The following is a 67,035-nucleotide window of genomic DNA, read 5'->3' on the forward strand; positions in this document are numbered from 1 at the left end:
GAGAAGAGGGCGTGACAAAGTACTGCTGTCTGGATCTGTGATTGGTGAGCTTCACTATTTTGTCTCCCGGCCGTTCATTATTACAGCGTAATGTGTGACAAAATGTGCAGATCATATTCAGACACTTTCGCGATAGAATAACACCCACACCAAGTATCAGAATAGCTAACGTTAGCTGGCTAAATTAGAGGGCGATGTACAAGTATTTAGAAAATTGCGTATAATAATGATGCAATGAATCAATTGTGAACACGCGGGAGGCATGCATGCATTTACTAAATAACGTTCAAGTCGTTATCAGAGCAACTCAGAAAACACATTCTTGTAAATTATAATTAGCTGACGTTAGCGAGCCTAGACGACGAGCTAGCGGAGTGGGTAGCTCCCGGTGACACGACAGTGACATTGAAATTATGCTGAGGAAAGCGCTACTCAGCCTCAGACTAAACATTAGTTTCGTCGGTGCTTCAAGGACTTTGAGTCACAGACAGACCGAGACTTGGATGACAGTGTATTGAGCACCTACCACAGACAGACCGAGACTTGGGTGACAGTGTATTGAGCCCCTACCTCTGACCCCTAACCTACTATGAACGCAGAGAACTTCACACGCTAACTACACCGGCCACGCGCGTGCGCATGTTGATTTTGTCCATCCACACCAACTATATTAATTTGGGGACAGGTAGAAACATTCATGGGCATTTAGCAGTAGTGTAAAGTACTTTAGTTGTTTTTTGGGGGGGGGGGGGTTATATATTTTTTACTATTATACATTCCTGAAGAAAATATTGTACTTTTTACTCCATACATTTTCCCATTCCATCTTGTGAATTGAAATAATGAGAAATTAAATTGATTTTGGTTGCAGACACCACTGGTTATTTTACTAAGATTTCTTGAGTCAAGAAACTACTACTACGTAGCTACATTGACTAGCTAGGTTCACAATGTAAACAAATGCAACTTGTGCAATTAGAGGATAATTTAGTACAACAACTAGCAACAATTTAATGAGTACTTGCAGAAAACTGGACCAAATCTACTGTACTTACACATAATAGATTCATTTTGGTACAGTACTGTAGGGGAAAATATAATAAAGATGCTCTTCCCCTCTGCTCCTCTCCCAAAACAACACACTCTGTGTAGGAGATCAAACTTAAAGCAATAGCTTACATGCTGACCAAACCGCACGTCCACATGCGCCATCACGTACAAGTTGATTTTGTTCACCCACACCAGAAGCGACCAGGACACGCAGGTTGAAGTATCAAAACAAACTCTGAACCAATTATATTAATTTGGGGACAGGTCAAAAAGCAGTAAACATTTATGACAATTTAGCTAGCTAGCTTGCTGTTGCTAGCTAATTTGTCCTGGTATATAAACGTTGGGTTATTTTACCTGAAATGCACAAGGTCCTCTACTCTGACAATCCACAGATTAAAACAGTAAACCAAATTTGTTTCTCCTCATCTCTCCTCCCTTCAGGCTTCTTTTTCTTCTTTGGACTTTATATGGCGGTTTGCAACCAACTTTACAGCATTACTACAACCAACCGGTGTGGTCTTAAATTCATCTTTCAATCACCCATGTGGGTATATGCTCCTAAAAACCAATGAGGAGATGGCACGTGGGTATATGCTCCTAAAAACCAATGAGGAGATGGGAGAGGCCGGACGAGCTTCACAAATAGAACCAATTTCTATTGAGACGCGCGACAGCAGTGTGGGTGCAATGATTGAATAACATGTATGTGCACATTTATTTTGCAACGCGAGCGGTGTGGTCAGCATGTTATAGTGGAGCTGAAGTGTAAAGGGTTTATCAGAGTCCAAAACGTGTATTTACAGCAGCAGTTCTAGACTATTGGTCAGTTGGCTTTCATACTTTTCGATTTTCAGCACAGCTCAAGTAATTTCTCCAACTGTCAACACATTCAAAAGAATAGAAGATGCATTGGTTGGGAATTGTGGGGATGTGTGTGTTCAGGCTGTGTCCCCCCCGCATATGGAGCCGTGTAGCTATGTCACAATGGGACGCAGGACTATTGCATCCTAGTGTCTGTGGACTATGATTTACTCTTAAGTCTGCACCAACGGTAAGCACACAGAGCAGGCTTTATACATTGGAACACACTGCGACCTCACCTATATATTATGTCAGTGGTGTAGTGGAGGGTAGGCCTATACGTAGGTACAGTGCATTCGGAAAGTATTCAGACCCCTTGACTTTTTGCACATTTTGTTACGTTAGTGTTATTCTAAAATGGCTTCAATATTTTTTTCCATCAATCTACACACAATACCCCAAGACAAAGCGAAAACAGAAATACCTTATTTATTTACATAAGTATTCAGAACCTTTGCTATGAGACTTGAAATTGAGCTCAGGTGCATCCTGTTTCCATTGATCATCCTTGAGATGTTTCTACAACTTCGAGTCCACCTGTGGTAAATTCAATTGATTGGACATGACTTGGAAGGCACACACCTGTCTATATAAGGTCCCACAGTTGACAGTGCATCTCAGAGCAAAAACCAAGCCATGAGGTTGGAGGAATTGTCCTTAGAGCTAAGAGACATGATTGTGTCGAGGCACAGATCTGGGGAAGGGTATCAACAAATGTCTGCAGCATTGAAGGTCCCCAAGAACACAGTGGCCTCCATCAATCTTAAATGGAAGAAGTTTGGAACCACCAAGACTCTTCCTAGAGCTGGCTGGCCGGCCAAACTGAGTAATCGGGGGTGAAAGGCCTTGGTCAGGGAGGTGACCAAAAACTCAATGGTCACTCTGTCAGAGCTGCTGAGTTCCTCTGTGGAGATGGGAGAACCTTCCAGAAGGACAACCATCTCTGCAGCACTCCACCAATCAGGCCTTTATGGTAGAGTGGCCAGACTGACGCCACTCCTCAGTAAAGGGCACAACAGCCCGCTTGGAGTTTGACAAAAGGCACCTAAAGGACTCTCAGACCACGAGAAACAAGATTCTGTGGTCTGACGAAACCGAGATTGAACTCTTTGGCCAGAATGCCAAGCGCCATGTCTGGAGGAAACCTGGCACCATCCCTACGGTGAAGAATGGTGGTGACAGCATCATGCTGTGGGGATGTTTGTCAGCGGTAGGGACTGAGACTAGTCAGGATAGAGGGGGAAATGAATGGAGCAAGGGACAGAGAGATCCTTGATGAAAACCTGCTCCAGAGCGTTCAGGAACTCAGATTGGGTTCACCTTCTAACAGGACGACACTAAGCACACAGCCAAGACAATGCAGGCGTGGCTTCGGGACAAGACTCTGAATGTCCGCGAGTGGCCCAGCCAGAACCCGGACTTGAACCCAATCGAACATCTCTGGAGAGATCTGAAAATAGCTGTGCAGTGACGCTCCCCATCCAACCTGACAGAGCTTGATATGATCTGTAGAGAAGTGCCAAAGCTTGTAGCGTCATACCCAAGAAGACTTGAGGCTGTCATCGCTGCCAAAGATGCTTCAACAAAGTACTGAGCAAAGGGTCTGAAAACGTATGTAAATGTAATCAATTTATTTTTAATAAATCTGCAAAAATGTCTAAACCTGTTTTTGCTTTGTAATAATGGAGGCATTGTGTGTAGATTGATGAGGGGAAAAAACTATTTAATCAATTTTAAAATAAGGCTTTAACATAACAAAATGTGGAAAAAGTCAAGGGGTCTGAATACTTTCCGAATGCACTATATACCCACAAATTTCTCAGTATGCATTGTGTATAGGCCTACTCACTTCTTAATCCCCACGATTCGTATCAAAGTAGTGTAGTGGTTATGCTGTATCAATTAATAAGGTTGATGGAATAGATCAAAATGTTTAGCTTAAAATGTTTAACTTTTATTTCTTCACATTTTAGGCACTACAATGTGCACACAGTGGTAGGCCTATGCAGGAATGTTCTAAAATTATATTTACGGGAAAATGCCTAAAATGCGCACAGCACATGCAAGCGGTTTCACAGATAGAGATGGAAATATCTGTTTGAAATTTAGAGAGGGGAGATCTAAAGATGGATCAACTATCATGGGTTGCTAATATGACTAGGATAAAGCCTTTGGCTGCTAGATAATTAAATAAAGTTGAAAGAAAACCAATAGAACAGGAGAACATCAACATTTATTATGAGTATTTCTGTGAATTCATGTGGCTCTCTGCAATATCACTGCATGTTTTGGAACTACTGAATCTAACACGCCAATGTAAAATAAGATTTTTGGATATAAATATGAACTTTACCGAACAAAACATACATGTATTGTGTAACATGAAGTCCTATGAGTGTCATCTGATGAAGATCATCAAAGGTTAGTGATTAATTTTATCTCTATTTGTGCTTTTTGTGACTCTCTTTGGCGGGAAAAATGGCTGGGTTTATCTGTGACTTGGTGGTGACCCAACATAATCGTTTGTGGAGCTTTCGCTGTAAAGCATTTTTGAAATCAGACACTGTGTCTGGATTAACGAGAATTGTATCTTTAAAATGGTGCCTAATGTATGTTTGAGAAATTTGATTTATGAGATTTCTGTTGTTTTGTATTTGGCGCCCTGCAATTTTATTGGCTGTTGGCGAGGGGTTCCGCTAGCGGAACGGGGTACATGCAGAGTTACTGCAAGTCGCAAAGAAAACAGGAGCTGCCTCCACTATTCCAGCACCATCAAATCACCTATGCTTAGTCTAATACGGTGACAACTAAAAGATAACAAAAACAATTTAGTCCCATCAACTTACGCTAAATATGATGTGGCTGTCCATGGTTCTGATTTGTGTGTGTGTGTCTGCGTTCGTGCAAGTAGAAAAAATTGTTGACTCACCCTACTTGTAGAGAAATGCCAATGACATCCTCCTCTCTTTCATGTTGACGAAACGGTCTATGACTATGCCATACAGTAGGCCTAAACGCTTTTACCACAAGTCCAAATCCCCATCTCCATCCATGGCTAATTTAGGAAAAGGACAATTTTAGCTAGCTTGCCAGCCACTAGAGGACAACAACGTATTTTTCTTGATGCGATAGGAGTGATGCCAAATAAACTGGCTTCCCTTGACACTTTTTTTTGGTGCGCCAGGACCAGTCACAGTTGAGCTCACCCAGTTGAGCTCAACGCTGATTGGCTATTATTTTATACTTAATTTTTTATCAATGGAGGCCAAATTCCATTTATTAAGGGAGGCTTGCTTCCATTGCATTCAATGCTACGGGTGGCAACAATGTCAGGCTGTTTCTCTCGTTCGGATGCTTTCTCTGGTGAGATACATTCAGCCTCTTGGGAATTGAAGGAAAATTACGAAAATACAAAGACGAAAAATATATTTTTATATCGTTTTCTTGGTCCATTTTTTGAGAAGCCTGGCTTCACTTGGCATCCATGAATACACGGCACTGGTATTTCATAGTCCACCGAAATATTATTTCTGCATAAAAAAAAATGGCCTAGAGTAGTGTCCCAGTTTGACAGTGGGCGATTGGCATACTGGGTCACTGTCAAAATGTCAATATTCTAAAAAGGTGTGAGTAGTAAGGATAGCATTAACAGTCATTTTGACTTACAATTACATCCCCATTACAAAATGTTGTAATGACACTGAATATCCTTAATTTTTTTATAACCCTAACATGATTTACCTCAGAGCCCGTCCTTTTCCTTACCAGGCAGTGTTTCAAACTCATAAACCCTCATCCACTTATCCTCGCCTTATGCCTGTGGGATAATCCCCGCGGCCATATTTGTTGTTGGTCCAAATGATTAGCCAAGCAAGGGAAGTTTTTGCAACGTAAGCCCCTCAGCCCTCGTTTTTATTGGAGTTTGTGAGTGTACAATTATGTTCACTTCGGGGCCTGAAACGTCCTATAATTCAATTTGCGATGATTGTACATCCGCTAGAAAAGTCAGCCAAAACCTCAACATGGAGTCAACAAACAAGTGTAAGTAAAAACGAATGTAAATAAGTTAGAAATTGTGCTACTAATGCACAAACACGTCTCATAAAAGTATTAAATTATGTTTTTGTTTGGTTAGCTTTTGGAAATTGTAGAGAAAAAAACCATTTTCCTTCTTCAGAAGTTCCAGCTAGACAGGCTAACGTTAGTTACCTAATTGATTTGCTAGCTGGCATAGAGTATGCATATATTGATAATAATATAGTTAATATAAGTAGACATGCAATTATAATTGACTGTAGCACATATAAAGCACCACAAGCTACTGGTGGCTGAAAACACAATTGTCGCAGGACAAACGAATGACGAATTTCCAGGCAAGGGCAGGCCATTTAAAATGTATTCCTTCCTCCCTCACCCCTTGCCCTGCAAGTGTAAACTCATCAGACATAATTTAAGTTACCAGAAGTGTCCACTTAATTTGAGGGCTGAGGGTGTGTCTGTTAAGTGTTTGGAATGCAGCCTATGACTCTAAAGACACGTGTCATTACACGGGATATCACGCCCACAATGATGACGGCACACCCAACGAACGCATTGTATCATCACATACTTCCTCACTAACAGTCATTGATTGTTGGTTGTTATTGTACACATTTAAAGATATCCATTACAAAGCGTAAGTGTCCCACTTAACCAATACTCACTCACAGATAATGAGGCTCAACAATGAAGCCAAATCATATAGATCTACATTGTGATTGATAGGCCTATATATATTTATTCAGTAATTGAATCTTCTTTGCTTGATGAATTGTTCAATAATTATAATAAACAAATGTGTTTATTAACTATAAGACATGATTTGTAATGTCAGTAGCCTATAGGCTATTTAGGGGATAAACGCTGACGTTCTGTACATTACCTTGGAAATAATGGACAATGCCGCGGGAAGAGGCGGAGCCGAGTACTATAATATTCTTATAATAAAGTTTTATGATAATCTTATAGGATTGCTATAGATTTTTTTCTGTAAGGGAAAGGGTAACGTCACTCAAATCTAAAATTTTTACATTTTTCTCAGACTTCAAAAGTGGTCTAAGCATTGTTACCGTTTTCGGTTATTGTACCACCAACTGAATTTTGCTCTGCCCGGATTCTCTCTTAAGTACCCCCTCAAGTGCATTTTAGCAGTAGAGACCAGCCTATGGTCTCATGAGTGGATAGGCCAAGTACCCCTAGGGGTGCCAGTACCCCTTTGTTGGGAACCACTGATGTAGAACTTCCAAGTTTGTCTTTCCATTTTTAAACTAAAGTGTGACAGAGCGAAAACCTGAACAACAACAAAAAAGGGAAACTCTTAAACCTGTGAATTTCTTACTCAATTGACAGCCTAATTTATCAGTTTCAATAGTAGGCCTACTATTTGCTTCTTGCACAGTACACATTAGGTTGGCCTGACTGTGAAAGATAATGAGATTTATCATTTTAGGTCACCACTAAATAATGCTTCCACACACAACTAGCGGACAAAACATGTACGCATTGCATAAACTAGCTAGCTGATGTTACATTCTTTCCATTGACGTGTTCAGACTAATAATGAATGAACGATGCTGAAGTTTAAATGCTTTGTCTATATCTCATTGATTCAGAGTTCACAGGCTAGCCCCTCGCCTCAAGGTTTTGGCAAACATCTAAAGCATAAGCACGTGTACAGTATTTAACTAGCTAAAGCTGCAGCCAGACTCGTGTAGTCAGTAGCCATGCTCAGCAGAGCTGCATTCAGTTAACTATAGCTACCCGAGTTTGGTCGGGGTTTTCCTTGAACTCTCTGAAGTTTTCTCTGGGGTCTTCTTTTCTGGGGTCTTCTTTTCTGGGGTTTTCTTTTCTGGGGTTTTCTTTTCTGGGGTTTTCTTCTCCTTTTTCTCATCTGACAGTCGGAGTTTCTTCGCTCTTGGTTCGCCTGACGCCATGGTTCTGAAGGAACACGCTGCAACCTCCTCGAGTAAAGATAGCTATCGTGGATATTAATCAAGAGGCAGATAGAGAGCGGAAACGGCTATTAGAATCAACAGACGAAGCCCAAATGTAGCTGCCCACAGACTGCGCCTGACCAGAAAGACAGGAACTTTGGTCAGAAGTTGATGACTTAGTTGTGCGCACTTCGGTCAGTGCATATTACACACAGATATTCACTCATGTCAAGGTTGAATATTTAAAGGTTTTATGTAAAGTTTGATTGTGCTGATAAGAGAGCATAAGTGTGCATGGTAAATCAGGCTTCTGTGTATTCATAGGTCGCGCCTCTGTCACGTCACGTGACGGAGGTGCGATGCCATTCGATGCCATGCCAAGCCATGCCAAGCCGCCCTCTACCGGCGGCGCCATAGTGGCAGAGTTGAAATAATTATATATTTTTTATGAGAAATCCCATGGATATATATATCAGGCAGTGAGCGTGCTTTCAGATGAAGTTTTAGTGAATAGTGAACATGTTCAATTGCTTTCATGAGCTTTTTCTCTCACTGCCCTGAGTTTAAGACAAGGGTTTAACTATCTTGGAATTTAAGAACATTTCCAAGAACTTTATTTTCAAGAATCGAATTTCTTATTAACTTTTTGCTTAAGGAGAAACATAAGAAATAGCGCAAGAGACTTTCCAACAACCTTTTGGAGGAATAACAACTTTGCTTAACTTTCTTCTTAAGTCTATAGTTAAGGAAAAAATGGCAGTTAAGAATACATTTCTTCTTAAGGTTTTGTGAATCCGGACCCTGGTTGTTACTGAGTGAGTGAACGGTGGGGCGGTCCGGGAGTGGTGTGTATGCTCGCACCTGATTAGACTACAATCACCCCATTAAAAGGAGGAAATCATCGTCCATATCACACCATTCATATGGTAACCCACATGTGTGTTACGCGTTACCTTTTAATAGTGATTCAGAACCACACATCGTACTGTGTGCATCATAGAAGCCAAAGCCGAAACGTTTCCCGGGAGTTTTTACCGTCACATTTCTGGGTTTCGCGGGAAATTGTGGTTGAGCTTTTGATCTGGGGTGTACAGTGTAATATTTACAGGAAAGTAAAGTTCTACAACTTAATTATGTCACTGGCAAGTATATTCTATCGTTTTTAGGTTTAGCATGATTCTTATAAAAGCATGCTTGAATTATTTCATAGTCTCTGAGCTTGCTAAATTAGCTAGTATTGCCAAAACAATGTTAGTTACAGGAGGTAGCTATAAACAGATTATCCTCATCACGTTGTAGCTACATGTAATGTATATGTTCCCACTTAATGATGACTTCTCCCATCAATCAAGGTATGTTCAACAATACCCTTCAACAGGGGACATATTAAATCTGGTTAGCAAGCTACTTGTCATTAGGCTTTTAAAGGGGAAATCGTTTGAGGGCTCCTATGTAAGCATTTCACTATAAGGTTGTATTCGGCGCATGTGACAAATCACATTTGATTTGAATTTGCACTTGAAGTCCATTTGCGTGTAAAAATGTAGCTAACGTTGGGCTGAATGCATTCATAGCTGTATTTTGTCTAACTTAGGAATTTATATGTTCTTTTTTTAGCTATGTTGTCCTTTACTACATCTTTCAGCAGTTTGTATTTCTTTATTGGCCCTTCTTTTACCAAGCAAATTGACTGAAAACACAAACTCTATTACATCATCAAACTGTGGCCCATTTGCATGCATGGGAGGGAGAGGGGAAGAATGGGCCAAAATGAAGTGTACAAAAATCAATGTTTTTGTACACTGTACACTGTACACTGTTTTTGACCCAGGCGTCCCCCCCAGGCACCCAGGTCCTGCAGTTGCTGGGTCAGTGGGACCCATAACTGACACACTTGCCCACGCCATGCTGGTGTCAGATGTGAGTCCTAAAAATGTGTTTGTTTGCTTTGTTTTTAATGGTGGGGAATGAGTCACAAAAATATGTTGAAATTAAGTGTCAAGTGTATTGACATGAAATGCTTCCATCATGCTTCCATCATGAGGATAATTAATCTGCCTGCTGTTTATGTGATAGATGAATGAAAGTGAAATTAATTGTTTGTTTACATGTTATGCGTGGGATAATATTTAACTGCAAGGCAGTACATGTTACTATTTTAGTCAATTTCATAACTATACATTAAATATGCAGTTGGTTATGAGTCCTAATACATTTGTTACAAATGTCTAATGTCACCAGGGTGTCTGGGGTTATCTCCCAACTTCATGAACATTTAAAATATAACAAATCTTCCAAGTTGTATTTTGGTTGTTAATATAGGGTAGACAGACAAGTTCTCTACTTTCTCCCTTTTTCACTTGCCTTCTTTTTTGCAGTAATGCTGCAATCAGTTGGTTGCATGTACAGTATTATGAATAGGATGTATGCATATTGTTAATAAAGAGAATAGCATTTTTAAACAATCTGCCCATTTGTTTTTGTTGGCATATAAGTATTTGTATTGCTCATACCAACTGAGCCATATGTTTAAAACTGTCAGCGCTGTCATCCATGGTTCAGATAAAATGACATTCACTGTAAATGTTTCTTATCAATTCTGGAAGCAGTAGGCATAGCAAACATGCGTACTACCTTATATTACGGTCACTGTCCTTAATGTCATTACTTAAAGGGCTGTGAAAACAATGAAAATGTCACAATATATTTAGAGATACAAAAACCAGATAGGAATCATGTGTTGCTCTATTTGCGGTGGACGTAGCATCTTCGTTTCTCAATCCATTTGGTAAAGGACTTTAAACTGTGTGTTTCTCAAATTGATTTAGGATGTTAACTAATGGGCTGTAGATGATGATCTACAACATCTCACCAGATAAAGCAAAGGGTGTGGTTGAGTGTGCTTCAGGGTTCAAATGGCTCCGTGTAGGTAAGTAAGGAGGAGCCTTGGCTTGTGCAAGCCAGAACAGCTCATAGGAGCAGCAGGAAAAATGCCTCTCGCTAAGTAATAGAAGCAGATCATTCGGTTAACTTTCCTTCCAGTCCTAGACTATGGAGACATCATCCACGTAAGTATGTGTGAGTTATTTTGCTGTATAAAGACATTTCTGCCCATTGCAACACTACAATAATACCTTTCTAAAATGTAACTTTCCAAATCCAACAATTAGTAAGGCCTATCCAACCGTATCACTCCTATTTAGTGGAATGTTACCCAACAAATACATTTAAGCAGTGCATTGTAGGTACACTACACCACAATTTCAAATGGTAGGACATACAGTAGGTACTCTTTTCATTTGTCCTATTGAAGCACACAAACTATAGTATTTAGCCTAAAGCAGCATATGATTTTACAGTAGACTATAGATGTAGGCTACAGTATAGTCACATGGCATGATGTTAATATGTTAGCGCAGCACATTGGACTGAACAACTTATAGCCTCTTAGTGAATGTCTCTTAATGAGAAAAAATCATAAATGTATGAGAATGTTGCATTTTGAAATTTAAATTGTGATTCTGACATTGGACCTGCGTGAGGGGTATGTCAACTGAATTGGGGCATTTTGGAGGGGCTGAATGATGCACCATTAAAGCCTAGGCTACAGCCGGGCGCCTCCCGTGGTATTACTTTCTCCTGATGAATTTGCATGGGTATGACCGACAGACAAGAATAAGCACATCTTTATAGTGGAGTTTATTATAGGCGCAAGGATGCGATAGGTGCATATCTGCTTGGGCTCTATAGACTACTACTTGACATTGATCTATTTGGCAACACACTTATTTGCATGGTTTTAATATAGGCTATGTTCTAACGTATGGTGGTAGGCTGCTTGCATCATATGGCGCTGCAGCTTATAGGTCATTTATGCGGGTGGAGAACATGTACCCATCTGCTTGAGCCCTACTTGTCCTTGGCAAACATCATCAAAAGTTAAAACACAAATCATGGCCCTCTATTTGCATGATAATGAATTCAGTGCATCATTGTCAAGCAATATCCTAAATAGACATAGGGCCTATGATAATGTGCCAGTATAGGCTATAGGAGGTTTAATGTCCACATATATGATATAAAGACTAAATAATTTTTGTTTTTTTGAGGCTCTAATGTCGATATAATTTTGGTTTTATATATACACTTACATACTTGTTTTGCCTATTATTCAGCTTTTGATGCCTTAAAACCCTGTGTTTCTCAAGCCAGATCTTTCTTGTATTTTGTAGCGGGGGGCGGCTCAGTGGCGACCCCAAAGGTCAATTGTAACCACACTTTAATGATTTGTAAACTAATAGGGTAAGGAGAAACTACAAAACGGTGCCATATTTGTAGTTCACATCTCTTCTGGTTTCTGTAACAATGTCAGTTGTTAGCCTATTTGTTACATACATTATTTAAAACAATCCATATACGATAACATAGTTGTGACGAAACAGCGAAACAGCGTTAGAGCAACAAGAATTGATTCATCAGAAAATTCCGAAAGAATCACAGCTGAGACATACGCAATATAAATTTTAAGGTCATTTTAGATTGAGCCGACATATGCAGCATTAACTGAGAATGCAGTCTCCGCTAAAACTGTTTCATCCGCAGCAGGTAAGAGAGGTCAGATTTCAGAAGTGAATTCTGTATGACCATCTATCGCGGGTCACTCAGGCACGCAGCAGTTAGCTTCAAGTGAGGCAACACCTCACGGCACCATGCCTCTGACCTAAAACTCGTATGACCTACAACTTGTAGACCTATGTATGCTGTATATGACTGCGTAGCCTAGCCTATGTAGTGATTCAGGCGTTCAGATAGTGAAAACCTTTGTTTTAAGCACTCGCCCAGAGCCTGTTGCCTTGGCATGTGGACATAACCCATCTGATCAATTAAATATATACTTATTCTTATCATTAAAAGTGTCTAGTAGTACAATCAAGCTGTTTAGAAAGTTTACTGACGAGCATTTTCAACCCTAGCTAAAAGCCTATAGGCCTATTTATCAAAAATAAAATTGACCACTAAGAGTCCTACATTGTAGCGAGAACATATAATATGTTTAAGGGGTGTTTCATGATTGTGAGTACAAAACAAAAATGGCCACGTTTCTGTGAAGAACTACAACTGCCTGTTTCACGTTGCATCGTGTTCTGCGGCGGCGACCGGAAGTTCTAACCCCTTTGTGGTTTGTTTAGAATAATTATTTATTAAATGTGCCACCTCGACCACATCATGGCCTTGAGTGTCCTCTCCCCAGCAAAGTAAATTTATCAGACATTACAAGTCTACAAGGCTTGATCTCTAAATTGGTTTCGCTGTAGGCTACATACTTAACCCTTAAAGCCAGAATCCTTAGTTGCTAAACCCATTTTTGGACCGTTAAATGTGGCAGGATCAGGTGCAGAACTATTTTATTTAAAGATGATAATGGTGATCTAGATGTTCAAATTACAATATTTACAAAATAATCTAAATTGATATTTACAAACTCCACAACTAACAGGTACATTTAAAATACAATACATTGGAGGAAGCAAACCTGTCTATTCCATTAGACTCAGGTTGTGGTATACCAGGCACACTTCAGGTTCCCCTCACCATGACATAAATGGTAAATTACTTGCAACAATGGCCTGTAATTGCATCTAACAATTAAACAGAAATGTCCACAGATCCTTAGTGCTTCTTTTAACCGAAAAAGAGCAATGAAACATAACATTTTAAAACAAAGACAAGGAATACAATTACCTAAATTAAAACAGAATGGACATGTTAAAAATACTAAAAAACTAACAACAAATAGACAAGGCAGACCCCCCCCCCCCCCCCCCCCCCGCCGCCTCACTCTCAGCCTCATTAATCTATCCCTCAATCAATATCACCATCGTTGTCATCGTAATCGCTATCATTGTCGTCATAATAGTCATCATCCTCATCCACTTCCTCAATGTCCTCCACTTCAACGTTTCTGCCACTGCCCTGCCAAAAGCCCTTCTGAACAAGGACAGTTCTTGCCCCAAGACAAAATCGATCTTTCTCTGTGTAATGTTGTACGGCCTCCACGATTAGTTCCTGCTCATGGGAGTATAACTTTTTGGCAGTGAAGACATCATCCTCAATGTATCACTTCTCTTCACACGCCCGATCTATGAGGGAATTGAGCACAAAGAGCCTTTGCTTGAGGTGAAGCTCTGCAGGGCCAAACAGTGCTGTCCACCTGCACTGCATCCTCATACACAAGGGCCTGTGGGAGCTGTGAGGACAGAGAAGAGATGCATCATTATTTGCTAACTTTGATTTAGCCATGGCTAAAAGCATAACCTGGTGAAAATAAGTAAGTTGTGGGTGGAAATATGTATCAGAGAGACAGAGAGCAAATGCATTTGGTTGATCAGTTTAAGTGCAACTGCAAATAGTACAAATGCTTTTTTTAATTAACTAGGCAAGTCAGTTAAGAACAAATTCTTATTTACAATGACGGCCTACTCCGGCCAAACCCGGACGACGCTGGGCCAATTGTGCGCCGCCCTATGGGACTCCCAATCACGGCCGGATGTGATACAGCCTGGATTCGAACCATGTACTATAGTGACGCCTCTTGCACTGAGATGCAGTGCCTTAGACCGCTGCGTCACTCAGGAGTTTTAAGGTGATGACTGTGATCCTTCGTGGGATTAACCTCTGCGAAGGACTCAGACTGACCATTTCACTTAACTTGTGTTTGAGAAGTTATATTCTTTGTCAATTAAAAAAATCTAAATCAAATGTTATTTGTCACATGCACTGAATACAACAGGTGTAGACCTTACAGTGAAATGCTTACTTACAGGCTCTAACCAATGGTGCGGGAAAAAAACCTAAACCAATGAGACACAACACATAGAATATACCCACCCAGCTCACGTCCTGACCAACTAAACAAAGACTAAACAAAGGAAATAAGGTCAGGAACGTGACAGTACCCCCCCCCCCCCCCCCCCCCCCCCACCCCCCACCCCCCAGGTGCGGACTCCGGCCGCAAAACCTGAACCTATAGGGGAGGGTCTGGGTGGGCATTTGTCCACGGTGGCGGCTCTGGCGCTGGACGTGGCCCCGCCCCCACCATAGTTAATCCCCGCTTCCGTGGCCTCCTCCTATTGACGACCCACCAAAATAACCCCACTGTACTGATGGGCGCCTCTGGACAGAGGGGCAGCTCCGGACTGAGGGGCAGTTCCGGTCTGAGGGGCAGCTCCGGACTGACTGACGGCTCTGGCAGCTCCGGACTGACTGACGGCTCTGGCAGGTCATGGCTGACTGACGGCTCTGGCAGGTCATGGCTGACTGACGGCTCTGGCAGGTCATGGCTGACTGACGGCTCTGGCAGGTCATGGCTGACTGACGGCTCTGGCAGGTCATGGCTGACTGACGGCTCTAGCAGTTCATGGCTGACTGACGGCTCTGGCAGGTCCTGGCTGGCTGACGACTCTGGTAGGTTCTGGCTGGCTGGCGGCTCTGGCGGCTCCTGGCTGGCGGGCGGCTCTGGCGGCTCCTGACTGACGGACGGCTCTAGCGGCTCCTGACTGACGGACGGCTCTAGCGGCTCCTGACTGACGGACGGCTCTGAAGGCTCAGGACAGACGGGCGGCTTTGAAGGCTCAGGACAGACGGGCGGCTTTGAAGGCTCAGCACAGACGGGCAGCTCAGGCGACGCTGGGCAGACGGACAGCGCAGGCGACGCTGGGCAGACGGACAGCGCAGGCGGCGCTGGGCAGACGGACAGCTCAGACGGCCATGGGCAGACGGGCACACCTGTAGGGAGGAGACGGAGAGACAGCCTGGTGCGTGGGGCTGCCACAGGACCCACCAGGCTGGGGAGACCTACAGGAGGCTTGGTGTTAGGAGGAGGCACCTGAAGGACCGGGCTGTGGGGGAGCACTGGAGCTCTGGTGCGCAGCCTTGGCACCACTCCCCCAGGCTGGAATACTACTCTAGTCCGGACCATCCAGAGTGCAGGCACAGGTTGAACCGGGCTGTGGGTGAGCACTGGAGATCTAGTGCCTACTACACGCACCTCTCCCTTAGACTCCACTCCCACATTTGCCCGGCACGAGCGGAGCGCAGGCATAGGACGCACTGCACCCTCCCAGCGCCCCGGAGACCCAGCACGCAGAGCCGGCGCAGGATACCCTGGACCGAAACGGCGTACTGGAGACCAGACACGCTGAGCAGGCACACTACGCCCTGGCTGGATGCCCACACTCACATGACACTTTCGGGGGGCTGCCCTATAGCGCACCGGGCTATGGGCACGCACTGGCGACACCGTGCGCTTAACCGCATGACACGGTGCCTGGCGCTGCTTATAATAAGCACGAGGAGTGAGCTCAGGTCTGCTACCTGGCTTAGCCACACTCCCCTTTAGCCCCCACCCAAAGAAATTCTGGGGCTGCCTCTCGTACCTGTCGCGCTGCCGTGCTGCCTCCTCATATCGTCGCCACTCAGCTTTTGCTCCCTCCAGCTCAGCTTTGGGGCGGCGATATTCCCCAGCCTGTGCCCAGGGTCCTTCTCCGTTTAAAATCTCCTCCCATGTCCAGGAGTCCTGAGATTTCGGCCGCTGCTGCTGCTGCTGTTGCTGCCCGTTACCACGCTGCTTGGTCCTTTTGTGGTGGGTGATTCTGTAACGCTCATCGTTAGGTGGAAGAGAGGAGGACCAAATCACAGCGTGGTACGTTTCCATATTTATTGGAACACTATTAAACACGAACAAAACAATAAACAGAATGAAACCAACGACGCTACAGACCTGAACATGTGAACCTAGAAAAACAAAGAACGCAATGAACAGGAACAATCACCCACAAACAAACAGTGAACACAGCCTACCTAAATATGGTTCCCAATCAGAGACAACGTAAAACACCTGCCTCTGATTGAGAACCATATCAGGCCAATCAGACACACCTAAACCAATGAGACACAACACATAGAATATACCCACCCAGCTCACGTCCTGACCAACTAAACAAAGACTAAACAAAGGAAATAAGGTCAGGAACGTGACAGTGCAAATAGAAGATAGGAATCGGGTATAAATTCAAATAGGAGGAGGGGGGTTCTGGAATGACTCCAAGGTATCTGTGGCCACTACCAAAATAAACTAGCTAAATGTTGAGACCTGGTCAGGTGGATTTAAGCATGTACCAGTTTAGGTCACCTAGCAGGACAAATTCAGACTTAGTGTAAGGGGCCAGGAGAGAGCTTAGTTTAATGCTTAAAACAAGCAAATCAAATTGTTTGGGGACAGACTTGGTAGAGACAACCGAGCACTGAAGGTGATCCTTGGTCAAGATTGCCACCCCCCCACCTTTGGAAGATATGTCTTGCCGAAAAAGGTTATAAAAAGAAGCCCCCCTTTTCTTTTTTTAATTTCGCCTAAAATGACATACCAAATCTAACTGCCTGTAGCTCAGGCCCTGAAGCAAGGATATATATATTATTGGTACCATTTGAAAGGAAACACTTTGAAGTTTGTGGAAATGTGAATTTAATGTAGGAGAATATAACACAATAAATCTGGTAGAAGAAAATACAAAGAAAAAAACAAACGTTTTTTTTCTTCTATCACCGTCTTTGAAATGCAAGAGAAAGGTCTCAGTTCTAGCCATCACTCGGGTTGTAATTCCGATGGTGTCCACAAGATGGCAGCAGTGTATGTGCAAAGTTTCAGACGGATAACTTGAAGTTTGAGCATTCTCCATGACAATTAGTGTGAAGTCACCCAGGTACATATGGGCAAATCGTGAAGGAGACATTCATATTACATTTTTCTGCAAGAATATCGTCAAATCTGTATACTTGGACTTTGATTTAGCTTTTCCAGTATTAGTAGCCATATTATAAGTTCAACATTTACAAAACAACCAGTTTTCATAACTTCATAACTCTGAATATTCTTATAATTTTTGTCCAAAAGGAAAAGGCATGCTGTCGCAAAAGGTTAGCTCCTACATTTTGCGACAGACACAGGGTTTCCGGATACTCCCGTAAAGCCCAGCTCATTGGCTATCTAGCTAGCTTGACACCGATTGGTGCTTATTTGACAAAGTTAGAGTCGTTCAAGACCACCCGTGTCATCGGCGTGCCATGAAGGCGTCGCTCTCTGACTGTTCTCTGACCAAATATGGTGTCCTATAGGATATACTACACCCCTAATGATATATAGTGAAATCTAGTTACGTTCTACGATCTCTGAGGAATACATAGGAACGTGATTTGACTCGTTGAAACAACGTTTACGGTGAGATTTTCACAGATTCCTTTCTTTGCAAATTGAACAAGTGGAAATACAAAATCAATTGTGCATGCTATATGGACCTTTTTAGGATATGAAAAAGGATGTTATCTAACAAAACGACACTTCATGTTACCTCTGGGACCCTTTGGATGATAAATCAGAGCAAGATTTCGAAATGTAATTACACATTTCACCTTCAGAGGTGAATTTATCAAACCTATCGCAGTGAAAAAAAGTGTTTTGTTGTTAGGAGCTCTCCTCAAACAATAGCATGGCATTTTTTCGTAGTAATAGCTACTGTAAATTAGACAGTGCAGTTATATTAACAAGAATTTAAGCTTTCAGACGATATAAGACACTTTTATATGTACAGAGATTTGTTGTTTCTCTAAAATCTGCGATCGTGACACAAGGCGCTGCATGATTTACAACTGTCCCGTTGACGGGACGCCGATCCCTAAGATATATTATCGACTTGGGGCTAGCCATTGTAAGTTCAGAGTCACTTGCCCCAACAGTGCGTGTGTGCTGGAGGCGAGCGAAAGCTCGGGAGAGAGGGGTGAGTGTGGTGGAGGTACCTGTACCAGACAGGGGGAGACAGGACAGGGCAGACGGTGAACAGATCGCCAGGTGGAATCCAAGCAGCAGTGCAGCAGGTTTGTGTCACACCCATTTGGAAGAAGCTTTAATTTCTAGAGGCAGATTTCTTGTAGAAAATGCCAGTGAATGGTCCTTGAACAGCAGGAGGGGGCTTCAGAGGATGCTTGTTGGGCCAAAAGCCCTTTTACTTCACACCTTAGTGGTAATTGAATTTGTATCTGGTCTGTCCTTTCAAGCCTGGGAGCTCAGTTCCAGGTTGGAATGGTGTCCTCGGGTCTCTGCTGTTTGTTTGCTAGAGCATCCTCTGTATAGCTTGGAAAAAGGATCCCTTGGAAGCGGTAATCTCTCCGGTTAATTTTGGTTTAAAATGAGGTTGTAGGTTTAGAGTTCTGATCTGGAGCGAAGGCCATGCTGTTTAGAGTAGCATTCTGCATATGTACCTGCTGAAAAATCCAAGTTTATCTAACTCCAAATCTATCCTTTTGTAAAAAAACACATGTTGAAAGATATGAGAGCTCCCATTAAGCTGTTTCTCTCTCTCTGAGGGGGGCGTGTTTTCTACAATCGCGCCTGACAAGGTGAATGAAGTCCGCGCCTCGCTGGAAGCCCCGCCTTCCACAGGTGATCAGCGTGAAGCTCGGATTCATTCCTTCAATTATTCCACTTTTCACCTTAGTGTCAACAGGAATGATTCACTCTACAAAAACAAACAATTGTTTCACGTGGCGCCAGCTAAATGGTCCCTTAATGGTAGAGTGTGCTCACCCCCTGGACGTTGTGTACTGAAGTTTGTATGGTGCTAATAAGATTCCTAATCATGAACAGTTAGTTATTCTTCTAATTGCTTGGCCTGGCTATAGCAATAAGTAAGATGGCTAATGTGACCGAAACGCCAAAGGTTAACAAGCTGGGTTCGAGTTCGAGATCGTGCCACCATGAATGAAAAGATACTCACGTTGTTTTCTTATACTTCTCAGCTCAGTGCATGCTCGGGCTGCTCTCAGTCAGTTTATGTGTGAGATTATGGGACGGCTGGCACTGTGGATTGGGTCATTGGTCATCGAATGTCTCCCGGCTCCTTTGCGCTCTGTTGCCGGTTACGGTAGGCTACTCAAAGAGCGAGGGCGACCATGTTCTGTGGGTATTCCCCCGCCGCCAGTGTCTGCCTTAGGTAAGCACCGATTTCCTCTCTTCTCAGAAGGGTCCGGGTCCCACCTAAGTGGACTTTTGAGACCAGGCTAGCTAACAAGTGTTGCATAGCATGCTACAGTAGCTAACTAATGGTGAATTTTATTGGCTAGCGGTCTTGTTTAGTATACGTAGCTAGCATTAAGTCGCTTGGTTATTCTAAATGGGCCGTGCTGCAGTCAGAGGCTAGCTAGCCCAGCTTAGACTAGAAGCCTCATCATGGCTAACGTCGGCTAGCATGCATAACTTCCGGCTTACTCGCTTTCCCCCGGCGTTATGTCAATCTCTTTCCTATTTCCAATTTCTGGAGTTGGAGGGAATGGAGAAAGCGGGGCTTGCGGGCACCTATGATGACAAAGCATCCTCCGGGCACTTGGCTCGGGTAACCCCTGAGCGAGGGGCCTTATCATGGGTCTGAGCGACCGATGAGCCCCTCCCCCAGGGGCTGGGTTTCACCCAGGTTATACAGTCTCATGGAAGCACAACTTAGTTTGGAAGCTTGTCCATGTTTAAAGCCTCCTCTGTTACCCTGCATTCCATGGTGTTCACGGGGTTCAAGGAGTATATCAATCTCCCCAGGGTGAGAGTAATAAATTGGGTGATTAGTCCCTATGAGGTGCTTATTGATACAGGTTATGGGTTCTATAGGCGATTAGTTTAATTCCTGGAAATTATACTGAACAACATGGAACAATCTAAAATATTTTACTGAGTTACAGTTCATATAAGGAAATCAGGCAATTTAAATAAATTCCATAGGCCCTAATCTATGGATTTCACATGATTGGGAATACAGATATGCATCTGTTGGTCACAGATACATTTAAAAAATGTAGGAGAGTGAATCAGAAAACCAGTCCGTATCTGGTGTGACCGTTTGTGTCATGCAGCGCAACATATCTCCTTCCCATAGAGTTGATCAGGCTGTTTGTGGTCTGTGGAATGTTGTCCCACTCCTCTTCAATGGCTGTGCGAAGTTGCTGGATATTTTTGTGGGAACTGGAACACCCTGTCGATCCAGAGCATCCCAAACATGCTCAGTGGGTGACATGTCTGGTGAGTATGCAGGCCATGGAAGAACTGGGACATTTTCAGCTTCCAGGAATTGTGTACAGATCCTTGCGACATGGGGCCGTGCATTATCATGCTGAAACATGAGGTAATGGCGGCAGATGAATGGCACGACAATGAGCCTCAAGATCTTGTCACGGTATCTCTGTGCAATCAAATTGCCATCGATAAAATGCAATTGTGTTCGTTGTCTGTAGCTTATGCCTGCTCATACCGTAATCCCACTGCCACCGTGGGGCACTCTGTTCACAACGTTGACATCAGCAAACAACTCGCCCACACAACGCAATACACGTGGTATTTGGGTGTGAGGCCGGTTGGACATACTGACAAATTATCTAAAACGATGTTGGAGGCTGCTTATGGTAGAGAAATGGACATTAAATTATATGTCAACAGCTCTGGTGGACATTCCTGCAGTCAGCATGCCAATTGCACACTCCCTCAGAACTTCAGATATCTGTGGCGTTGTGTTGTGTGACAAAACTGCACATTTTAGAGTGGCTTTTTATTGTTCCCAGCACAAGGTGCATCTGTGTAATGATCATGCTGTTTAATCGGCTTTTTGATATGCTACACCTGTAAGGTGGATGGATTATCTTGGCAAAAGAGAAATGCTCAATAACAGGGATGTAAACAAATTTGTGCACACAATTTGAGAGAAGTAAGCTTTTTGTGCATGTGGAACATTTCTGGGATCTTTTTATTTCAGCTCATGAAACATGGGACCAACACTTTACAAGTTGCGTTTATATTTTTGTTCATTGTATATATTTTTTTTTGTAAATTTGTGAAAATTAAAAATACAAATGTTTTCACTTTGTCATTATGGGGTATTGTGTGTAGTTTCATGAGGATTTTGATTAATCCATTTTAGAATAAGGCTGTAATGTAACAAAATGTGGAAAAAGGGAAGGTGTCTGAATACTTTCCGAATGCACTGTATATACGGTACAAGTCAAAAGCTTGGACACCTACTCATTCAAGGGTCTTTATTTTGACTATTTTCTACATTGTAGAATAATAGTGAAGACATCAAAACTATGAAATAACACATGGAATCATGTAGTAACCCAAAAAGTGTAATACAAATTCTTCAAAGTAGCCACCCTTTCCTTGAAGACAGCTTTGCATTCTCTCAACCAGCTTCACCTGGAATGCTTTTCCAAGAGTCTTGAAGGAGTTCCCACATATGCTGAGCACTTCTTGGCTGCTTTTCCTTCACACTGCCGTCCAACTCAACCCAAACCATCTCAATTGGTTTGAGGTCTGGTAATTGTGAAGGCCAGGTCATCTAATGCAACCCTCCATCCCTCTCCTTCTTGTTCAAATAGCCCTTTACAGAGCCTGGAGGTGTGTTGGGTAATTGTCCTGTTGAAAAGTGATAGTCCCACTAAGCACAAACCAGATGGGATGGCATATCGCTGCAGAATGCAGTGTCACCAGCAAAGCACCATCACACCACCACCTCCATGCTTCACGGTGGGAACCACACATATGGAGATCATCCGTTCATCTACTCTGCGTCTCACAAAGACACGGCGGTTGGGACCAATCTCCAATTTGGACTCATCAGACCAAAGGACAGATTCCCACCGGTTAAATGTCCATTGCTCGTGTTTCTTGGCCTAATTGGTGTAATCTTATTGGTGTCCTTTTAGTAGTGGTTTCTTTGCAGCAATTCGGCAATAAAAGCCTGATTCACGCAGTCTCCTCTGAACAGTTGATGTTGAGATGTCTGTTACTTGAACTCTGTGAAGCATTTATTTGGGCTGCAATTTCTGAGGGTGGTAACTCTAATGAACCTTTCCTCTGCAGCAGAGGTAACTCTGGATCTTCCTTTCCTGTGGCGGTCCTCATGAGAGCCAGTTTCATAATTGCACTTGATGGTTTTTGCGACAGCACTTGAAGAAACTTTCAAAGTTCTTGAAATTTTCCAGATTGACTGAACTTCATGTCTAAAAGTAAGGATGGACTGTCTTTGCTTATTTGAGGTGTTCTTGCCATAATATGGACCTGGTCTTTTACCATTAAAACTTCTCTGCGCTACGGATACCGAATACGGGTTCACTTTCCTAAACAACCGCTAGAATTGCAATCACAAGTGAAATATACCAAAACACACCGTAGCTTGTTGTTAATCCACCTATCGTGTCAGATTTTGAAAATATACTTTACAGCGAAAGAAATCCAAGCTTTTGTGAGTGTAGCTTTCAATGCTACAACAAGCTAGCCTTATATTAGCTTGATTAGCTTGGTCACGAAAGTCAGAAAAGCAATGAAATTAATCGCTTACCTTTGATAATCTTCGGATGTTTCCACTCACGAGACTCCCAGTTACACAACAAATGTTATTTTTGTTTGATAAATATTACTTTTATCACCAAAAACCGCCATTTGGGTTGCGCGTTATGCTGAGAAAACTACAGCCTCGTTCCGGTCCTGAAAGGAAGATGGAAATTTCCAGACGTATCAGATTAAAAAATATTACTAAAAATATTTATAATCATGCAATCACAAGTGAAGGTCAAGAAACACAGATATAAAAAAAAAAAAGATCACTTCCGGGTTACTTTTTCTCAGGTTTTCGCATGCAGAAAAAGTATTGTTTTACTCACAGACAATATTTTTGACAGTTTTGGAAACTTTGGAGTGTTTTCTATCCTAATCTGTAAATTATATGCATATTCTACGATCTGGGCCAGAGAAAATGTCCGTTTACGTTGGGCACGTTATTAAAAAAAATATATATATCTGACCCCTAGCGCTAAGAGTATACCAACCCTCCCTTGTCACAACACAACTAATTGGCTCAAATGCATTTAAGAAGGAAAGAAATTCCACAAATTGACTTTTAACCAGGCACAGCTGTTAATATAAATGCATTCTAGGTGACTACCTCATGAAGCTGGTTGAGAGAAGGCCAAGAGTGTGCAAAGCTGTCATCAAGGCAAAGGGTGGCTACTTTGAAGAATCTCATATGAAATATATTTTGATTTGTTAAACACTTTTTGGGTTACTACATGATTCCATATCTGTTATTTCATAGTTTTGATGTCTTCACTAGTATTTTACAATGTAGAATATAGTAAAAATAAAGTATTCCGACCCCTTGATTTATTTGTTCATATCTAATTGACATTTGCATTAAATGTGGGTTTTAAAACATGTTCCAAGGTCAAATAAATGCCCCCAATGCAAATCACTGTATATGCATTACATATTGGCTTAATCCTCAAGCCTCATATCCACCATGAATTGTCAATGAAGCAGTACGCAACGCTAGGTTGGGGATACCACACTAGGTTGTGGTGCAATCTATGTACCACATGCGTTCAATATTTTTAACTTGTGCGTCGCATGACTGTGTGTTGGTACAAACGGAAGTTCATAAACAGTCAAGCCAGTTAGCTAGGTATCTAACTAAAAAGCTAACCACTTCGCTAGATAGCTTAGCAAAAAAATTGACAGCACCTAGCTTCCACTTTTCAGCTAATTATTTCACATTCAACTGACTAGGTAATCCAATCTTATTGGCAATGTGTCTCCATGCAGCATTTTTAGCATGGAGGGCCCGGTAGCAAACGGTGCTTTGGTCGAACACAGCACGGAACCCAGAGACAATGAAAATAACCTTCTCCATGCTGCAAACCTTTCTGCAGCCTTGCAAAGCACATGTGCGTCAAGTACTGAAAATGCAGGCTAGACATACGGCAAAAACAACATACGGCAAAGCGCATGTGCTTCTGGTGGACATACAGCGTTATAAAGATACTATGCGGTACAAATATAGCACTGTACAGGAAAAACAATTATTTGTGCCGGTGTCAAAGTGGGGTTGGGATTACTCACTAGGGTCTGTAGCATGTACAGTGCCTTCGTGAAGTATTCAGACCCTGTGACTTTTTCCACATTTTGTTACTTTACAGGCTTATTCTAAAATCCACATACATCTACACACAATATCCCATAATGACAAAACGAAAACAGGTTGTTAGACATTTTTGCTAATTTATTACAAACAAAAAACAGATACCTTATTTACATAAGTATTCAGACCCTTTGCTATGAGACTTGAGAAGAGTACCAAAACAATTCTGCAGCATGAAGGTCCCCAAGAACACAGTGGCCTCCAATCTTAAATGGAAGATGTTTGGACCCACCAAGACTCTTCCTAGAGCTGACTGCCTGGCCAAACTGAGCAATCAGGGGAGAAGGGCCTTGGTCAGGGAGGTGACCAAGTACCCGATGGTCACTCTGACAGCTCTAGAGCTCTAGAGTTCCTCTGTGGAGATGGGAGAACCTTCCAGAAGGACAACCATCTCTGCAGCACTGCACCAATCAGGCCTTTATGATAGAGTGGTCAGACGAAAGCCACCCCTCAGTAAATGGCACATGACAGCCCACTTGGAGTTTGCCAAAAGGCACCTCAAGGACTCTCAGATGATGAAAACAAGATTCTCTGGTCTGATGAAACCAAGATTTAACTCTTTGACCTGAATTCCAGGTGTCACAGCTATTTTCAGGTCTCTCCAGAGATGTTCAATCGGGTTGAAGTCCGGACTCTGGCTGGGCCACTCAAGGACAATCAGAGACTTGTCCCAAAGCCCCTCCTGCGTTGGCTTGGCTGTGTGCTTAGGGTTGTTGTCCTGTTGAGAAGGTGAACCGTCGCCGCAGTTTGTGGTCTTGCATGTTTTCATCAAGGATCTCTCTGTAGTTTACTCCGTTCATCCTTCCCTCGATCCCAACTAGTCTTCAAGTCCCTACTGCTGAAAAATATCCCCACAGCATGATGCTGCCACCACGCTTCACCGTATGGAGGATGCCAGGTAAACTACAGAGAGATCCTTGATGAAAACATGCAAGACCACAAACTGCGGCGACGGTTCACCTTCTCAACAGGACAACAACCCTAAGCACACAGCCAAGCCAACGCAGGAGGGGCTTTGGGACAAGTCTCTGATTGTCCTTGAGTGGCCCAGCCAGAGTCCGGACTTCAACCCGATTGAACATCTCTGGAGAGACCTGAAAATAGCTGTGCAGCAAAGCTCCACATCCAACCTGACAGAGCTTGAGAAGATCTGCAGAGAAGAATGGGAGAATCTCCCCAAATACAGGTGTGCCAAGCTTGCAGCGGCATACCCAAGAAGACTCGTGCTGTGGGGGAGATCTTTGTGGGCTATACTCCAGTTTCAACTGCTCCAGTTTCAACTGTTCTGCCTGCGGCTATGGAACCCTGACCCGTTCACCGGACGTGCTACCTTGTCCTGGACCTGCTGTTTTCGACTCTCTCTCTCTACCGCACCTGCTGTCTCTAACTCTGAATGCGCAGCTATGAAAAGCCAACTGACATTTACTCCTGAGGTGCTGACCTGTTGCACCCTCTACAACCACTGTGATTATTATTTGACCCTGCTGTTCATCTATGAACGTTTGAACATCTTGGTCATGTACTGATTTAATCTCAACCCGGCACAACCAGAAGAGGACTGGCCACCCCTGGTTCCTCTCTAGGTTTCTTCCTAGGTTCCTGCCTTTCTAGAGTTTTTCCTAGCCACTGTGCTTCTACATGTGCACTGCTTGCTGTTTGGGGTTTTCGGCTGGGTTTCTGTACAGCACTTTGTGACATTGGCTGATGTAAAAAGGGCTTTATAAATAAACAGTGCCATGAAAAAGTATTTGCCCCCTTTTCTAATTCATATTTTTGATACGGAATATTATCATATCTTCAACCAAAACCAAACACGGCACTCATGTATATATATATATATATATATATATATGTGTGTAGTTGAAGTCGGAAGTTTACATACACTTAGGTTGGAGTCATTAAAACTCGTTTTTCAACCACTCCACAAATTTCTTGTTAACAAACTGTAGTTTTGGCAAGTCGGTTAGGACATCTACTTTGTGCATGACACAAGTAATTTTTCCAACAATTGTTTACAGACAGATTATTTCACTTTTAATTCACTGTATCACAATGCCAGTGGGTCAGAAGTTTACATACACTAAGTTGACTGTGCTTTTAAACAGCTTGGATAATTCCAGGAAATGACCATCGTTATGTTAGGAGGAAAAAGGGGGAGGCTTGCAAGCCGAAGAACACCATCCCAACCATGAAGCCAGGGGGTGGCAGCATCATGTGTTGGGGGTGCTTTGCTGCAGGAGGGACTGGTGCACTTCACAAAATAGATGGCATCATGAGGAAAGAAAATGATGTGGCTATATTGAAGCAACATCTCAAGACATCAGTCAGGAAGTTAAAGCTTGGTCGCAGATTGGTCTTCCAAATGAACACTTCCAAAATTGTGGCAAAATGGCTTGAGGACAACAAAGTCAAGATATTGGAGGCCATCACAAAGCCCTGACCTCAAGCCTATAGAAAATTTGTGGGCAGAACTGAAAAAGTTTGTGCGAGCAAGGAGGCCTACAAACCTGACTCAGTTACACCAGCTCTGTCAGGAGGAATGGGCCAAAATTCACCCAACTTATTGTGGGAAGCTTGTGTAAGGCTACCTGAAACTGTTGACAAAAGTTAAACAATTTAAAGACAATGCTGCCACATACTAATTGAGTGTATGTAAACTTCTGACCCAACGGGAATGTGATGAAAGAAATAAAAGCTGAAATAAATCATTCTCTCTATTATTCTGACATTTCACATTCTTAAAATAAAGTGGTGATCCTAGCTGACCTAAAACAGGGAATTTTTACTAGGATTAAATGTCAGGAATTGCGAAAAACAGATTTTTGGCTAAGGTGTATGTAAACTTCTGACTTCAACTGTATATAGAGTGGGGCAAAAAAGTATTTAGTCAGCCACCAATTGTGCAAGTTCTCCCACTTAAGATGAGAGAGGCCTGTAATTTTCATCATAGGTACACTTCAACTATGACAGACAAAATGAGAAAAAAAATTCCAGAAAATCACATTGTAGGATTTTTAATGAATTTATTTGCAAATTATGGTGGAAAATAAGTATTTGGTCAATAACAAAAGTTTCTCAATACTTTGTTATATACCCTTTGTTGGCAATGACAGAGGTCAAACGTTTTCTGTAAGTCTTCACAAGGTTTTCACACACTGTTGCTGGTATTTTGGCCCATTCCTCCATGCAGATCTCCTCTAGAGCAGTGATGTTTTGGGGCAGTTGCTGGGCAACACGGACTTTCAACTCCCTCCAAAGATTTTCTATGGGGTTGAGATCTGGAGACTGGCTAGGCCACTCCAGGACCTTGAAATGCTTCTTACGAAGCCACTCCTTCGTTGCCCGGGCGGTGTGTTTGGGATCATTGTCACGTTTCATCTTCAATGCCCTTGCTGATGGTAGGCTTTGTTACTTTGGTCCCAGCTCTCTGCAGGTCATTCACTAGGTCCCCCCTTGTGGTTCTGGGATTTTTGCTCACCGTTCTTGTGATCATTTTGACCCCACGGGGTGAGATCTTGCGTGGAGCCCCAGATCGAGGGAGATTATCAGTGGTCTTGTATGTCTTCCATTTCCTAATAATTGCTCCCACAGTTGATTTCTTCAAACCAAGCTGCTTACCTATTGCAGATTCAGTCTTCCCAGCCTGGTGCAGGTCTACAATTTTGTTTCTGGTGTCCTTTGACAGCTCTTTGGTCTTGGCCATAGTGGAGTTTGGCGTGTGACTGTTTGAGGTTGTGGACAGGTGTCTTTTATACTGATAACAAGTTCAAACAGGTGCCATTAATACAGGTAACGAGTGGAGGACAGAGGAGCCTCTTAAAGAAGAAGTTACAGGTAGGTCTGTGAGAGCCAGAAATCTTGCTTGTTTGTAGGTGACCAAATACTTATTTTCCACCATAATTTGCAAATAAATTCATTACAAATCCTACAATGTGATTTTCTGGATTTTTTTTCTCATTTTGTCTGTCATAGTTGAAGTGTACCTATGATGAAAATTACAGGCCTCTCTCATCTTTTTAAGTGGGAGAACTTGCACAATTGGTGGCTGAGTAAATACTTTTTTGCCCCACTGTATATGTACTGTATATATATATATATATAAAATCAAACACACTGCCGAGTTCCAAACTGCCTCTGAAAGCAACATCAGCACAAGAACTGTTCGTCGGGAGCTTCATGAAATGGGTTTCCATGGCCGAGCAGCCGCACAAGCCTAAGATCACCATGCACAATGCCAAGAGTTGGCTGGAGTGGCGTAAAGCTCGCCGCCATTGGACTCTGGAGCAGTGGAGACGTGTTTTCTGGAGTGATGAATCACGCTTCACCATCAGGCAGTCCGACAGACGAATCTGGGTTTGGCGGATGACAGGAGAACGCTACCTGCCCCAATGCATAGTGCAACCTGTAATAATGGTCTGGGGCTGTTTTTCATGGTTCGGGCTAGGCCCCTTAGTTCCAGTGACGGGAAATCTTACCACTACAGCATACAAAGACATTCTAGACGATTCTGTGCTTCCAACTTTGTGGAAACAGTTTGAAGGCTCTTTCCTGTTTCAGCATGACAATGCCCCGTGCACAAACAGAAATGGTTTGTCGAGATCAGTGTGGAAGAACTTGACTGGCCTACACAGAGCCCTGACATCAAATTCATCGAACACCTTTGGGATGAATTGAAACTCTGACTGCGAGCCAGGACTTATTGCCCAACATCACTGCCCAACCTCACTAATGCTCTTGTGGCTGAATGGAAGCAAGTCCCCGCAGCAATGTTCCAACATCTAGTGGAAAGCCAACTACATATTAATGCCCATGATTTTGGAATGAGATGTTCAACGAGCAGGTGTCTACATACTTTTGGTCATGTAGTGTGTATATACAATGCTATATTTGTACCACAGTGTCTTCATAACTCATCTTCTGCACATCTATCTCTCCAGTGTGTAATTGCTATATTGTAATTATTTTGCCACTATGGCCTATTTATTGCCTTACCTCCCTTATCCTACCTCATTTGCACACACTGTATATAGACTTTTTCTATTGTATTATTGACTGCATGTTTGTTTATTCCATGTGTAACTCTGTGTTGTTGTTTGTGTCGCACTGCTTTGCTTTATCTTGGCCAGGTCGCAGTTGTAAATGAGAACTTGTTCTCAACTAGCCTACCTTAAATAAAGGTAAAAAAAAGAATGCCAGATGCACATGTGCTTTGCAAGGCTGCAGAAAGGTTTGCAGCATGGAGAAGGTTATTTTCGCTGTAGTCAGTTGAATGTGAAATACTTAGCTGGAAAGTGGAAGCTAGGTGCTGGTAATTTCTTAGCTAAACTATCTAGAAAAGTGGTTAGCTTTTTTGTTAGATAGCAAGCTAACTGGTTTGACTGTTTATGAACTTCCGTTTGTACCACCACAGTCAAGCAATGCACGAGTTGAAAATATTGAACACGTGTTACACCGAACGCACCGCAACCTAGTGTGGCATCCCCAACCTAGCGTTGCGGACTGCTTATTTGACATTGGAACATGTTTTAAAACAAACATTTAATGCAAATGTAAATTAGATATGAACAAATATCATTGTTAATGTTTAGACAAATATTATTCATACATTATTCATAAATATAGGTTAAATATACTACAGGTTAATGATACTTTTCTATTGCGTGGAGGACTTTAATTTGAACCACTATAAATTCGGTGGCCCGGAAGTACTTCAGTGTTGCTGACGAGGTGCTGATGGGTCGATGTCAACTGGATGAAAAGACAAGATCTATCGCTTCAATACACTGGTAAGGTTGTATGAAGCCCGTCAGTCTGCACATTAACTAAACTGGAACTAGTAGCTAGTTTTGGCGTATGTATTATTTTCAGGCATGACGTGCGATTTGCCAAGTTAGCAGGACTGAACTAGCTAGCCAGCTAACACGAATCATGTCAGATAATAAATTACCTAGCTAGCCAACTTGGTTAATAGCTTTTATTGCAGTGATTATTGGCTGTTTTTAACTTGATATAATAGACTTGATAGCTAGCGTTAGCTGTGACGAGGCAGTATTTCTAACCTATAACGGTATTATACACCCATACTGTTACATCAGAGTTTCTAAATCCAGAGGCGCAAATTGCGAGACTTCCGGGAACGTTCGCGAAACAGACCAGGCCTGGGTTTGAGAAGGCAATGAGAGAAGTGAAAAAAAAAAAATGTCCTTAGTTAATTTTTTTCGAAATCTAAAGACACAACCTAGATTCGAGCCAATGTCTTAAGTAGTTGAACATGTTATTACTCCAACATTGTGAAAGTGACAAACTGGCACGTTTTCGTCAAGAACAACTTTATATCAAAGGAGTGCCTTTGATTTGACTGCGTGCACATGCGCTGTTTGGCGCGAGACGACCGATCCGATGACGTATTTTTTGCGCATGAGCTTAGCTATTCAACGTCGCCATGGCATCGCCTACAAGTGTGATCGGGGATTTCTAATGGAGAAGCAGTTTCTTCCTGTCTTTGGTTACATGCCTGAACCAGAATCTGGGTGTATAGCGGATGTTGAATATGGCGATTCTCCATTAAACCCAGGAAGCAGTTTAATGTCAAATCGGGTACAATAAGTTTTATATTGGATATTCGTTTTTTCTATCAATAGCTATTGAACCAAGCATGCCATGACTGAAAATCGAGAGAGGCTATACGGTCTCGCCTGGTGCCCAAATTGATTACGTTTTGTCGTGCAGAGAGAGTCCATCCTGATGAGCCTTTCCCAGCCAACAACAAATATTCCCACAACTTTAGAATGTTCCCTTATTAAAGTGGAAACTGACAGCGTTTTAATTACTTTGCAGCTAGGAACACAAGCATTTCGCAATAACCTCTGCTAAATATGTCCGTGACCAATATTTGATTTTATTTCCCAGTTTTTGCTGCAAAACCAACTTTATAAGAGGTTTTAAAAATAGGTTATGTTTGAATAAACATTCCATGATGTACACTAAGGCATTGTCAGAATAGATGGATGCTGTTCAATGCATGATTAATATAATTTGTCAATAACTTTCTTGGTTGTCCAAAAAATATAGCTATCAGGTTGTAAATTCCAGCTGGCCTGGTACATTATTTGCAGCCTCCATTCAGGATGCACTGTTTGTTTCAATGACTCAATATTTTGGACAAAACGGACGAATGTAACTCAAGCTGGGAATGTCAAGATCATCAAACTAGCAAGGGCAAGGATCACAAGTCAGTTATAACGTGGCTAATAGGCTAGCGTATCTATTAGGCTAGCGTATCTATTAAACTTGGGCGGTATACCTTATACCGGGGTATATGGCCTACAAGCCCTCAGTCCAGCCTCTGTCTGCAATAGGCTGAGAGTCTGAGCACTGATGGAGCGATTGTGCGTTCCTGGTGTAACTTGGGCAGTTGTTGCCATCCTGTACCTGTCCCACAGGTGTGATGTACTGATCCTGTGCAGGGGTTACACGTGGTCTGCCACTGCGAGGTCGATCAGCTGTCCGTCTTGTCTCCCTGTAGCGCTGTTTTAGGCTTCTCACAGTACGGACATTGCAATTTATTGCCCTGGCCACATCTGCAGTCCTCATGCCTTCTTGCAGCTTGCCCAAAGCACGTTCACGCAGATGAGCAGGGACCCTGGGCATCTTTCTTTTGGTGTTTTTCAGAGTCAGTAGAAAGGCCTCTTTAGTGTCCTACGTTTTCATAACTGACCTTAATTGCCTACCGTCTGTAAGCTGTTAGTGGCTTAACGACTGTTCCACAGGTGCATGTAATTGTTTATGGTTCATTGAACAAGCATGGGAAACAGTGTTTACACCCTTTACAATGAAGATCTGTGAAGTTATTTGGATTATCTTCGAAAGACAGGGTCCTGAAAAAGTGATTATTTTTTATATGCATTGTAGGTAGGTTGCACAGTGGTAGAATAATGTAAAAATAGGCCTAGGCCAACTACGCATCATTTCTTTCATAAGCTTTCCTCAGCTGTAGCCAAAGTGTTTTTTAAATTTTTTTAACTCATTAGGTTTTTCCATCTAGGTATTGTTTGCTCAATTTCAGTTTCTGGCCAACAATATTTTTTTCATTCAAAATAAATCTGTGAATGAGAATAGCATAGACCTTGACTTTCATAATTATTCCCATTTAAAAGCTGAATCTTTAGGACATTTTAAATACTTTATTAGAATAGTTTGGAAAATACTCTTAACTTTAATTTGTCTTAATGCCTTTATGATATTTCAGTTAGTAGGATTAGGCTTTTGGTTGCTTGGTTCGCAATGGCAAGGAGGGATTTGTTTTCTAGCCTTACATGCCTGCATTATTTCAGTCTTCTAATGCTTTGCTCAACTAAGGTTTGTTCAAATTTCTCATTAGATTTTTAGATATTGCTACTATTTAATCTGTCTCTCATTATTACCTTAGGCCTCCCATGTTTTGGGGTTATTCAAAAACCACTTAAAACTTTCTGAGATATCTAGCAGAGTTCTAGGCTTCATTAATTGTTTGATCATGAAATGGTGTGGCAGGAGAAATCATCTAGCATGCATTAAACTGAAAGAGTGGCTTAGTAGGCCAATTCTTATATCAAATGGAGAGAGAATTTGGGCTGCTATAACAAGACAACGGAGTATCCGCTAAATATAGATTTCGGCTATTGCCAAAGATCATCCAGCATTAGAGATTTTTTTCCCATTTTCTGACCAGATATTTTGTGCTGCTTTGGTGAGACTCACACTTAGCTCCTACTACATTGTTCTCTTGCTTTGTGTCAATAAAGCATGTTTATTGAAATAGGCTATAGGAATATAGGCAATGTACTCAATGTCAGCCATGCACTGCCGTGCTGTGAGCTGCCTGATCCAGTTCTGATCAGAGTAATTTGGATAACTGTACTCTATTCTGGTTGTCTGACTTGTTAAAATATATTTTTAAACTTTATTTTTTTTATTTTTTTTTACTTTCACTGAACAAGCAGACAAGCATTATTGTCGAGCCCTGGTTTAGAACATAGGATATTCAGTCATCGTCCCCTAGTTTTTTTGTCTAGTAGTGCTGTCCCCGACCCCAAAAAATGTTGGTTCGACATCGAGTCGTCTGTTATTTCGATTGGTCAATGTTTTTAAACGGGTATTATTCCCTATATAGACACCCTATGTTTTAATAAAATCAACTATGTCGGCTACTGAGCTTGTCTGATGTTTAAGCACACTGATGAATTCATCAAGACACACAAATGACTTGAGGGAGCCAGAGCTAAAGATAACCTGGTTACGCTCCTGCTCTTACGCTCCTAATAGGCTACACAAGGGGTTGCCAACCTTTTCCATTTGGAGTTCCAATTTATCTTACCATTTCTACCGACATGCTAGTTATGATTTTTATATGGACTTTTTCGTGGATCAGTTTCATTTATACTAGTCTTTGTATCTCAATTATCATGTGATTAATCAAAATTCTATAAGTAAATTCTGTTGCCATTACCAACTAAGTAAAAATACCCTACATAAAGGCAACAAATAAAAACATTGCAGCCTGCAAGTAGAAACTCTTGATTTTAAAAATAAATATCCTATAAATCACATTGGCTATTCATGGCCTGTCTGCAAGGAACTTGGAACATTGTATTAACTTTGGTCTGGCCTGAAGCTCAAGCTAGCGAACTTGCAACATTGTATAAAATATTCTGTGCCCTCAATTTCCACTCCAGTGAGCTCCAAACAGACATAGCATTTCATGGCTACAGATGTGATTGCTACGGGGTGATAGACATTTAGACAGGTTACCTTTGTGTTCTGGGGCACAGGGACTATGGTAGTCTGCTTGAAACATGTAGATATTACAGGCTGGGTTATCGAGAGGTTGAAAATGTCAGTGAAGACACTTGCCAGCTGGTCAGCACATGCTCTGTGTACGTGTCCTGATTTAAAAGCTCTTACTCACATCGGCTATGTTGCGTGATGACACAGTTGTTGCGATCAGCTGGTGCTCTCATGCATGGTTCAGTATTGCTAGCCTCCGCACGAGCATAGAAGGTATTTAGCTCGTCTGGTTGGCTCATGTGTCTGGACAGCTCCCAGCTGGGCTTCTGTTTGTAATCCGTGATAGTTTGCAGGCCCTGAAGATCTAGTAGGATTGGATCTTGGTCCTGTATTGATGCTTTGCCTGATTGATGGTTGGAGGGCGTAGCAGGATTTCTTACAATCATCTGGATTAGTGTCCCAGTCGTTGAAAGCGGCAGCTCTAGCCTTTAACTCAATGCAGATGTTGCCTGTAATCCATGGCTTCTGGTTGGGATATGTACGTATTGTCATTGTGGGGACGACATTGTCGATGCACTTATTATTGAAGACGATAACTGAAATATACTTGTAATGAGCATAATGGCTGCCATTCTGTATATTCAATCAATCAAATGTATTTATAAAGGCCTTCTTACATCAGCTGATGTCACAAAGTGCTGTACAGAAACCCAGCCTAAAACGCCAAACAGAAACAAAATTCCTGCCAAGCCCTTAGCACTGAATTCCTTGAGAAACTCTTGCTTGGTTGGTAGTGTGACAGGAGGGACAAGTCTGAGTCTCTGGGGGTTGTTGGCACTGTGTGTGAACATAAATCAAATTGTTACTTCAATAGTAAACGGTACAATGCAGTCATATTCCTATACACCCCACCGTATCCTGTGCATATGCCAAATAAACTTTGATTTTGATAATGTAATATTGATGGAATATGAGTACATTATAGTTAGAACGTATGCACCGGGACTCGCTAGTCTGGGTTCAGAGTCCAGGCTCTGTCGCAGCCGGCCGTGACCCGGGAGACCTGTGGGTTGGCGCACAATTGGCCCAGCGGCGTCCGGGTTAGGAGAGGTTTGGCTGGCAGGCATGTCCTTGTCCCATCGCGCACTAGCGACTCCTGTGGCGGGCCGGGCGCAGTGCCCGATGACACGGTCACCAGGTGTACGGTGTTTCCTCCGGCACATTGGTGCGGCTGGCTTCCGGATTAAGTGGGCATTGTGTTAAATAGCAGTGCAGCTTGGTTGGGTTGTGTTTCGGAGGACGCACGGCTCTCGACCTTCGCCTCTCCAGAGTCCGTATGGGAGTTGCAGCGATGTGACAAGACTGTAACTACCAATTGGATACTGTGAAATTGGTGAGAAAAATAAATATACGTATGCACCGTTTATGAGTTCAACCATCAATTCTCTGACTACGGGGGGGGAACATTACCACCAAATAAGTGTTACAAATGTCCTTACATACAGTTGAAGTCAGAAGTTCACATACACTTAGGTTGGAGTCATTGAAACTTGTTTTTCAACCACTCCACAAATTTCTTGTTAACCTCTCGGGGATTGTTCGGGACGCTAGTGTCCCACCTCGCCAACAGCCAGTGAAATTGCAGGGCGCCAAATTCAAACAAATCTCAGAATTAAAATTCCTCAAACGTACAAGTATTTTACACCATTTTAAAGCTACACTTCTCGTTAATCCAACCACAGTGTCCGATTTCAAAAAGGCTTTACGGCTAAAGCACAACATATCATTATGTCAGGACAGCGCCTAGTCACAGAAAGCATTCAGCCATTTTCCAACCAAAGAGAGGTGTCACAAAAAGCAGAAATATAGATAAAATTAATCACTAACCTTTGACGATCTTCATCAGATGACACTCCCAGGACTCAATGTTAAACAATACATGTATGTTTTGTTCGATAAAGTTCATATTTATATCCAAAAACCTCAGTTTACATTGGCGTCATGTTCAGAAATGCCTCAAACATACGGAGAAATTGCAGAGAACCACATCAAATAACAGAAATACTCATCATAAACTTTGATGAAAGATACATGTGTTACATAGAATTAAAGATAAACTTGTTCTTAATGCAACCGCTGTCAGATTTCAAAAAAGCTTTACGGCAAAAGCACAATATTCAATAATCGGAGTACAGCGTTCAGCCACCAAAGCAAGCCATGCAGTTACCAGCCAAATTGTGGAGTCAGAAATGGCATTATAAATCTTCACTTACCTTTGCTGATCTTCGTCGGAAAGCACTCCCAGGACTCCCACTTCCACAAGAAATGTTTGTTTTGTTCGATTACGTCCATATTTATGTCCAAATACCTCCGTTTTGTTTGCACGTTTAGTTCACTATTCCAAAGGCACAATGCGCGAGCGCAAAATCCAGACGTAAAGTCAAGAGTTCCATTACAGTTTGTAGAAACATATCAAACGATGTTTCCAATCAATCATTAGGTTCTTTTTATAATAAATCTTCAATAATATTCCAACCGGACAATAGCGTATTCATTACAGAGGAAAAAGAAGGAACGGCGTGACCGCGCAGTAAACAACTCATTGGCCTCAGCCTAGTCCACTTGTTGAAACAGCTCTTATTCGACCCCCTTCCACAATAGAAGCCTCAAACAACTTTCTGAAGACTGTTGACATCTGCTGGAAGCCTTGAAGTGCAATCTGGCCCCATAGACACAGCATATTAGATAGGCAATCACTTAAATGAAACTACAAACCTCAGATTTCCCACTTCCTGGTTGGATTTGTCTCAGGTTTTTGCCTGCCATATGAGTTCTGTTATACTCACAGACATTATTTTAACAGTTTTGGAAGCTTTAGAGTTTTCTATCCAAATCTATGCATATCGTAGCCTCTGGGCCTGGGTAACAAGCAGTTTACTCTGGGCACCTTATTCATCCAAGCTACTCAATACTGCCCCCCTTTCCCAAAGAAGTTAACAAACTATAGTTTTGGCAAGTCAGTTGTGTTATGCGCAAAGTAGATGTCCTAAGTAATTTTTCCAACAATTGTTTGCAGACAGATTATTTCACTTTTAATTCACTATCACAATTCCAGTGGATCAGAAGTTTACATACACTAAGTTGACTGTGCCTTTTAAACAGCTTGGATAATTCCAGAAAATTATGTCATGGCTTTAGAAGCTTCTGATAGGCTAATTTACATAATTTGAGTCATTTGGAGGTGTACCTGTGGATGTATTTCAAGGCCTACCTTCAAACTCAGTGCCTCTTTGCTTGACATCATGGGAAATCAAAAGAAATCAGCCAAGACCTCAGACAAAAGATTGTAGACCTCCACAACTCTGGTTCATCCTTGGGAGCCATTTCCAAACGCCTGAAGGTACCACGTTCATGTGTACAAGCAATAGTACGCAAGTATAAACACCATGGGACCATGCAGCCGTCATACCTCTCAGGAAGGAGACGCGTTCTGTCTCCTAGAGATCAATGTACTTTGGTGCGAAAAGTGCAAATCAATCCCAGAACAGCAGCAAAGGACCATGTGAAGATGCTGGAGGAAACCGGTACAAAGGTATCTATATCCACAGTAAAACGAGTCCTATATCAACATAACCTGAACGGCCGCTCAGAAAGAACGAAGCCACTGCTCCAAAACTGCCATAAAAAAGCCAGACTATGGTTTGCAACTGCACATGGGGACAAAGATCATATTTTTTGGATAAATGTCCTCTGGTCTGATGAAACAAAAATAGAACTGTTTGGCCATAATGACCATCGTTATGTTAGGAGGAGAAAGGGGGAGGCTTGCAAGCTGAAGAACACCATTCCAACTGTGAAGCACCGGGGTGGCAGCATCATGTTGTGGGGGTGCTTTGCTGTAGGAGGGACTGGTGCACTTCACAAAATAGATGACATCATGAGGCAGGAAAATGATGTGGATATATTGAAGACCTCAGTCAGGAAGTTAAAGCTTGGTTGCAATGGGTCTTCCAAATGGACAATGACACCAAACATACTTCCAAAGTTGTGGCAAAATGGCTTAAGGACAACAAAGTCAAGGTATTGGAGTGGTCATCCCAAAGCCCTGACCTCAATCCCATAGAAAATTTGTGGGCAGAACTGAAAAGGTTTGTGCGAGCAAGGAGGCCAACAAACCTGACTGTTACACCAGCTCTGTCAGAAGGAATGGGCCAAAATTCTTAAACTTATTGTGGGAAGCTTGTGGAAGGCTACCCGAAACGTTTGACCCAAGTTAATCAATTTAAAGGCAATGCTACCATACACTCAATTAGTATATGTAAACTTCTGACCCACTGGGAATGTGATGAGAGGGGAAAAAAAGCTGAAATAAATCATTCTATTATTCTGACATTTCACATTCTTTAAAATAAAGTGGTGATCCTAACTGACCAAAGACCGGGAATTTTTACTAGGATTAAATGTCAGGAATTGTGAACTGAGTTTAAATGTATTTGCTAAGGTGTATGTAACCTTCCGACTTCAACAGTACATAGAACAGACCTGCAGATTCCTGCTTTAAGGAAGAGTTAGGAGAACATTAACACCAAAACATGCTAAATTGGTTGTCAGAAGGTTTTTGCTAACATAGAATGTTCACATAACTAATGGAAAACTGGACACTCAAACATCAGGAGAACATTACGGGTAACATTACAAAAACATTCTCTCTCCCTTGAATTGTTAGCTGGGTTCCCAGCTAGCTAGTTTAATGATTGGCTAGAAACTTCAGCGAGAATTTGAAACTTGTCTGCTGAAGTTGGGACTTGGGAGTATTCAGAATCATTCTGTTTTTATAGCGTTAGACATTATGCCGTAGTTCAGTGAAAATCACTACAAGAAATGTGCGTTAGCTGTCATCCTGGCCTGATATTGGCTACAATAGCACTTCCCAAACTAGGGGCCCTGATTTGAAAATGTGGTCGCGAGAGAAACTCTGAAATAAAATAAAAACACGCTGGTTCATAGAACCGGGTTTACGGTGCTAATCTCCGGTAGTCAGACTTGCGAAAAGACCCTTGATGTTATTTTCTATACAGAAGATCATACAAAATTGCCCGATCTTATGAACTTCCCAATACCTTTCTGATGCATTTGTCACTTCAAACCATACTTCCTTCAGATTGGAATACTGTCAAAAGTACTGTCAGACTAATTTTTCTAGCCCCAATTAAAAAAGTATATGTTGGATGTTAATTACATCACTTATTTTTTTACATGGTGGGGTTGCAAAAAAAAAGATATATTTTGGGGTCGCGGGACAAGAAAAGCTGAAACTCCTGGGCTACACTATCTAGCTACTTCCCTCTCCCTTACTGCTGTGACTGGGGTCGAAGGACGCCCTGTACCTCTTTGTGTTGTCGGCTTGCTGTGTAAACTCTCCACATTGAGCAGTGTAGACTGTATCATGGTGACATCCAGATGGTTACTACCAATATTACAAGTTATTTATTGTGTAGGCTGCTATTCTACTCTAAATAAAATCAAGTGGGAATGGAACAAATTAGAGATGGTGACCAATAGTACAAGTTAAACTACATGGCCAAAATTATGTGGACACCTACTCAGTGAATATTTCATTCCAAAAATTATGGGCATTAATATGGAGTTGGTTCCCCCTTTGCTGCTATTCCAGCCTTCACTCTTCTCCGAAGGCTTTCCACTAGATGTTGGAACATTGCTGCGGGGACTTGCATCCATTCAGCCACAAAAGCATTAGTGAAGTCGGGCACTGATGTTGGGCAATAAGGCCTGGCTCGCAGTCAGTGTTCCAATTCATCCCAAAGGTGTTTGATGGGGTTGAGGTCAGGGCTCGACAAACCATTTCTGTACGGACCTCACTTTGTGCATGAGGACATTGTCATGCTGAAACAGGAAAGGGCCTTCCCCAAACTGGAGATAAGGGACCTAGCCCGAACCATGAAAAACAGCCCCAGACCATTATTCCTCCTCAACCAAACTTTACAATTGTCACTATGCATTGGGGCAGGTAGCGTTCTCCTGGCATCCGCCAAACCCAGATTTGTCCGTCGGACTGCCAGATGGTGACGCGTATCTCATCACTCCAGAGAACGCGTTTCCAGAGTTCAATAGCGGGCGAGCTTTACACCACTCCAGCCGATGCTTGGCATTGCGCATGTTAATCTTAGGTTTGTCTGCGGACTGCTCGGCCATGGAAACCCATTTCATGAAGCTCCCGACGAACAGTTCTTGCTGACGTTGCTTCCAGAAGCAGTTTGTAACTCTTTAGTGAGTGTTGCAACCGAGAACAGACAATTTTTACTCGCTACGCCCTTCAGCACTCACTGGTCCCGTTCTGTGAGCTTGTGTGGCCTACACTTCGCGGCTGAGCCTTTGTTGCTCCTAGACGTTTCCACTTCACAATAACGGCATTTACAGTTGACCGGGGCATCTCAAGGAGGGTAGACATTTGACAAACTGACTTGTTGTAAAGGTGGCATCCTATGATGATGGCATGTTGAAAGTCACTGAGCTCTTCAGTAAGGCCATTCTACTACCAATGTTTGTCTATGGAGATTGCATGGTTGTGTGCTCGATTTTATAAACCTGTCAGCAACAGTTGTTGCTGAAATAGCCAAATACACTAATTTGAAGGGGTGGATGGAGAAGAATTCACACTTGTTTTTTGTAAGATAAAAAATATGATTTCAATATTTATAGCTCTTAAACAAAGCGTGCCATGACTGAAAATGATATATTCTGAATCGGGAGGATGGAGAGAAATACATGCCTTTTTTATTTTTTTGTGTGTGAATTTGTTATAAACAAAATTTTGGGGGGGATTTCATTCTCCAATAGCTCTTAAACAAAGTTTTCTATGACTATGAAAATTATATATTCTGAATCAGGGGAGGATAGAGAAGTCCATGCCTTTAAAAAAAAAAATATATATATATATATTTTTTTAACTTTATTTTGATTTCAACCTTCAATAGCTCTTAAACTATATATTCTGAATTAGAATAGAGGGAGGATAGAGAAGAATCTATACTTTTTCCCCCTGGGGGGGTAAAAAAAAAAGGCACCATTCTCAAAAGGTCAAAATAAAAAGTTACATGCAACTGAAAAAATGCCTTTTCTGGAAAAGTATAGTTTTTGACCTAGTACACATGCGCAAAATCCACCTCCAGTAAAATCACTCATTACTGCCACGCCACAGGTCGGCTGGTCCAGCAGCAGGAAAGGTCATTGATTTTTATCACCTACAGCAGTGTGTGAATGTCATATCGATCTGTTGTTTCACCCCTGCTACACGAAATGCAATATTTCATGCAAGTAGATTAAGTAGACCATATAGGGTACTTTTTTACAGTTGTATGTTTCTAGATAGCCTTATTCAGTGTATTTTCATTCAATTTTTTTATATTGCAGAAGAGATGGATTTGGCGCATGCAGAATACTTTGATTCTCTCCAGACAAGGCATTTTTTTCGGTTGAATGTAACTTTTTATTTAGACCTTTTTTGGAAGTACGCACAGTCCGTAACTGCAGTAATGACGATAGTTGCTCAGCAAAACTACATTCTTTGCTATGTACCGACTGTATTTTGACATTATTAAGCTTGAAAAGCTGGTGAATGGCTGCTTCGGGAAGAATCCCGGAACATATCCCAGTCTGTGCTAGCAAAATAGTCCTGTAGCTTAGCATCTGCTTCATCTGACCACTTTTTTTTATTGACCGAGTCACTGGTGCTTCCTGCTTTAATTTTTGCTTTTAAGCAGGAATCAGGAGGATAGAATTATGGTCAGATTTGCCAAATGGAGGGAGAGCTTTGTATGTGTCTGTGTGTGGAGTAAAGGTGGTCCAGAGTTCTTTTTCTTTTTTTCTCTCTCTGGTTGCACATTTATCATGCTGGAAGAAATGTAAGTTTCCCTGCATTAAAGTCCCTGGCCACTAGGAGCGCCACCTCTGGATGAGCGCTTTCCTGTTTGCTTATGGCCGGGTACAGCTCATTGAGTGCGGTTTTTGATAGTGGTATGTGTAGAGCGGTAGTCTGTCTGTGACTAACTGAGGGAGATAAAGTGTGTGTTTGCATCCCTCTAGTCTAGGTGAATGCTGGCCAGAATGAGGCTGCACAGCATTGTTTGTCAGTTCTGATAGACATCTCTCTTTATCAGTGTTTCCCCTATATATATTTTATTTTTTAGCAGTGGTGGTAAAGTGAGTGGGAGGGGAGGTGGGGCGCGTAGTGGGTGTAGCGCGTAGTGGGTGTAGCCAATGGCATGGTCTCAGACAACATTTTAAAGGCCTGGCTCTTGGACGAAGTGTTTTAACCTGTTTGGCGCAGGTGTGCCGATAGCGTCCCACCTGGCCAACATCCGGTGAAGTTGCAGAGCGCGAAATCCAAACTACAGTATTATAAATATTTAACTTTCATAAAATCACAAGTGTAATACATCAAAATAAGCTCTTCTCTGACTTCGTGTCAGATTTCAAAAAGGCTTTACGGCGAAAGCACACCATGCGATTATCTGAGGACAGCGCCCCGCATACAAAAGCATGAAAAACATATTTCAACCAGGCAGGTGCGCCACAAAGTCTGAAATAGCGATATAATAAATGCCTTACCTTTTGATCTTCTTCTGTTGGCACTCCAAAATGTCCCAGTTACATCACAAATTGTCCTTTTGTTCAATAATGTCCTTCTTTATATATCCATAAAAACTCAGTTTAGCTGGCGTGCTTCAGTCAATAATCCACCCAGTTTCCCTCCATCAAAATGCATACAAAATGAATCCCAAACGTTACTGATACATTTTTCCAAACAAGTCAAACAACGTTTATAATCAAACCTTAGGTACCCTAATACGTAAATAAACGATACAATTTAAGACGGAGAATCGTTTTTGTCTTTAGCGGAGAAAAATACCAAAGAACGCCTCTTCCACACGCTTGGGAACACTACAGCCAAAATGGGAGCCACCTAGATAAACTACAATTTCTGGCTCATTTTTACAAAAACCAAAAGAAAAAAAATGACTTGACATCTAGTGGAAGCCCTAGGAACTGCAATCTGGGAGGACTTGGCTTTATAATAAAAGTGATAGCCATTGAAAATCGGGGTAGACTGTTTATTTATTTATATTATTTGCGGGGGGGGGGGGTTTAGTCCTCGGGGTTTTGCCTGCAATATCAGTTCTGTTATACTCACAGACATAATTTTAACAGTTTTATAAATGTTAGTTTTCTTTATAAATCTACCTCTAGTCTAGGTGAATGCTGGCAGAATGAGGCTGCATTGTTTGTCAGTTCTGATAGACATCTCTCTATCAGTGTTTCACCAAAAAAAAAAAAAATGTCTTTCCAAATCTACCAATTATATGCATATCCTAGCTTCTGGGCCTGAGTAACAGGCAGTTTACATTGGGCACCTCATTTATCCAAACTTCCGAATACTGCCCTCTATCCTAAAAAAGCTAAACTTAATTTCAGTCAATTCTACACATTTTGCCATGGGGCTGAGAGAAAATTTGCGGCTTTGAAGCTAATTTCCTACACATTTTGCCATGCCTTATGCCGTGTTCTAATTCTGAGTGACTCAATGCCCCATTACTTGAATTGTAGATTTTCCCTGACTCTTACTTTTATTTAGGTGATTGTTAGTTCTCAGATCTTATATAAAAAAAATATAGCTCCATCTTTATACAGTTTACACTGAATGTTTTACCACCCGAAAATTGTGTTTATAAAATAAATACAAATTGTAATATTTTTTTTTGTCGTGGTGGCAACGATTTGGCAGCGGCAGCCCACCGCTGCTAAATGAATATATGGAACGCACTGCTTTATCTTTTGTTCGCTCTTTTTTGTTCTCTCACTGTAACTGTGTGTGTGTTGTAGGTGAGTTCGGGTGAGGATGACAATGACTCACGTGGGGGCAGTAGTTGGTGCAGTAACTGCAGTGATGGCCATCCTGCTGCACTCCTCCATTCACAAGATAGAGGAGGGACACCTAGCTGTTTACTACAGGTATGATCCATGACCCCCAACCCTCTGTCATCCATTCACCAGGTAGTGAAGTACTGTGAATAGAAGGTTCATATTTTTGGTTAATTTCTGTGTTTTTAGAGGAGGAGCTTTGCTTACCACACCCAATGGCCCGGGATACCACATTATGATGCCCTTTCTTACCACCTACAGATCAGTACAGGTACTACCTCTCTTACCTTTGAACCCTGACCCCTGACTTCTAACTCTGGCTACTACATCATGCTGGCCTTTATTCCATCTACAGATCAGTTCTAAAAAAAAAAACTTTCTCTTCCAGACGACTCTTCAAACTGATGAGATAAAGAACGTGCCTTGTGGAACTAGGTAAATCTAGAACGGTTGCGTGGTGTTTCTGAAAGGTGTTTGTGTGTGGCGGAGGACGTCGACCATGTTTGTGACCATGTTTCTGGTGTGTTCTCTCCACAGTGGGGGAGTGATGATCTACTTCGACCGTATAGAGGTGGTCAACATGCTGGTGCCCTCATCTGGTAAGACCTTCAGAACTATTAGCTAACAGGGTAGATCCCTAGGACACACCTACGTTGTCCCCGTTGCTATGTAGGTGGAAAGGGGGGGTGACGTTTCTACTTTCCTAGTGTATACTAACCTCTCTTTCTCTCTCTTCGAAGTGGTGGACACGGTGAAGAACTACACAGCTGATTATGACAAAACTTTAATTTTCAACAAGATTCACCACGAACTCAACCAATTCTGCAGCGTACACACTTTACAGGAGGTCTACATCGAGCTGTTTGGTGAGTACGCACTCACTCACTTGTATATCTGTTGAGACACTTTCTATACATCAGTGTAACTCTTTTCTTTCTCTCCTGCGTCTTGGTCTGTCAGACATCATTGATGAGAACCTGAAGATCGCGCTGCAGAAAGACCTCAACTCTATGGCGCCTGGACTGACGATACAGGTACACACACACACCAGGGTTGGGGTCAATCACACACACACACACACACACACACAAACACACCAGGGTTGGGGCCGATTCCAATTCAGGAAGTAAACTTGGCGTAAAGTTGTAATTTCATTTTACTTCCTGATTTGACTGAATTAAATGGGAATTGACCCCAACCCTGACACAAACACACTCACCTGAGTGGTTGGGCGAATTCAGCAGGAAGCGATGTTTTGGAACATTCAGATAAGAATATGCTATGTAGAACAATAATGCCTCTCTGACATGTAGAATAAGGAATCACGTCAGTGCTATTTGTGGCACGTCTATCTGCAGCGTTTGACAACCAGGGCCTAAAGTTAACACCTGCCAAATGCGGGTAGATTTTGACATTGGCGGGTAAGATGTCTATTTCACCAGCCACGTTGGAGGGTGGTTTGTGTTCCACAGTGGCCAAGTATGATCACATTTATAGCAAAAATAAATGCTGCAGTAGCTGTTTTCAAAGTATTTCTGCCGTTTTTGTTTCATAGCTGGTAAATTAATCACACAAAGTCAAAGCACTATACTGAACAAAAATATCATCTACTTTGACCATGTAGCGGTGGTCAATACGCACAAAAAGCTTATTTCTCTCAATTTTTTTGCACGAATTTGTTTACAACCCTGTTAGTGAGCAATTCTCCTTTGCCAAAATAATCCATCCACCTGGCAGGTGTGGCATATCAAGAAGCTGATTAAACAGCTTGATCATTACACAGGTGCACCTTGTGCTGGGAACAATAAAAGGCCACGTTAAAAGGTGAGGTTTTGTCACACAAAATAATGCCACAGATGTGTCAAGTTTTGAGGGATTGGAATTGGCACGCTGACTGCAGGAATGTCCACGAGCTGTTGCCAGAGAATTGAATGTTAATTTCTCTACCGTAAACTGCCTTCAATGAATTTGGCAGTACATCCAACCAACCTCTCAACCGCAGACCACGTGTAACCATGCCATGTCATGTGAAATCCATAGATTAGGGCCTAATGAATTTATTTCAATTGACTTTTTTCCTTTATATGAACTGTATCTGTAAAATATTTGAAATTGTTGAATGTTTATTTTGGTTCAGTATACGAATTTTACAATGACCTATCCCACCTTGCGCTGCAACACTGCCTGGCTTGGGGCTGTGCACATGTAAAGAGCTGAGTGAAAGATTCATTTTTAGAAGTGCTGCGCACAGGTATAAAAGTTGGTCTCATTTACTTGAAAAGAAAGTCTACTAAAGTGAGACTGTCCATGTGTTTCTTGGCTATTTACATTTTTGTTCACAAGCTAGGTTGTTTTTCAATGTTTGGGAAGAAGACAAAGCAGCTACTAGTCAGACTCATTCTCACAGGCACAAACATGACTCATGTCACATTACCTGGTAATCTCCCACCCTTAAAGGGGCAGGTGCCATGTTTTGTTTCTTCTGTGTTCTTTTGGTTAAAAGACTCGGGACACCAAAAATGAAATTAAACAGTATACCACAATTCTTCTTACTCGTAATACATGTATTGTTTCAGAAACATTACAAAGCATGTTCATTTGTGTTTTGTTGGTGTAATTGTAGGGGGGAGGGATGTTGGGCTGGTTAAAAATCTGAGTGGCTGGTGGACCAAAAATGTAATGTTATTCCCTGCGTTCGGCTACTGAACGGGGCTCTGGATTGTATATACTGAGTGTGTCTCATGTCCCAGGCTGTCCGAGTCACCAAGCCCAAAATCCCAGAGGCCATCAGGAGAAACTTTGAGCTCATGTGAGTGTTCTCTCTCTTTTTCATTCGTCCAGTGTCTCACTCTATTTCTTTTTCGTTCTCTATTTGTTTCGTTCTTTCTATAACCCTCACTGTGTGTGTGTGACCTTCTCTCTTTCTCTCTCGCTGTGTGTGTAGGGAGGGGGAGAAGACTCGTCTGTTGGTAACAGTTCAGACTCAGAAGGTTGTGGAGAAAGAAGCTGAGACCGAGAGGAAGAAAGCCGTCATCGGTAACGTAGCAACACTCCATCTCATTAGTATACGTACTTACAGTATACAACCAATTTTTGTGTATCTGAAAACAACCTGTACATCTGAAATAACTGGCGAGCTAAGTGGAGCTAATACAACACAGGTTGTATTTTGTAATCCTTTCAAAACCGTAACACTATATACTCTCTCTTCCTTTCCCCACCGCACACCGCTGTCTTTCTCTCAGAGGCTCAGAAGCTGGCTGAAGTAGCACAGATTCATTTCCAACAGAAGGTGATGGAGAAAGAGACCGAGAAGAGGATCTCTGAGATAGAGGGTGTGTGTCTGTCTGTCTGTCTGTCTGTCTGTGTGTGTGTGTGTGTGTGCGTGCATATTAATGAACTCTGTGTCTATTTCAGACACTGCGTTCTTGGCAAAAATGAAGGCCAGGGCTGATGCGGAGTATTATACAGCAGCTAAGTTTGCTGAAGCTAACAGGGTATGACATGTCTATATATATATATATATATATATATATATACACACACACACACACACACACACACACACACACACACACACACACAAAAACACACACTCTGACATCATCTCTCTCCCATCTTTCCAGTTGAAGTTAACACCCGAGTACCTTGAGTTGATGAAGTACCAGGCGATAGCAGCCAACAGTAAGATCTACTTCGGCCAGGACATCCCTAACATGTTTGTCGAGGGACACAGCCCTACCCAGGACCCTGAGCCCCCGAAAGCCTCTGAACAGGCCAGACACTAAGGTCTGAGATTAGCTGTCTGTCTGTCAGTCGACGGGTTTGAGGGACAAAGGAATGTGAGGGGTCATTCCCCTAATTGGGGTGCGTAAGGCTTTAATCTTAATTCTATCGGCCAGGGAGGGAGAATGGGGATTGGTTAAAAAAAGGATGGGGGAGAGAAGCATGGAAAGAGAAATAAAAAAGTGAGGGGGTGGGGGAATCGCAGCGTAGATAGAGGGAGAGAGCGAGCGGGTCTGTCTACACCTGTGTTGAGCAGGCAGTCGGTGGGAAGGATCAGTAGAGGCATTAATGCTGATATCTGGGCTGGGTTGAGTGTCAGGCAGGTGGCTCTCAGGCGCCCTGCTCTACATGTGCAGCTTTGCATCGGATGCAACTCTTGGCTTTGTTTTTTGGAATTGTATGATTTTTTTGTTTGTTTGATGCTTTATGCAAAATAATGAATTTATATTTAACTTGAACATTAAGTTCAGCCTTACTGTCTAATTTGTTTTTAGCCTAACTAGAATGTAAAGAAGGCAACACTAATTCTGAACTAAAGGGTTTCTGGTTCTGATTCTAAATGGGGGTGGGTTTATTGGTACTCAATCTCTTTCTAGTCATCCACAGTTTGTGTGTTTGCATGTGTGAGAGAGCAAGAAAACAAGCAAGTGTGTGTGAGCCCATACTCCACTCTAACCCCAGAGCAGATCTGAGCCAGGACAACGAGACACTACAAACCTTCAGACTCTCTGTCGGCACATGGGTTGGACTTCTTGTAAGCGCATAAACACCCGGTGGAACTCCTTAGAACCTAAGTGATTCTATTATAACTCTGGGGGGGACTGAGTGAAAATAGTTTTTCTGTAGTGGGCCTAAGGGCTGCGAGAGTACTGGCTTGTATTGCCATTCTTAGCTAAAGGGCTTCTGGGTAGTGTAGTTTTGGTGTGTATTTTCAGTTGGGAATCTAGTGTCAGTGGAATAGTTGTAGTTAGATGGGTTGATTTCTGTTTGAGAGTGAGGTGAAACAAATGATCTAGGATCGGGTAACCTGGCTGGCCGAAAGACACTGACGTCAGACTTGCCCTTATTATTTTTCTGTTTACTATGAAACACCTCCAGTAAGAGAATACAGGACTACTAATATAAGGGCTGTTGACTGTTTGCCTGGAACCACTACACTGCATGTCTGCTTGTTTGACTGGGTGTCGATGTAGAGTGCAGTGAGCCATGTGTGGCTATTGAATGCAAAAGCAGACAAACTGGCTCCGGCTACATTGACACAGGTAGAGCGGAAGGCCGACGCTTCTCTCACGCCATCGTTCCGTTCGAACTGAGCTGGCTCTGATATTTTTATTTTCACATCGTCCATTTCAATGTTTTCAGCATGATTCCAGGCCAACAACTGTGGTTGTGTAACCAAGCCAGCTCAGTACATCTTGGTTTTACTTCACTCGGTTCAGCTCTGTAGTTTTTTTTAGTTTGTATTAGTAGGTAGAGAGGTAGCGTTAGTGTTAACTCTCAGGAAAGAGCTTGAGGTGACTAGTGACTTAGGCAGACAGCGTCATACTGTATAATATATATATATATTACGTGTATCTCATATACGTGTATATCTATATGGCTTGTATATCCCTATATGGTTCTTTATACAGAATGGCTGTAGTGCCACGTTCAGGCTCAGAAATGACAGGCGTAGGAATTGACAGGTTTACAGAGATAGACTTCAGTTCAGTAAAGCTACTAGGGCGCTTCAGTAGATGAACCACCACTAACAGGGAAACTACTCTGGAGGAGTGTAAACACAGTGGGTTCACAGAGTTAGCCAGCGAACTTTGATCAACGCTCAGATCTAGGCTAGCTCTTGAATTTCAGGTTCGTTAAGAAATAAACTCTTATCAGTCGTTTGGAATGTTGAGTGAGTCAGTTACTGTGCCAATTTCAAGTGTATATAAATTTGGAACATGAATCCAGAATATTTAGGAAAGTTAGCTGGTGAACTCCTTCAATCGTGCCCTGTGACATCACGCTACCGTGCTGCTGTTTACTGTACTTGATCTCACCAATCGTCTTTCTCCTATGGCATTGGTGGCGGGTTTAAATTAGAAAATGCAGAAAAGGATGGAATTAAATTTGTCATGGAAATAATTAACACGTTTTTGTGAATGTTACTTTTGTACAATTTTCATAATTTGAACGGTCTTATTTTAAAAGATTTATATGCAATTAAAAGTTCAAGTTTTGACAATGTTCGAATATGTAAAATAAAACCTATTTTGATACCACAATGTGTGTCTGTGTGATTTTTAAAACTGCAGCCTGAAGCTGGGTTTTGTCTAGTCACAAAATGGATGAAAATAGTCGGAAACGGAGTGAGTGAAACGAGGTAGCCTAAAATTTTACGTTGTACATTTTAAAAACAGTGTGCCCTAGTGCCAGTGAAGTAAAAAAAATTAAGTACTACTTAAGTAGTTTTTGGGGCATATGAACTTTACTATTTATATTTTTGACAACACTTTCTTCACTAAATTCCTAAAGAAAATAATGTACTTTTTACTCCAAACATTTCCCCTGACACCCAATAGTACTCATTACATTTTGAATGCTTAGCAGGACAGGATAATTGTCCAATTTATACACTTATCAAGAGAACATCCCTAGGTATCCCTACTGCCTCTGATCTTGCGGACTCACTAAACATGAATGCTTCGTTTATAAATTACAGTGCATTATGAATGTATTCAGATCTCTTGACTTTTTCCACACTTTTATGTTACAGCTTTATTCTAAAATTGATTTAATCGTTTTTTCCCCCCATCAATCTACGAACAATACCCCATAATGACAAAGCCTAAACTGGTTTTTAGACATTTTAGCAAATGTATTAAAATATAAAAAGATCACATTTACATAAGTATTCAGACCCTTTATTCAGTACTTTGTTGAAGCACCTTTGGCAGTGATTACAGCCTCGAATCTTCTTTTGGTATGACGCTACAAGCTTGGACAACCTGTATTTGGGGAGTTTCTCCCATTCATCTCTACAGATCCTCTCAAGCTCTGTCAGGTTGGATGGGGAGCGTTGCTGCACAGCTATTTTCAGGTCTCTCCAGAGATGTTAAAGTCCGGGCTCTGGCTGGGCCACTCAGAGACGTATCCCGAAGCCACTTCTGCATTGTCTTGGCTGTGTGCTTAGGGTCGTTGTCCTGTTGGAAGGTGAACCTTATCCCCAGTCTGAGGTCCTGAGTGCTCTGGAGCAGGTTTTCATCAAGGAACACTCTGTACTTTGCTCCGTTCATCTTTCCCTTGATCCTGACTAGTCTCCCAATACCTGCCGCTGTGAAACATCCCCACAGTATCATGCTGCCACCACCATGCTTCACCATAGGGATAGTGCCATGTTTCCTCCAGACATGACACTTGGCATTCAGGCTAAAGAGTTCGATCTTGGTTTCATCGGACCAGAGAATCTTGTTTCTCATGGTCTGAGAGTCCTTTAGGTGCCTTTTAAGGCAAACTCCAAGTGGCTGTCATGTGCCATTTACTGAGGAGGTACTTCCGTCTGGCCACTCTACCATAAAGGCCTGATTGGTGGAGTGCTGCAGAGATAGTTGTCTTTCTGGAAGGTTCTCTCATCTCCAGAGGAACTCTGGAGCGCTGTCAGCACACAGCCAAGACAATCCCACAGTTGACAGTGCATGTCAGAGAAAAAAACAAGCCATGAGGTCGAAGGAATTGTCCGTGGAGCTCAGACGACAGGAAACGTCTTCCATTTAAAAATTGATGGAGGCCACTGTTTTCTTGGACCTTCAATGCTTCTTTCCCAGATCTGTGCCTCGACACAATCCAGTCGTCTCTGAGCTCTACGGACAATTCCTTCGACCTCATGGCTTGTTTTTTTCTCTGACATGCACTGTCAACTGTGGGACCTTTTATATAGACAGGTGTGTTTCTTTCCAAATCATGTCCAGTCAATTGAATAAAACTACAGGTGGACTTCAATCAAGTTGTAGAAACATCTCAAGGATGATCAATGGGAACAAGATGCACCTTAGCTCAATTTTGATTGAAAAGAATACTGAATACTTATGTAATTAAGCTATTTCAGTTTATTTACATTTTTTAAAATACATTTGTAAAAACCTGTTTTCGCTTTGTTAATATGGGTTATGTGTTGATTGAGGGAATCAATTTATGTAATCCATTTTAGAATAAGGCTGTAACGTAACAAAATGTGGAAAAGGTCAAGGGGTCTGAATACTTTCTGAAAACACTCTAAATTAGTTTTTATATTTTATTTATTACAGAGGTCGGGACCTCTGTGTCCTCATCCATAGCTATGGCCCTGGCAGGTGGTCCGCAGCCACATCTCTCTCTGTTTATATATATATATATATATACGCAGCAAAAAAAGTAATGTCCCTTTTTCAGGACCCTGTCTTTCAAATATAATTTGTAAAAATCCAAATAACTTCAAAGATCTTCATTGTAAAGGGTTTAAACATTGTTTCCCATGCTTGTTCAATGAACCATAAACAACTAATGAACATGCACCTGTGAAACGGTCGTTAAGACACTAACAGCTTACAGACGGTAGGCAATTAAGTTCACAGTTATGAAAACGTAGAGGCCTTTCTACTGACTCTGGAAAAACACCAAAATAAAGATGCCCAGGGTCCCTGCTCATTTGTGTGAACGTGCCTTAGGCATGCTGCAAGGAGGCATGAGGACTGCAGATGTGGCCAGGGCAATAAATGGTTATGTCCGTACTGTGAGATGCCTAAGACAGTGCTACAGGGAGACAAGACGGACAGCTGATCGTCCTCACAGCGGCAGACCACGTGTAACAACACCTGCACAGGATCGGTACATCCTAACATCACACCTGCGGGACAGGTACAGGATGGCAACAACTGCCCGAGTTACACCAGGAACGCACAATCCCTCCATCAGTGCTCAGGCTGTCCGCAATAGGCTGAGAGAGGCTGGTTTGAGGGCTTGTAGGCAAGTTGTAAGGTAGGTCCTCACCAGACATCACCGACAACAACATCGCCTATGGGCACAAACCCACCGTTGCTGGACCAGACAGGACTGGCAAAAAGTGCTCTTCACTGACGAGTCGGTTTTGTCTCACCAGGGGGGATGGTCGGATTTGCATTTATCGTCGAAGGAATGCGCTTTACACAGAGGCCTGTACTCTGGAGCGGGATCGATTTGGTCTGGGGCGGTGTGTCACAGCATCATCGGACTGAGCTTGTTGTCATTGCAGGTAATCTCAACGCTGTGCGTTACATGGAAGACATCCTCCTCCCTCATGTGGTACCCTTCCTGCAGGCTCATCCTGACATGACCCTCCAGCATGACAATGCCACCAGCCATACTGCTCGTTCTGTATCAGTGTTCTGCCATGGCCAGCGAAGAGCCCGGATCTCAATCCCATTTAGCACGTCTGGGACCTGTTGGATCAGAGGGTGAGGGCTAGGGCCATTACCCCAGAAATGTCAGAGGACTTGCAGGTGCCTTGGTGGAAGAGTGGGGTAACATCTCACAGCAAGAACTGGCAAATCTGGTGCAGTCCACGAGGAGGAGATGCACTGCAGTACTTAATGCAGCTGGTGGCCACACCAGATACTGACTGTTACTTTTGATTTTGACTCCCCCCCCCCCCCCCCCCCTTTGTTCAGGGACACATTATTCCATTTCTGTTAGTCACATGTCTGTGGAACTTGTCTCAGTTGTTGAATATTATGTTCATACAAATATTTACACATGTTAAGTTTGCAGAAAACAAATGCAGTTGACAGTGAGAGGACTATTTATTATTATTGTTATTTATTTGTTTTATTCTTTACATTTAGGGCCTGATTTAGCTGACATCTGTTTGTAGTTTTTCCCCTTTAAAAAAACAGCCCCTTCCCACAATGACATCTCATTCATGAAGTGTCCAGATTTTTGGGGTGGGAAAAGAATGTGCAAAGCTAAATAAATATAAACATTCGGTTTGATCTATTTTTCTATGTTTCATGATGTTAGTCTGTTTGTCTCACTCATACAATTCCACCCTATTAGGCTAAATTATAGAGAAAATGTATTACATTTCCAAAAATGTAAATACCTTTTGATATAGAAGTTAAAATCTTCAAACGTTTACCATTATGCTAGCTCAATGTCCATCATCAACAGAGCTATGGCTAATTCTAGACAAAAAAAATACTCTGTTAGTTTTCACACTTAAGATTATGCACCCTACATGGTGGAAAATGCACGTAACGGGGTGGACATTTTGTTAGGAAAGATAGTAAATAATATATTTATATTTGATGTACAGTTTAGATGTGTATTTGTTTGCTAATTACAGTACAATTACTGCAGTGCCTTCAGAAAGTATTCACAGCCCTTGACTTTTTTCACATTTTGTTGTGTTGCCTGCATTTATAATGGATTCAATTTCGATTTTTTGGTCACAATACCCCATAATGTCAGTGGACTTACATTTAGAAATGTTTACTAATTAATTAAAAAGGAAATGTTTTGAGTCAATAAGTAATCAACCCCTTTGTTATGGCAAGCCTAAATAAGTTAATGAGTAAAAATGTGCTTAACAAGTCACAAGTTGCATGGACTTACTTTGTGTGCAATAATAGTGTTTAACATTATTTCTTTTTTATGACTACCTCATCTATGTACCCCACACATACAATTATCTGTATCGTCCCTCAGTCCAACAGGGAATTTCAGACACAGTTTCAACCACCAAGACCAGGGAGGTTTTCCAATGCCTCTCAAGGAAAGGCCCCTATTGGTAGATATTTTTTTTTTTTTTAAACAAACGGGGCAGCAGGTAGCCTAGTAGTTAGTGTTGGGCCAGTAACCGAAAGGTTGGTGGATTGAATCCCCGAGATAACAAGGTAAAAATCTGTCGTTCTGCCCCTGAACAAGGCAGTTAACCCACTGTTCCTAGGCCGTCGTTGTAAATAAGAATTTGTCCTTAACTGACTTAACTATCCCTTTGAGCATGGTGAAGTTATTAATTACACTTTGGATGGAGTATCTATACACCCAGTAACTACAAAGATACAGGCATTCTTCCTAACTCAGTTGCCGGAGAGGAAAGAAACCACTCTGCGATTTCATGAGGCCAATAGTGACTTTAAAACAGTTAGAGTTTAATGGCAGTGATAGGAGGATGGATCAACAACGTAGTTTCTTCAAAATGCTAACCTAACTGACAGAGTGAAAACAAGGAAGCCTGTACAGAATAAAAATATTCCAAAACATTCATCCTGTTTGCAACAAGACACTAAAGTAATACTGCAAAAAAATGTGGCAAAGCATTTAACTTTTTGTTCTGAATACGAAGTGTTATGTTTGAGGCAAATCCAATACAACACATTACTGAGTACCACTCTCCATATGTTCAAGCATAGTGGGCTGCATCATGTTATGGGTATGCTTGTAATCGTTAAGGACTGGGGAGTTTTTTAGAAAGAAAAAATAAATCAAATGGAGCTAAGCACAGGCAAAATCAGAGAGTAAAAACCTGGTTCAGTCTGCTTTCCACCTGACACTGGATTTGCTTACAAGAAGACAGGGAATGTTCCTGAGTGGCCGAGTTAATTGAAGAATTTTGAAAAGAATAATCGTCAAATGTTGCCCAATCCAGGTGTGGAAAGCTCTTAGAGACTTAGCCGGAAAGACTCACAGCTCTAATCGCTGCCAAAGGTGATTCTAACATGTATTGACTCAGGGGATACTTATTTAATGATGATATATTAGTGTATTCTTTTTATATATATTTTTTTACAAATGTAAAAACAAATCTTCCACTTTGACATTACAGAGTATTTTGTGTAGATCGTTGACAAAAAAATGACAATTGAATCAATTTTAATCCCACTTTGCAACACAACAAAATGTGAAAAAGTGAAGTGGTGTGAATAATTTCTGAAGGCACTGTAATTAAAGTTGCATACAGCCTAATATAAGTAATTGTAATGGAATTTATGTAGAATTGTTATTAGTCCTTGTAACGTAATTAGCTATAAACAATATATATATTTAAATAATAATCTATTTTCATGTTTTACAAACTCAGGTTGATGATGCTATTAAAAAGACAGGCAGATGAAATATATAGAAAATTATGTAAACTGATGCACAATATAAATTCTTATTATAGGTGTAATATTTATCAACCATTTCACAAATGTAAAAGCGAATTAAATATATTTAATTGTTTCAATCTTGTATTCATTATTCATGTTAGTTCCACCCTGTTATTGATTTCCACACTGTTATGCTTCATTTAACCCTGTTAGGTAGGTATTTTCAAATGATAATTTAACAATACAATCACATTTTATGCATATTTTTGTGGTAACTTGTAGAGATAGTGGTCAACTGAACATCTAAAAATATTGACAAAATGATATTGTTAATTACTCTTACTCTTTGGACTCAGCCAGTGATGTGCGGGCAGGGTAGGCAAAAAAGAACTAATGAAATATACTTTTGATTAATAATAATTTTGTCATGTTTTTACTGCGTGATAAAATCACCCCAAAATTGTACGATTTTTTTATTTTATTTTAACAATACAAAACATGCACATTCAAACGACAACATACAGAGACACACAAACATCCACAACATCGCCCCTGCCCAGACCCACCTGCTCACACCCATCTCCAGCGCCCACATCACTCTTCTCCACATGGCCTCAAACTGCACCATTTTGTTTCTCTCCATCATGCACAAACTTTCAACATTTAGATAATAAAGCATTTGACCTTTCCATTGTGTTAACAATGGAGGATTGGTTTATTTGATGTTTTTAAGTATACCTTTTTTTCAAGATGATTGACGAGAAAAGTATCGTCCAACCCATGGGTATGTCACTGCTAGGGCTGTTACGGTGACCATATTACTGCTACACCGGAGGTCACGAGTCATGACTGCGTGGCCATGCATGCCTCCAACTCAATCAAGTTTGCAGATGACACTACAACGGTAAGCTTGATTACCAACAATGACGAGACGGCCTACAGGGAGGAGGTGAGGGCCCTCGGAGTGTGGTGTCAGGAAAATAACCTCACACTCAACGTCAACAAAGCAAAGGAGATGATCGTGGACTTCAGGAAACAGCAGAGGGAGCACCCCCCTATCCACATCGACGGGACAGTAGTGGAGAAGGTGAAAAGTTTTAAGTTCCTCGGCGTACACATCACGGACAAACTGAAATGGTCCACCCACACAGACAGCGTGGTGAAGAACATCCTCAGGAGGCTGAAGAAATTTGGCTTGTCACCAAAACACTTACAAACTTTTACAGATGCACAATCGAGAGCATCCTGTCGGGATGTATCACCGCCTGATACGGCAACTGCTCCGCACACAACCGTAAGGCTCTCCAGAGGGTAGTGAGGTCTGCACAACGCATCACTGGGGGCCAACTACCTGCCCTCCAGGATACCTACACCACCCGATGTCACAGGAAGGCCAAAAAGATCATCAAGGACAACAACCACCCGAGCCACTGCCTGTTCACCCCACTATCATCCAGAAGGCAAGGTCAGTACAGGTGCATCAAAGCTGGGACCGAGAGACTGAAAAACAGCTTCTATCTCAAGGCCATCAGACTGTTAAACAGCCATCACTAACATTGAGTGGCTGCTGCCAACATACTGACTCAAATCTCTAGCCACTTTAATAATTAAAAATTGGATGTAATAAATGTATCACTAGTCACTTTAAACAATGCCACTTTATATAATGTTTATACCCTACATTACTCATCTCATATGTATATACTGTACTCTATACCATCTACTGCATCTTGCCTATGCCATTCGGCCATCGCTCATCCATATATTTATATGTACATATTCTTATTCATTCCTTTACACTTGTGTGTAAAAGGTAGTTGTTGTGAAATTGTTAGATTACTTGTTAGATATTACTGCATGGTCGGAACTAGAAGCACAAGTATTTCGCTACACTCGCATTAACATCTGCTAACCATGTGTATGTGACCAATAAAATTGGATTTGATTTGATGACGGCAGTCAAATTCCATGTGACCGTTTATTCACGGTAATTAGGCTTCTCCAAGCTCTGATGCTGCTGATGGTCATTAATAGCCTACCAAACTTGCTAACTGCCTGGTACTCAGCACTCTGTTGTCCTTCTAATCACTCTGACATCAATGCAAGTGTAATCAAAAATCGAATCAAACACCTCATGAGTGTCCATGAGCTCATGTTGCGCAATATTTCTTATAGGCTATGCAATTGTGTGAGTTTTGATGGCCTCTATTAAAAATAGGAGGATTCCATCAGCTTTCTATAGGCTTACAACATTTTATTTATCAACTTTCCTAATATTAAGCCCATTTTTTCTTTTTTTTCACCTTTATTTAACCAGGTAGGCTAGTTGAGAACAAGTTCTCATTTACAACTGCGACCTGGCCAAGATAAAGCAAGCAGTTCGACACATACAACAACACAGAGTTACACATGGAATAAACAAACATACAGTCAATAATACAGTAGAAAAAAAGTATATATACAGTGTGTGCAAATTAGGTAAGATAAGGGAGGTAATGCAATAACATAGGCCACAGTGGCGAAGTAATTACGATATAGCAATTAAACACTGGAGTGATAGATGTGCAGAAGATGAATGTGCAAGTAGAAATACTGGGGTGCAAAATAAATAAATACAGTATGGGGATGAGGTAGTTGGATAGGCTACTTACAGATGGGCTATGTACAGGTGCAATGATCTGTGAGCTGCTCTGACAGCTGGTGCTTGAAGTTAGTGAGGGAGATAAGAGTCTCCAGCTTCAGCGATTTTTGCAGTTCGTTCCAGTCATTGGCAGTAGAGAACTGGAAGGAGGAATTGGCTTTGGGGGTGACCAGAGAGATATACCTGCTGGAGCACGTGCTACAGGTGGGTGTGTAGGAGTTATTCCTTAGACATATAGAGACAGATATCACAATATTGAGCAAAAGACAGGTGTACATTAGAATATAGGAGGAGAAGGCAACACGTGAGTGCATTTGCCATTCTGGTAAAAACAGGAAACTAAGACATAACAGACATAATGGCCAAAGCCATTATAAGCATAAAGGCTTAGGGTAAAAAGGAAGATGCGACACTTAAAGTACATTGTCTATTGTCTAGGACAGGAAACTAAAGCAAGGCCATAAGTGCATAGAATGGCTGGACATACCGAGGTCAGAGGGACACACAAAAGAGGGTGCCAGCCAAATGACCAACAGATGGACTATAGGCATAATACATATTTATTTTAGGACACTGAGAGGGTCCTGGCACCATTGTAATCTAATCAAGAGCGGATACAGGCTTTATTGGGCATGAACAAGCAGGAAGTCTAAAATGAGAGATATGGGATGGACTCATTTGATGTGTGTGTATAAGAACAGAGCCAGTGCTTATGGAAGTTGGTCTTTCCGCGGACTGACATGGCTTCTGATATTTTATATTAAAAGCCTATATTGAATTTACAAGTTCTTGTAAGAGTGTTATATTTCTGAGATGATTATCCACGACAGGTGCTGCTATGGTGACCAGTGAGCTGAGATAAGGCGGGGTTTTACCTAGCAAAGACTTGTAGATGACCTGGAGCCGGTGGGTTTGTCGACAAGTATGAAGCGAGGGCCAGCCAACGAAAGCGTACAGGTCGCATTGGTGGGTAGTATATGGGGCTTTGGTGACAAAATGGATGGCACTGTGATAGACTGCATCCAATTTGTTGAGTAGAGTGTTGGATGCTATTTTGTAAATGACATCGCCAAAGTCAAGGATCGGTAGGATGGTCAGTTTTACGAGAGTATGTTTGGCAGCATGAGTGAAGGATTCTTTGTTGCAAAATAGAAAGCTGATTTAAGATTTAATTTTGGATTGGAGATGCTTAATGTGGGTCTGGAAGGAGAGTTTACAGTCTAACCAGACCCCTAGGTATTTTTAGTTGTCCACATATTCTAGGTCAGAACCGTCCAGAGTAGTGATGCTGGACGGGCGGGCAGGTGCGGGCAGCGATCGGTTGAAGAGCATGCATTTAGTTTTACTTGCATTTAAGAGCAGATGTAGGCCACAGAAGGAGTATTGTATGGCATTGAAGCTCGTCTGGAGGTTAGTTAGCACAGTGTCCAAAGAAGGGCCAGAAGTATACAGAATGGTGTCGTCTGCATAGAGGTGGATCAGAGAATCACCAGCAGCAAGAGCGACATCATTGATGTATACAGAGAAGAGAGTCATCCCGAGAATTGAACCCTGTGGCACCCCCATAGAGACTGCCAGAGGTCCGGACAACAGGCCCTCCGATTTGACACACTGAACTATATCAGAGAAGTAGTTGGTGAACCAGGCGAGGCAGTCATTAGAGAAACCGAGGCTGTTGAGTCTGCTGATAAGAATGTGGTGATTGACAGAGTCGAAAGCCTTGGCCAAGTCGATGAATACGGCTGCACAGTATTGTCTCTTATCGATGGCAGTTATGATATCGTTTAGGACCTTGAGCGTGGCTGAGGTGCACCCATGAGCAGCTCTGAAGCCAGATTGCATAGCGGAGAAGGTACGGTGGGATTCGAAATGGTCGGTGATCTGTTTGTTAACTTGGCTTTCGAAGACCTTAAAAAGGCAGGGTAGGATAGATATAGGTCTGTAGCCGTTTGGGTTTAGAGTGTCTCCCCCTTTGAAGAGGGGGATGACCGCGGCAGCTTTCCAATCTTTGGGGATCTCAGATGATACGAAAGAGAGGTTGAACAGGCTAGTAATAGGTGTTGCAACAATTTCAGCAGATAATTTTAGAAAGAGAGGGTCCAAATTGTCTAGCCCGGCTGATTTTTAAGGGTCCCGAATTTTTCAGCTCTTTCAGGACATCAGCTATCTGGATTTGGGTGAAGGAGAAATGGGGGAGGCTTTGGCGAGTTGCTGTGGGGGGTGAAGGTCAGTTGACCTGGGTAGGGGTAGCCAGGTGGAAAGCATGGCCAGCTGTAGAAAAATGCTAAATTATCGTGGATTTATCGGTGGTGACAGTGTTTCCTAGCCTCACTGCATTGGGCAGCTGGGAGGAGGGGCTCTTATTCTCCATGGACTTTACAGTGTCCCAGAACTTTTTTGAGTTTGTGCTACAGGATGCAAATTTCTGTTTGAAAAAGCTAGCTTTAGCTTTCCTAACTGCTTGTGTATATTGGTTCCTAACTTCCCTGAAAAGTTGCATATCACGGGGGCTATTTGATGCTTATGCAGAACGCCACAGGATGTTTTTGTGCTAGTCAAGGGCAGTCAGGTCTGGAGAGAACCAAGTGCTATACCTGTTCCTGATTCTACATTTTTTGAATGGGGGATGCTTATTTAAGATGTTGAGGAAGGCACTTTTAAAGAATAACCAGTCATCCCTCCTACTGATGGGATTGAGGTCAATATCCTTCCAGGATACCCGGGCCAGGTCGATTAGAAAGGCCTGCTCGCTGAAGTGTTTTAGGGAGCTTTTGACAGTGATGAGGGGTGGTCGTTTGACCGCAGACCCATTACGGATGCAGGCAATGAGGCAGTGATCGCTGAGATCTTGGTTGAAAACAGCAGAGGTGTATTTGGAGGGCAAGTTGGTTAGGATGATATCTATGAGGGTGCCCGTTTTTACGGATTTGGGGTTGTACCTGGTGGGTTCAATGATAATTTGTGTGAGATTGAGGGCATCAAGCTTAGATTGTAGGATGGCCGGGGTGTTAAGCATGTCCCAGTTTAAGTCACCTAGCAGCACGAGCTCTGAAGATAGATGAGGGGCAATCAGTTCACATATGGTGTCCAGGGCACAGCTCGGGGCAGAGGGTGGTCTATAGCAAGCGGCAACGGTGAGACCACGTGTTTCTGGAAATGTGTTTTGATAAGGTTTGTATCACAACTGAAGTGGCCAAATAATTTCTTAAAATTAAGCACATTAATCTGCTTTATAACCGATGTAGAGCCTAACTGGCATACATAGGCTGCTCATGAGTTTCAAGTTTAGGGAAGATAATTTTCATCATATAGATTCACCTTTATAAATTCACCTTTATATGCATTACATGCATAATCGCATTTCGAGAACAGGGTTTTCCGCTAATTGATTGCATTTTGGAACATTTGTGCTTATAGCCTACTGCCGTGTTCGCATTGCTGCGCCTATAATGTGATAAAATTGCCTAATAGTGTAACAATATTTTAAGCTAAACAATTAGCCTCATTGCTTTTAAAATGTTTTTTGATGCTAGTGGTTGTATTAATTTGGGATCTATCGCATCCCTCACTGTCCCAGAGTATGTTTGGAATATTGATTTATTGCACAGAAGGACAAGTTGACCTATATAATATGCCATCTTTTGTACTATGGGGGTTAGTAGATTGACATAGGCTAGTGCTTTTGCGGTTTGCTGTTAGGTCTACTCATCTTGTTGGCTGACGAAAAATAGGCTAAATGTGGACAGTTCTAACATCAGGTAGCCTAGTGGTTAGAGCGTTGAGCCTATAACTGAAAGGTTGCTGGATCGAATCCCTGACCTGACAAGGTACAAATCTGTCGTTATGCCCCTGAACAAGGCAGTTAACCCACTGTTCCCCGGTAGGCCATCATTGTAAATAATAATTTGTTCTTAACTGACTTACCTGGTTATTTAAAATATGTGCCTTGGAATTCAATAAGAGGGATGTGCTCAGTTGCGTCCCCGATGTGTCTGTCTTCATTCACTTGTAGCCTACTTCTTAGCTGAAATGCCTGTGAGAAGGACCACGTGATGACCATTTGCTACATCTGAGAGAGCCATGTGAGTGGAGGTGCTTCGGAGCACAGCAGCCGGGAGAAGTGAATTATAATTAGCCTATTATATTCAGCCCAAGGGCACAATGGCCACTTTGACCGCAAAAGGCATGGATTTCTTAGGGGGCATTACAGCCACACAAGGAGGATGCCGCCGGAAATACGAGGCCTGGTGAGAAAATTATCAAGTGCTTGCCAAATTGTGAATGAGAGAATGATGAAGTGTGTGCAGCTTGCAACATTTCAAATCATCATTAGAGTCCCATCATACATCCTTAGAATGTATTAAACATCAAAAGATATAGCCCAACGTTTGTATCACAACTAAAGTTGCATAAATAACTCTAAATTAAGCATATATGACCAGTTACTTTGTTAACCGCTCAACACAGAATAGCTGCATGTGCGCACTTCCTTTGAAATCATTTGGAGAAAATAATCTTTCTATTTTATTAAGATATCTTCAATTGTATTCTTCATACTATAAAATCATTTTAAAAGAATGCCACAGAATTCTAAGCAAATCTTGTCTGCTAAATGAACTAGTGTAGCCCACAGCCATATGGCATAGCCATATCAGGGCCTAATATAAGGACAAGTGTCTAATAAAATGTCTAATAAATCAAAAAGAAAGGAGGACCAAGGCACTCTTCATATAATTAATTAAAATACATTTATTTGTATGGCATACTCAATGGAAACAAAGTTGAAAAACTCTGACGCATTTCGGCTGCATAGCCTTCGTTAAAAACTCCCCGACGAAGGCCATGCAGCTGAAACGAGAGTTTTAAAACTTTCTTTCCGTTGAACATGCCATACAAATAAAGGCATTTCAATTAATTATATGAAGAGTGCCTTGGTCCTCCTTTCTTTTGGATGTTCCAAGGGTCTGCATCAGTGGCTTGTAGGCTATGAGTGGAAGCCAGGAGATGCTAAACGTGTTGATGCTAATTACGGTCAATTACCATGAGACTGACAGTTATTTGCTTGACAATCACCGGCTGAAATTTTTTTATGACCACCAAAGCCCTAGTCACTGCACCCTCATAAGCCATGCCTTGAAATATGCAGACAGACGGATTAAAAGTACATTTACATTGTAATACTTCTAACTCCGTCCATAACCTTTGGACTTTATAGCATTCCCAAAAGCCATGGATTATTGAGTAATTGTTAGTCATTAAGACATGACTCTGCCATTGTTCTGTAGAATTTGTGAATTTTGTATCTTGTGTAATACGGTCAACAGCACTGCACCCCCCACAGCAACTCGCCCAAGCCTTCCCCATTTCTCCTTCTCCCAAATCCAGTCAGCTGATGTTCTGAAAGAGCTGCAAAGTCTGGACCCCTACAAATCAGCCGGGCTAGACAATCTGGACCCTTTCTTTCTAAAATGATCTGCCGAAATTGTTGCAACCCCTATTACTAGCCTGTTCAACCTCTCTTTCGTGTCGTCTGAGATTCCCAAAGATTGGAAAGCAGCTGCGGTCATCCCCCTCTTCAAAGGGGGGGACACTCTTGACCCCCCCCCCCCCCCCCCCCCCTGACTTTTTTTTTTAAAGTCAGAGATAACAAAAACAAATAATTAAAGAGCAGCAGTAAATAACAATAACGGGCTATATACAGGGGGTGTACCGGTAGAGAGTCAATGTGCGGGGGCACCGGTTAGTTGAGGTAATATGTACATGTGGGTAGAGTTATTAAAGTGACTATGCATAGATGATAACAACAGAGAGTAGCAGCGGTGTAAAAGAGGGGGGAGGCAATGCAAATAGTCTGGGTAGCTATTTGATTAGGTGTTCAGGAGTCTTATGGCTTGGCGGTAGAAGCTGTTTAGAAGCCTCTTGGACCTACACTTGGCGCTTCGGGACCGCTTGCCTTGCGGTAGCAGAGTGAACAGTCTATGACTAGGGTGCCTTCGGAAAGTATTCAGACCCCTTGACTATTTCTACATTTTGTTACGTTACAGCCTTATTCTAAAATGGATTAACTGGCAGCTTCATTAAATAGTACCCACAAAATAGTACCCACAAAACGCCAGTCTCAACGTCAACAGTGAAGAGGCGACGCCGGGAGGCTGGCCTTCTAGGCAGAGTGGCAAAGAAAAAAGCCATATCTCAGACTGGCTAATAAAAATAAAAGATTAAGATGGGCAAAAGGACACCGACACTGGACAGAGGAAGATTTGAAAAAAGTGTTAAAGACAGACGAATCTAAGTTTGAGGTGTTCAGATCACAAAGAAGAACATTCATGAGAAAAAATGAAAGATGCTGGAGGAGTGCTTGACACCATCTGTTAAGCATGGTGGCGGCAATGTGATGGTCTGGGGGTGCTTTGGTGGAAGTGAAGTGGGAGATTTGTACAGGGTAAAAGGGATCTTGATAAAGGAAGGCCATTTTTATCACTCCATTTTGCAACACCATTCCATACCCTGTGGACAGCGCTTAATTTGAGCCAATTATCTCCTACAACAGGACAATGACCCAAAGCACAGCTCCAAACTATGCAAGAACTATTTAGGGAAGAAGGAGTCAGCTGGTATTCTGTCTATAATGGAGTGGCCAGCACAGTCACCGGATCTCAACCCTATTGAGCTGTTGTGGGAGCAGCTTGACCGTATGGTACGTAAGAAGTGCCCATCAAGCCAATTCAACTTGTGGGAGGTGCTTCAGGAAGCATGGAGTGAAATCTCTTCAGATTACCTCAACAAATTGACAACTAGAATGTCAACGGTCTGCAAGGCTGTAATTGCTGCAAATATAACCTTGTCAACGTCTTGACTATATTTCCTATTCATTTTGAAACTAATTTCATGTATGTTTTCACGGAAAACAAGGACATTTCTAAGTGACCCCAAACTTTTGAATGGTATGTATGTATGTAAATTGTAAATTATTTTGTCTGTAATGTCTTTTTCCTTATGAGTTGAACCCCAGTAAGACTAGCAGTCGCCACCTGGGCTCCCGAATGGCGCAGTGGTCTAAGGCACTGCATCTCAGTGCTAGAGGCATTACTGCAAACCCTGGTTCGATTCCAGGCTGTATCACAACCGGCCGTGATTGGGAGTCCCATAGGGCGATGCACAATTGGCCCAACGTTGTCCGGGTTAGGGTTTGGCCGTGGTAGGCCGTCATTGTAAGTAAGAATTTGTTCTTAACTGATTTGCCTAGTTAAATAAAGGTTAAATAAATAAACAAATACATAATATGTCTTACAGAGCCTTTCCATAACTCCACTCAAGTTTCTTCTGACTGTGATTAGAGCGATGTGGATGATTCCAGACTGCATTTGCCGATCGCCCATCGTCTTCAACCATCAGTGAGTCGATGGCTTGAATAGTCTCGCTGGAAATTGTCATGAAAAGGACTATACAAAGTAAATGTATTATTTATTATGGTCTTATTTATGTTCATGTGAATGTTTTTTTTTAGGCTTACGCCATTTTTTCTCCTTGGGGGATCAATAAAGTATATCTTATCTCACAGACTAATATATCAGCCTAACGCATAATGTATTTATAAAGACTACCTATCATTTATCACATCATACAAGCAATATTATATCATATTTCTTATATCTCTAATAATGTTTTATATTATCTAGATGGCTTTGGTTATTACCTAACTGGCTAAAATAATTAGCTAGCTAGCCTGCCAATTGACCTAACTAGCTAGCCAGCCCACTTTTGGCAGATTAATTGGGTGGACATATTTGGTGGACAATTTTTGGTGCTCAACTTTTGGCGGACAACTTTTGGTATGCAATGCAATGACATTGGCCAACAGGACCATCGGATTCAGA

At 42.0% G+C, this 67,035-nt stretch overlaps 2 protein-coding genes across 2 annotated transcripts in view; one reads left to right on the forward strand and one right to left on the reverse strand.

Moving 5' to 3' along the window:
- LOC120017367 (adenosine kinase-like) overlaps positions 1 to 7,964 on the reverse strand; it is a 38,640-nt gene extending 30,676 nt beyond the window's left edge. The window contains exon 1 of the mRNA XM_038960118.1: positions 7,714 to 7,964. Within this exon, the coding sequence (XP_038816046.1) occupies positions 7,714 to 7,886 (173 nt within the window). The 5' untranslated portion in view covers positions 7,887 to 7,964. The remainder of the gene's footprint in view (positions 1 to 7,713) is intronic.
- A 22,656-nt stretch (positions 7,965 to 30,620) lies between these two features.
- erlin1 (ER lipid raft associated 1) lies at positions 30,621 to 50,700 on the forward strand. The gene is made up of 12 exons (XM_038960264.1): positions 30,621 to 30,732; positions 44,612 to 44,740; positions 44,840 to 44,921; positions 45,039 to 45,085; positions 45,188 to 45,249; positions 45,391 to 45,516; positions 45,611 to 45,684; positions 47,401 to 47,459; positions 47,595 to 47,686; positions 47,896 to 47,985; positions 48,068 to 48,147; positions 48,277 to 50,700. Exons 2-12 carry the CDS (start codon positions 44,628 to 44,630, stop codon positions 48,436 to 48,438), a joined length of 987 nt encoding a protein of 328 aa, XP_038816192.1. The 5' UTR covers positions 30,621 to 30,732; positions 44,612 to 44,627; the 3' UTR covers positions 48,439 to 50,700.
- Positions 50,701 to 67,035: the final 16,335 nt, after the last annotated feature.

This window comes from Salvelinus namaycush, chromosome 22 (assembly GCF_016432855.1).
Source record: "Salvelinus namaycush isolate Seneca chromosome 22, SaNama_1.0, whole genome shotgun sequence".
In the NCBI taxonomy this organism is placed as follows: Eukaryota; Metazoa; Chordata; class Actinopteri; order Salmoniformes; family Salmonidae; genus Salvelinus; species Salvelinus namaycush.

What these genes read in the sequence shown, in the direction of transcription:
- erlin1 (XM_038960264.1), top strand. Translation starts at nt 44,628, where the DNA reads ATGACAATGACTCACGTGGGGGCAGTAGTTGGTGCAGTAACTGCAGTG. An exon ending in GGTCTACATCGAGCTGTTTG is followed by an intron (nt 45,517 to 45,610) that starts GTGAGTACGCAC and finishes TTGGTCTGTCAG; the next exon opens with ACATCATTGATGAGAACCTG. An exon ending in GAGGATCTCTGAGATAGAGG is followed by an intron (nt 47,986 to 48,067) that starts GTGTGTGTCTGT and finishes TGTCTATTTCAG; the next exon opens with ACACTGCGTTCTTGGCAAAA.